Source organism: Apium graveolens, chromosome 4, assembly GCF_009905375.1.
Source record: "Apium graveolens cultivar Ventura chromosome 4, ASM990537v1, whole genome shotgun sequence".
NCBI classification, from domain to species: domain Eukaryota; kingdom Viridiplantae; phylum Streptophyta; class Magnoliopsida; order Apiales; family Apiaceae; genus Apium; species Apium graveolens.
This window is the reverse complement of record NC_133650.1, coordinates 309833922-309905040: the sequence shown is the minus strand read 5'-3', so window position 1 is coordinate 309905040 and position 71119 is coordinate 309833922. Positions and strand designations below refer to the sequence as shown.

Below are 71119 nucleotides of genomic sequence, written 5' to 3'. Positions count from 1 at the left end.
AATGTTCCTGAAGTTGGGCCCAAATGGGCTTTTCTATGCCCAATTTCCCCTTTCTTCTCCTATATAAAGGGGGGAGGAGTGTGCTTTCATTCACACTCTCCACCCTTCATTTCACACATCCTTTCTCAAGCTTCCTAACCTCCTCCTCTCTCAACTTCCCTTCCTTAGTTTTCCATCCCTCTTTCTTTCAAAGTTTCCAGGCTTTTCCAGCTTTGCTAATGGCTGACAAGAGTTCCGCGAGGGCGGCCAAGATAGCCTCGGCTTCAAAACGAGGTAAGGATATCGAGATCCGTTCTTCGTATATGTCTTTAATCGATATGATTATCACTAGGGGGATGAATATCCCTCTACTGCACACCTCGTTTTTTTTAATCATTGTAATACTTGGCACAATATAGATTTCGATAAACTAAATGCACGCTATAACGTCCAACCTCCTCTTAGATTAGTTCCAGTCTCGGGTGGTGACCGTACTTGACATGGGAGACACGACACTCTCTTTATTTACACAGATGCCCTTAATGCTGGACTTAGGTTTCCTTTCCACCCTTTTATTCCTCTCTTTTAGCTGATTTACAAATCAACCCGTGTCAGCTTCCTCCAAACGCCTGGAGGAACATTTTATTTTTTATGGTCTGCTGACTTAGGGAGGGCTTTCCTCTTTCTGTAGCTGTTTTTAGGAAGGTCTTTCAGTGCTATAATAGCTCTTCCAGTATGTGTGGCTGGGTCTATGTCAAGCAAAGGCACAAAAGTAAACACATCTTTAACAGCGCCTCCATTCCTGATAACAACCAAAACTGGAGGAATAGTTTCGTTGGGTTACGTTGGGAGAATGGTGACTGGGGCACACTCTTCTAATCTTCCGATCTTCTTTCGGGAAGGTCAGTGATGGTAGCCTCAAATCCATTCACTTAACTCCTGAGAAACAATTATTTATAATGGGTTACTCAGGACAACGACACTACTACCAGCTGGACTCTCTTAGAGGAGTTCTCCCTCATTAACGTGGGAATATCCTCTGTTTCTCAACAGGGTATTTTTCTTCCCTTATCATCTTTGTTTCATTTCATAAAATTGTCTGGGATTCGTCCCTTACACAAGTCTTAATAAACTTCGTAATAAAACTAGAACATATAAATTCTAAGCAAGCAAAGCTTCAAGGTGCTTTTCAACCTACTCGCCATCTTGACAAGTGAGAATCGTATCCAACTGCCTTACACATAGTAAACCTTCAGGTTTGGTGCATGCCAAGTTCTCGGGACTTCAAAACCATCCATAGTCTCTAGCTTGTAGGTTCCTCTACCTTGCACACTCTTGACTCTGTACGGCCCTTCCCAATTCGGGGCAAGCTTCCCTTTCTGTCCTACACCAGAAGCGTCTATCTTCCTCAAGACCAGGTCACCTTGTTTGAAAAATCTTTCTTTAACCCTTAGGTTGTAGTAGAATGAAGCCTTCTTCTGATACTCTACTATCTTTGCATGTGCCCCATCTCGCACTTCGCCGATTAAGTCCAGAGCTAACCTTTGTCCTTCCTCATTTTCCTCAGCATTGAAAGCCTGAATCCTTGGAGAGGAATGTGATATCTCCACGGGAACTACTGCTTCTGCCCCATATGCCAACATGAAAGGAGTTGCTCCTGTCGTGACTCTACAGGTAGTCCTATAGGCCCATAATATGGGAAGTATCTCATCCACCCAATTATTTCTTGACTTCTCGATCCTCTTCTTTAGTCCATCCAGGATTATTCGATTTGCTACTTCCGCTTGCCCATTGGTTTGTGGGTGAGCCACAGAGGTGAACCGTAACTCTATTTCATTTTCTTCACAATACTTCTTGAATTTCTCGTTGTTGAATTGTGTTCCATTGTCAGTGACGAGGATACGGGGAATTTCATATTGGCACATAATGTTTTCCCACAGGAATTGTGCAACTTGCTTAGTCGTGATTTTGGCCAAGGGTTTGGCTTCAATCCACTTGGTGAAATAATCAATGGCTACAATCAAAAACTTACTTTATTCCGTGGCCATAGGGAAAGGCCCTAGAATATCCATCCCCCACATAGCAAAGGGAATAGGCGAGTTAATAGAGGTCAGCATCTCGGGGGGTTGTCTAACAATTGGTGCATGCTTCTGACAACGATCACACTTCTTCACATATTCTTTGGCATCAGCCATCATTTCTGGCCAATAGAAGCCTAAACGGGTTATCTTATGAGCCAAGGCCCTGCCCCCAAGTGTTGTCCACAAATACCTTCATGCACTTCTTCAAGAGCCAAACATGCCTCATCGGGCCTGAGGCACCTTAAGTAAGGAACCACGAAAGATCTTTTGTACAGAATCCCATCTACCAAAATATACCTTAGTGCCCGAACAGTCAACTTCCGTGCTTCAGTTGCATCGCTTGGCAACCAACCGGTTTGAATGTGAGCTTTGATGGGATCAATCCATGACGTCCCCAGGCCTATGGGAGCCACAAGCTTAATATCTATGCTTCGTGTCTTCAAAACACGGAAGTACACGCTTCCTGAACTTTCTTCTATCTCAGATGAAGCAAACTTTGATAACGCATCTGCCTTAGCATTTTCTTCCCTTGGAATGTGTTCAACATGGCATTCATTAAATTGGGTCATCACAGCCCTTACGAGGCGGACATACTTAGCCATCGTATCATCCCTTGCCTCAAATTCTCCCTTTACCTGGGATATGATCAGTTTCGAGTCTCCACGGACCTTTAAGTTTTTGACTCTATGTGTTCCAGCTAGGCCAAGGCGAGCTATCAGGGCTTCATATTCTGCCTCATTATTTGTGGTTGGGAAGTCTAACTTCATAGCATACTCAATTAAGAACCCATCAGGGCTTTGCAAAACCAATCCTGCTCCCCTGGAGTTTGTTTTTGATGCTCCATCAAAATAGAGAACCCAATATTCTTTTTCATTATCATCCTTCTCTTTGCCCCCATTATCGACTCCCTTGTCTTGAGGCAACAGAAGAAGTATGCTAACCTGGAGAAGAAGCTCAAGCGCAAGGAGGAAGAACTCGGAGAGTCTAAAGCCGAGCTGGTGGTACTTCGGGCGGAGAAGGGTAAAGCTATAGACAAAGTATAAGGCAAGAAAATTCTACAAGAATGAAAGATAAGTTCAAAAGAGAGAAGGCATACCGAACCCAGAGACTGGGCTCCCATGAGCTTAATCCTCTCAAGGTCAGGGGTGGCCACCACGTCAGTAAAGTCCTTGGGAGTCACGCTATGATAGGACCAATCCCAAGCATGCTTCGTGGAACCAACCACGGTATCCCCTCGGCGGAATCCCCAGAGAGGCTGAAAGGCGCCTGTAGCAGCAGCAGCAGGGGTAGCAGCAGTGATAGGAGCATTATGGCCCTCAGCTCCTTCAGCTGAAGCCTCCCCCATAGGATCCTTGTGCTTTCTCAAGAAGATAGGCTCTGTCGCCTTTCCCCGGGTGTCTAGGCCTGCGAGCCGAGCTTTCTTCATCCTAGCACTCTCTTCAACAGGAGGAACATTGTCCTCGTTAATCTGCTTAGCAGCTGCAAAACAAGGCAAAAAAACAAAATAAGTGATGTTAATAATGCATGAAATGAAACAAAGATGATAAGGGAAGAAAAATACCCTGTTCAGAAACAGATGATATTCCCACGTGAATGAGGGAGAACTCCTCTAAGAGAGTCCAGCTGGTAGTAGTGCCGTTGTCCTGAGTAAGACTATTATAAATAATAGTTTCCTCAAGAGTTAAGTGAATGGATTTGAGGCTACCATCACTGACCTTCCCGAAGGAAGATCGGAAGATCGGAAGAGTGTGCCCCAGTCACCATTCTCCTAACGTAACCCAACGAAACTATTCCTCCAGTTTTGGTTGTTATCAGGAATGGAGGCGCTGTTAAAGATGTGTTTACTTTTGGGTCTTTGCTTGACATAGACCCAGCCACAAATACTGTAAGAGCTATTACAGCACTGAAAGACCTTCTTAAAAACAGCTACAGAAAGAGGAAAGCCCTCCCTAAGGCAGCAAACCATAAAACATAAAATGTTCCTCCAGGCGTTTGGAGGAAGCTGACACGGGTTGATTTGTAAATCAGCTAAAAGATGAGGAATAAAAGGGTGGAAGGGAAACCTAAGCCCAGCATTAAGGGCATCTGTGTAAATAAAGAGAGTGTCGGGTCTCCAATGACAAGTACGGTCACCACCAGGGACTGGAACTAATCTAAGAGGAGGAATGACGTTATAACGTGCATTTAGTTTATCGAAATCTATATTGTGCCAAGTATTACAATGATTAAAAGAATCGAGGTGTGCAGTAGAGGGATATTCATCCCCCCTAGTGTTAATCATATCGATTAAAGACATATACGAAGAACGGATCTCGATATCCGTACCTCGTTTTGAAGCCGAGGCTATCTTGGCCGCCCTCTCGGAACTCTTGTCAGCCATTAGCAAAGCTGGAAAAGCCTGGAAACTTTGAAAGAAAGAGGGCTGGAAAACTAAGGAAGGGAAGTTGAGAGAGGAGGAGGTTAGGAACCTTGAGAAAGGATGTGTGAAATGAAGGGTGGAGAGTGTGAATGAAAGCACACTCCTCCCCCACTTTATATAGGAGAAGAAAGGGGAAATTGGGCCTAGAAAAGCCCATTTGGGCCCAACTTCAGCAATATTCTGGAATGCTTCACCAAGTACTTGAAAGGATTTTAGTGCATATTTGAGAAATTTCTGGAAGAATCCAGAAATTAAAGAAAAATTCCATAAAAAAAAACCTCAAAATTCCAGAAGATTCTGGAACTTTGGTTTAGAAAAGGGGACCAGCCCAAGAAATATTGGGCCTATGGAAAAGCCCAGTTCAGAAAAAAGGGGCCAGTTAATTAGAGAATTAGGACCCAAAATATTGTTTATTGAAGCCCAGCAAAAAATAGTGGGCCCAAAGGGCAACCCCAATAAAACAAACCCGGTTGAAATGGGCCCAAGTTTTAACCCATTAAAAAGTTGGCCCAAAAGAATCCAATTCATGGACCCAAGTTCGGGATGGAAGAAATTTAGCCCAGATTTAAGGGCCCAAATCCGAGAATATAAAAAAAAAATTATAAAAAAGGAGCCTGACCCAATTCGATCAGGACTTGCACCGAGATCCTAGTCGAGTGCATTGAGGTCGATTTTCCTTCGACCAACGCTGAAAAAAGGGCTATTTCGGTCAAGAGAATGATTCTGACAAAAAATTCATGGTTGAAAAGGGAAATGACTGTTTCATTCGACCAGAATGCCAGAACGTTTTTTTGACCCTGTCGACCAGGAAGCAGGGTAAAATCCTGGTCGAATGGACCCTGCCCGAATGTACGTCGACCTGCACAATAAAAGATGGTTAATTCGGTCAAAAAACAAGAATCCTGACCGAAAGGGAAGAAAATCCTAGTCGGAAAAAAAAAAGAAAAGAAGGGGGGGAAATCCTGGTCGAAATTCGACGAGGATTCCTGATCGAATGCACCCTGCTCGAAATCCAAATCCAGTCGACCAAGGCATACTGAAGGTTAATTCGACCAGGATCCTGGTCGAATGGATTCCTGGTCGAAATCTGTATTAAAAAAAAAATAATTCCGAAAAATTACAGAAATTGAGGAAATTCCTTAAAATATTTTTGAAAAATGTAAATATTTTCAGAAATAAGGAATAAATCCAGAAATTAAGGGAAAAATCCAGAAATTAAGGATAAATCCCAGAAATTAAGGGAAAAATCCAGAAAATTAAGGATAAATCCCAGAAATTAAGGGAAAAATCCAGAAAATTAAGGATAAATCCCAGAAATTAAGGGAAAAATCCAGAAAATTAAGGATAAATCCCAGAAATTAAGGGAAAAATCCAGAAAATTAAGGATAAATCCCAGAAATTAAGGGAAAAATCCAGAAAATTAAGGATAAATCTCAGAAATTAAGGGAAAAGTCCAGAAAATTAAGGATAAATCCCGGAATTAAGGGAAAAATTCCTGGAAATTAAGATAATTCCTGAATAAAAGGAAAAATCGTTGTAAACGTGTAGGTCGCTCCACACTTTACGCAAAAACGAAACCCTGTAAGGGAATGAATAGACTTAACTTCTGCGAAACCTAATCAATGTTTCCCAAAAGTTGGGGGGCAAATGATAGGGATAAATAAATCTTGATTACATAATATTATAGTTTGTGCTGCAAGGCCCAATAAGAAGATGTATGACATTCAGACCAGAAAGGTTAACATATCGATCAGGCCTGATGGACCAGATCAGGCCTGATGGAACAAAGAAGGCCCAAAAACCCTGATTATTTATTAATTTCGTAATTAATAAATAAGGAAGAAAAACAGCTATTAAGATAAGTCCTAGTGAGGATATAAATCCTTGTAGATTGGCCTCCAAGGAACCTCATGGGATAAGAAATCAGCTTCCTACTCCCTAGGACTCCTAAGTCTATCCTAATTCAGAGACTTGACCACCAAGTCTCCTATACCAAGTCCAATTCAAGGACTCCCAACATCTATATAAGGGGTCTCACCCCACAGATCAAGAACTACGTTTTTTGACTTGATCCTTGGCAATCAGCAAGGTACGTAGGCATCTTGTTAAGGCAGATTGAGTCACGAAACACAAGAGCAGTCAAAATCGAGACTTGAAGCTCACGTTCCTTAGTATTAAATACAGCAATTATAAATATTAGTTTTGATCCACGTTTAGGTTGTGAGTAATCAGCTCCGGGTCTATGCCTGACATATCAGCTGCTGACCATGCAAATACATCACTATTTTCTTGCAAAAATTTCACCAACTTTCCTCTAAGGGGCTCCTCTAGTGTGGCTCCAATGAAAGTCATCCTCTCAGGATTCTCGGGGTCTAAAGGAACCGAAACCAAGTCTTCTGCTGGCTTTCCTCTTTTCTCGTCATTTTCTCAGACATCCATATCTTCAATAGGAAGAACCTGCCCCCCGACTCCATCTGCCCTCAAAGAGGCTTCTAGCCATTTTTTGATCTCCTCTCTCTTCTCCAATCCCGGTTCGGGTGGGAAACTTCATAACTGAATGGTAGGAAGAGGGGACTGCCTTAAAGACATGTATCCCTGTTCTCCCCATGATAGCATTATAAGTTGAACAAGCCTTTACCACCACGAAATCCAACATCTGCGTTGCTTGCCTTGGTTCCGTTCCTATGGTGGTTGGCAATTTGATTATCCCTTTCACATGACATTCTACTCCAGCAAATTCAAATATCGGCATGTCGGTTGGTGTCAACTGGGAGTCGTTATACCCCATCCTTAGAAAGGCGTCGTGGAACAATATATCCATAGAAGCACCATTATCCACAAGGACCCTATTAACCGGGCTATTTTCTATTATTGGTGTTATGACCAGCGGGTCGTCATGAGGAAACTTTACACCCTCTAGGTCAGAATCATCAAAAGCCAATGTTACTTCTGTCCTGGCCCTCTTCGGGGCTTCTCCAACAATATGCATAACCTCTCTAGTATATGCCTTTCTGGAGTTTTTGGACAATCCAGCTGCAGTTGGACCTCCAAAGATCGTGTTTATCACAGGCCCTCGAGGTCGCGGCCCTCCAAAAATTGCATTTATAACCGGCCCTCTAGGCTGGGGATGGCGCTAGAAGGAGGGGAAAAAACCCGGGAAAGACTGAATCATCCCTAATCCTCATGGATTGGGCAAACTCCTCCGAGTCCAGATAGTTGTCTATAGCTTTATCCTTCTCCGCCTGAAATACCACCAGCTCGGCGTTAGACTCTCCGAGTTCTTCCTCCTTGCGCTTGAGCTTCTTCTCCAGGTTAGCATACTTCTTCTGTTGCCTCTTGAGGGCATTATCGGCCTTATCAGAAGCCCGCTTCCATGACTCGGCTTGCCTCACAGCGCCTTGAAAATAGGCGTTAGACTGAAACAAAACAATCAACAAAGTATAAGGCAAGAAAATGCTACAAGAATGAAAGATAAGTTCAAAAGAGAGAAGGCATACCGAAGCCAGAGACTGCGCTCCCATGAGATTAATCCTCTCAAGGTCAGGGGTGGCCACCACGTCAGTAAAGTCCTTGGGAGTCACGCTATGATAGGACCAATCCCAAGCCTGCTTCGTGGAACCAACCACGGTATCCCCTCGGCGGAATCCCCAGAGAGGCTGAAAGGCGCCTGTAGCAGCAGCAGCAGGGGCAGCAGCAGTGATAGGAGCATTATGGCCCTCAGCTCCTTCAGCTGAAGCCTCCCCCATAGGATCCTAGTGCTTTCTCAAGAAGATAGGCTCTGTCGCCTTTGTCCGGGTGTCTAGGCCTGCGAGCCGAGCTTTCTTCATCCTAGCAGTCTCTTCAACAGGAGGAACATTGTCCTCGTTAATCTCCTTAGCAGCTGCAAAACAAGGCAAAAAAACAAAATAAGTGATGTTAATAATGCATAAAATTCCATAAAAAAAAACCTCAAAATTCCAGAAGATTCTGGAACTTTGGTTTAGAAAAGGGGACCAGCCCAAGAATTATCGGGTCTATGGAAAAGCCCAGTTCAGAAAAAAGGGGCCAGTTAATTAGAGAATTAGGACCCAGAATATTGTTTATTGAAGCCCAGCAAAAAATAATGGGCCCAAAGGGCATCCCCAATAAAACAAACCCGGTTGAAATGGGCCCAAGTTTTAACCCATTAAAAAGTTGGCCCAAAAGAATCCAATTCATGGACCGAAGTTCGGGATGGAAGAAATTTAGCCCAGATTTAAGGGCTCAAATCCAAGAATATAAAAAAAAATGTATAAAGAAGGAGCCTGACCCAATTCGATCAGGACTTGCACCAAGATCCTAGTCGAGTGCATTGAGGTCGATTTTCCTTCGACCAAGGCTGAAAAAAGGGCTATTTCGGTCAAGAGAAGGATCCTGACCAAAAATTCCTGGTCGAAAAGGGAAATGACTGTTTCATTCGACCAGAATGCCAAAACGTTTTTTTGACCCTGTCGACCAGGAAGCAGGGTAAAATCCTGGTCGAATGGACCCTGCCCGAATGTACGTCGACCTGGGCAACAAAAGATGGTTAATTCGGTCAAAAAACAAGAATCCTGACCGAAAGGGAAGAAAATCCTAGTCGAAAAAAAAAGAAAAGAAGGGGGGAAATTATGGCCGAAATTCGACCAGGATTCCTAATCGAATGCACCCTGCTCGAAATCCAGTCGACCAAGGCATACTGAAGGTTAATTCGACCAGGATCCTGGTCGAATGGATTCCTGGTCGAAATCTGTATTAAAAAAAAATATATTCTGAAAAATTACAGAAATTGAGGAAATTCCTTAAAATATTTTTGAAAAATGTAAATATTTTCAGAAATAAGGAATAAATCTAGAAATTAAGGGAAAAATCCAGAAATTAAGGGAAAGATCTAGAAAATTAAGGATATATCCCAGAAATTAAGGGAAAAATCCAGAAAATTAAGGATAAATCCCAGAAATTAAGGGAAAAATCCAGAAAATTAAGGATAAATCCCAGAAATTAAGGGAAAAATCCAGAAAATTAAGGATAAATCCCAGAAATTAAGGGAAAAATCCAAAAAATTAAGGATAAATCCCATAAATTAAGGGAAAAATCCAGAAAATTAAGGATAAATCCCAGAAATTAAGGGAAAAATCCAGAAAATTAAGGATAAATCCCGGAATTAAGGGAAAAATTCTGTGAATAACAATTTTTAACAATTTTTATAGGTTCAAGGTTCGAGTTCCGTGAATAACATATTATATATTATTATATATTAAATTATTTATTTTCAGTCAAGTCTCAAATTATCATAAAACATATATTATTATAACTTATTATGTTTTCCAATTTATTATTTCAATTATTGAAAATATATATTAATGTATTAATAATTTTAAAATAAAATATATTATTAAAAATTATTCGAGTGTTAGAAGCAATGAGTGCATCGCACCGGTTACCCAAGTCAGTATTAATTAAAAGTGTTTATTAAGTTTTAAGCTGACCTAAGAAGTAAGGAGATGAAGTGCATGGACTCTGTAGTTCTTAAAGTTTTTGGATTTGTAAGTTAGTTTGCTGGTATGGGCTATTTGTTTTGGGTTAGTGGTTTCGCTATCTTCTCAGCCCAAATTATAAAAGCGGTATTGGGCTATGTGCCCAAAAATCAATATAATACTGCAAGGTCCAATTTGTTTTAGGTTCTTAAGGGAGTGGCACTGCGTTTTGGCTAGGCCTAAATTTGAACCGAGACAACTCTCTATTCTAGTCCAAATTTCGGTCCAAAGTCATATATCAATATTTTATTTTTTCAACTATTAATATATTGATATTAATTCACATATATACTAAATTCAATTGGACGTCAAACTGATAAGATCATCTTAATTTCAAACCTAATAAAATTATGAATTTAGAAAAACATTACACTTAAATAAGAAAAATGAAGAAACATTATATTTAATTAACTAAAAGAAAAATAATAAATATTAAACTACTCCCAATTAGTATATCGTTCCCACAAATGCTCGATTAATGCATCTCGACGAGAAATATGAGCTTCTTTATTTTTTATTTTTCAATATCGTCAAAGAAATTGTTGAAATCGAGTATTTTCATCATTTTCAACCGTCTCAACTTCTGGATCTGAAATTTCGATCAACTCTTGAATTGGAGCACTCAAATCACGTTCATCTTCAATTAATATATTTTTGTTAAATAACTATTATATATATAAGTGAAAATTAAGAAATATAATTAAAAACTACTTAATACATATATATAATAACATTCAATCAACAAATTAACAAATGTATAAAACATAAAAAGTTAATATTTTATCATTAAAAAAATTTAGGCCGGTGAATAGTGTCGGCCTGATTCACAGTCCTAAATTGGAACGGGGCAATAGACCACTGTTGGGTATATTTGCACCGAAATCGGTCCAAATTTAGGCCAATAAACCACTCTTGGAGAAGGCCGAAGATACTCTTAGGCCTTAATACAAACAGTTAATGAAATATTTTCTATCCGCGAAAATCATACTACCTTTGTTCTATTCATTTCCACGGTTTTTTTTAAAGCTCGACAATCATTTTAAGGTGAATATATAGGAAATCTCCATAATTTGTTTTTGATATTTCTCTTTTCTATATTAAACTTCAAACATTCTATTTTAAAATTAGAAGAAAAAAATAATTAAAATAATTTATGAAACTATATTTTTAATACGTCTTAAAATATGTGCCGAGTCCCCGTATTACATGTATAGAATTGGTTGGTACGAAAGTAAGGTTGAGCATTCGGTCGGTTCAGTCCAAAATTGAACTGAACCGAATAGATCGAAAAATCGAATTACCATTTTTTTTGGACCGAACCGAAATTGTAATATGGACTGCACCGAACCGAACCGAACATAAATAATTCGGTTCGGTTCGGTCCGGTTTTGGACCGAATAGACCGAATTTGTTTCAAAAATAAAATTTTATTGAAATTTTAAACGAAAAATTATAAAATCTAAAATACAATTAAAGTAAGGTGATATATAGAGTACAAAGAGTGTATAAATATAATTACAAACTAAAATTATAAAATGTAAAATGTATATAATATAAATTATAGTATTTATAATTTGGTATATTCAGTTTGAACCGAAATATTTTTTTAAAAAAATTGGATCAAATCTAATTTTATTTCGGTCTATTTCGAATAGACCGAATTTCTAAAAATTCAGGATCGGATCGAATCGAACCGAATTGGCACAGCTCGGTTCGATTTTTCGGTTTCGGTTCGGTTTTGGTGAGCGCTAGTGATTTTATAGTATACCGTAGCCCATTTACTAATAACATAGTACGAGCTTCCAGAATTTGGGCCTGGTCGTTTTGGGCTGGGTTCAGACTTAAAAGTGCTTTACCTATGCATTCGAAGCTGATTTTTACTAGCTGCAACAAAAATGGCGGAGACTGAAAAAACCGCCGAAAATAAGCTACCGAGTTTCGAGAAAACCGGAGTGTACCGGTTCGAGAACTCAAACGCAGTGTTCATAGACCCGGTCCGAGTGCTGAACCGGCATTACAGCCGGTTCAAACTCTCTCCATCTGTTTACTACTCTCGTTTCTTCGAATCAACGAATTTGAGTTCAAAAAGTGTTAGTAGAAAGAGGAAACGAAAGGTCAAAACGACGTCGCGGAGTCTAAATGAGAAAGAGCAGCTCGCTAATCGGCGTCATTTGGTAGTGCCTTATTTGTATCGATTTCTGTGTGTATTTGTACTTATTTGTGCGTGTGTGTGTGTGAATACATTGTAATTGATGTTTGTGAGTGTTAATCCGGTGTATTTGAGAGAGAGATAGAGAGATATAGAGATAGAGATAGAGATAGAGAGAGATAGAGAGAGGGGGGGGGGGAGAGAGAGAGAGAGAGAGAGAGAGAGAGAGAGAGAGAGAGAGATTGATGGATACTTTGTGTGTGTGTCAATACAGTGTGATTGATTTTGTGCGTGTGTGTGTTAATACAGTGTAATTGATATTGTGTGTGTAGGTGCAGACTATAATGTGTTGCTTCGTGCGTGTGCGTGTGCGAGTACATGACTAATTGAGAATTGACTATAAACTCTTGTTAATTTTGTGTTATGTGAATGCGGACTCTTACACGTTGTTACTTATGCGTATGAATACAGTATAACTGATTTTGTGTGTGTATATACAATGTTTGGGTAAATGACATGACTATTTGACGAAAACTCTAATTACTTTTGTGTACGTGAATGCGGAGTATAACTGATTTTGTGTGTGTGTATACAATGTCGTAGATTGTTTATGTAAATGACATGACTATTTGACGAAAACTCTAATTACTTTTGTGTACGTGAATGCGGACTCTTACGCGTTGTTAGTTATGAGTATGAATATAATGTAACTGATTTGGTTTGCGTATATACGATGTCATGGATTGTGCGTGTAAATACATGGCTAGCTGACTATAAATTCTTGTTAATTCTGTGTTATGTAATTGCGGACTCTTACATATTGTTACTTTTTCGTATGGATACAGTGTGATTGATTTGTGTGTGTGTGTGATTACAGACTATGAACTGCAGTTAATGTATTTACTATGTAGTCATAAAGTGTGTAAATATGTAATGTGTTGTGTGTATATAACTTGATTTTAGGAGGCTAGGGTGTTCATGTTGAAGGCACATGAGGATTTACTTAGCAACAACTATGTTTTAGAAAGTCTGAGAAATTTGAGAGGTGACGAAGCTGCGGAAGAGGCAGGTGTTGAGCAGTCTTTTGTGGAGTTAGGGACTGTTTGGCAAGCTCCTATGTACGAGATTACTCTTAATTTATGTTACAATGATTGTTTGACTGAGGAATCTCAAAATGGAGGTTTGTCTAAATTGATTAAGTAGTTATAATCTTGATTTTATGAAGATGCATATTAAATTTTATTGCCTTGTTTCTTGGTTAGATTCGATACATTATTATATTATTAAGTAGCTGCCTGATTAATGATGGAAATATTAAGCTGTTTATGCGGATAAATTAGTATATGCTTGGATTAAATGGGCCCGCAATCGTTTGGGGGCTCATTCCTTCTAAATATCATCTTATGTAAAACACAATCCTTTTATTTTAAGAAAGCTTAGATTTTCAAAAGCAATAAGTCATTGGACCTGAGTAATTTCTGCTTGCTCGTAACCACGGAAAATGGCACACTGTTGGATTCAGTCCATTAGCAATGGAAAACTGAACAGTTGTCCAGGTTTTAGTGATATCAAAGTTTACATCCCAAGTTTCAACCACTTTTTGGAATCTGGATTCTTGTTTTGTGGATAACGCGATGTGTGATGTGATCCATGCTTGTTGTATAGCTAGTGCATTTACCTCCAGATGGAATATGAAAAAAAGTAGAACCAGAGAGGAGGTGATACAGTTTGTTTGAAGGATAAGAGATTATTTGGTATTTAGAAAGAAAAACGCAAATATTGTTGGTTACTAGTTTAGTAGTTTACATTGTTGGGTAGCAGGTCAATTTCAGTACTTGTCTATTTTATTTTTTTGTGGAAATGTTGAGATACAAGAATTTAATTCACATGCACACAACGTCTCCGCTCAGGCTGGATGCGGCAAACACCTATTAAAATAGTAATTGTGGGGTAGAGGTGGAAGTACAAGGTATCAGGGGATTTAATAATAATTTTTTCTAACATAATTGGTTCGAAGAACACGTGTCCTTGTATTGCTAGTTTCATCTTTTGGTTTCTATATTGCACTCTGTGGAGGCACTTCAAGATGAGCTTCTGCCTTCAAACACTTTTGTTAACTAACTTCTACCGTAAAACTTGTATTTGATTAGGCTCCTGTATAGAAAGTACTTGCTTTTTAATGCATCCATTTCCTTTGACCTGATGTAATTTGAGCAATCTAGCTTAGTACTAAATATTGAAATCTCAGGTTTCTCCCGCATCCAGTCATGTGAATCTAAAACTATTCCGCTCTTTGACAACTTGGTTGTGAATGAGACTAGCAATGACGCGGAGGCCATATTTTTAAACAACAAATACATATTACCTAGAGAGAGCAGCTTCTTTATGGTATGCAATAAATTTTGCCTATACAACATATATCTATCTATGTCTCCACTTCTTTGTATTATGTTATCTTTTCAATTTAGTAAATTAATCCTATTTAATAATGAAATCGAATAAAATTCTCCATATTTGTGTTTGTATACTTTGAAAAATGTTGGTGTTGAACATTCTAATCATGATTATATTTCTCTTGACATGTGGAAGTCTGATTTGGGGAAGATTCACAACCTGATTCCTGGTAATCTTTGCTGAAAAGTACTTGATTAAAAGCTATATTTATTAAGAAAAACTAAAGAATTAGTATATGTAAACTTGATAAATCTGTTGTTGACAACTGATCGGTTAACAATGATAGTTTAAAGGCAAAACATAAGTAAAGGTTTTGGCAAGTGTTATATTCACTTCACTGATTGTTGCGAATGACTTAAACCGATATAATTATTTGTGCAGCTTTTGCACTATAAGCTCATTGAGTTCCTGCATTTGGGGAGGGTTGCTGTCCATTAATTTTCCTCTATATTTTAGCAATTTGTGTAATTATATTTAAGTTCTATATAAAATCTAGACTATCAATTTACCTTGCCAACTTGCATCCCTATCTGAATGTTAATCATAACTGTAAACTGGACTTTTTAATCATTCAAAAAACAAGCATCTTAAAATGAATTTTACTGGCAAATGATTTTGATTAATTTTAAACTGTAACATTTTTCTTCTGATTGATTGTGTCTAGAATTGATCATATCAAGTCCCTTTATCGCCACAAAGCCCATTTAACTCCTTATTTATTTTATTGTTCAACTATTTGACTGCATCTTTAATTTAATTGTCACATGACATATTTGTATTGTTAATTACACATTGGGTATATTCAAGAATATGAAGTCAGATATATGGATATGAGAGAAAGAAGAGTGAACACCCGAAATTTACCACTTCTCCGTGCTGTGACTTTGCAGTATTAGCCACAATGGGGCTGTTTTTTGTGGTTGTGTTTCTTAGTTTTCTCTCACTTCCCGGCCTTTTTAAGTGCATTTAGAAATGCTATTAAGCCCAGTATTAGTTGGAGGAAAAGCCGTCCTAAAATATATTTAATTTGGAGAATTGTTTTACCATTTCACCTTTACCCATATGATTTATAAATTTACAACTCCTTTTTGCAGCTGAGTCTGATCGCGGCTTCAATCTTATAGTAATTGATCCGCCATGGGAAAATGGCAGTGCTCGACAAAAACTTAAGTATGGTGTTACTATTCAAATTTTGCATCTTTCTATGCTTTTATAGGGTTTAGAAAATGAGTGCAAAACTGTAATGTGGATAGTATATTCCCATTAAATTAAGGAAATGAAAACACTATATACCACATGATCAGAAAAATGTGCATTATTGAAATGTACTATTATAACTGAACCTAACATTTCCTTATTTATTAACTGCCCCTTGTTTTGACCATAATTAAAAGGTTATAGATGAATAAAGGAGGGAAACTGGAACTCACTTTTCGAATACCTTTTCCATGTAGTTCATAAGTTTTTTGTATAAAGGTTAATACAGGTCTCAATCTATGGGAGATGGCTAGCATCTCTATATGCCAAGTGGCAATTAACATAGATTTTTGGTCGCTGGCTCGCTGCAAAATAATTTTTCGTTAGAGTAAGTGAAACTTAAAGAAATGTTGAAGATCTATCACTGATGCGAACTGAAACTAGAAAAGCTTTTTCTAGTTAAGGTGTTTTACATAAAAGAATATTAATCAAAACTGTGAAATTCCTGCTCAGTCAGAATGAGTTGGTTGGAAGCTTTTAGTTCAAAAACTAATGTACTGGGGATATACTTCCGTTTTTCTTTTTCTGGTACATTTTGTCTCGCAAAAATTGGAAAAAGGCTTCTCAAATATGCACTAAAATCAAATCAAGTATTTGGTGAAGCATTCCAGAATGTTCCTGAAGTTGGGCCCAAATGGGCTTTTCTAGGCCCAATTTCCCCTTTCTTCTCCTATATAAAGGGGGGAGGAGGAGTGTGCTTTCATTCACACTCTCCACCCTTCATTTCACACATCCTTTCTCAAGCTTCCTAACCTCCTCCTCTCTCAACTTCTCTTCCTTAGTTTTCCAGCCCTCTTTCTTTCAAAGTTTCCAGGCTTTTCCAGCTTTGCTAATGGCTGACAAGAGTTCCGAGAGGGCGGCCAAGATAGCCTCGGCTTCAAAACGAGGTAAGGATATCGAGATCCGTTCTTCGTATATGTCTTTAATCGATATGATTAACACTAGGGGGGATGAATATCCCTCTACTGCACACCTCGATTCTTTTAATCATTGTAATACTTGGCACAATATAGATTTCGATAAACTAAATGCACGTTATAACGTCCTTCCTCCTCTTAGATTAGTTCCAGTCTCTGGTGGTGACCGTACTTGCCATTGGAGACCCGACACTCTCTTTATTTACACAGATACCCTTAATGCTGGGCTTAGGTTTCCTTTCCACCCTTTTATTCCTCATCTTTTAGCTGATTTACAAATCAACCCGTGTCAGCTTCCTCCAAACGTCTGGAGGAACGTTTTATGTTTTATGGTCTGCTGCCTTAGGGAGGGCTTTCCTCTTTCTGTAGCTGTTTTTAGGAAGGTCTTTCAGTGCTATAATAGCTCTTCCAGTATTTGTGGCTGAGTCTATGTCAAACAAAGGCCCAAAAGTAAACCCATCTTTAACAGCGCCTCCATTCCTGATAACAACCAAAACTGGAGGAATAGTTTCGTTGGTTTACGTTGGGAGAATGGTGAATGGGGCACACTCTTCCGATCTTCCTTCGGGAAGGTCAGTGATGGTAGCCTCAAATCCATTCACTTAACTCCTGAGGAAACTATTATTTATAATGGGCTTACTCAGGACAACGGCACTACTACCAGCTGGACTCTCTTAGAGGAGTTCTCCCTCATTCACGTGGGACTATCCTCTGTTTCTCAACAGGGTATTTTTCTTCCCTTATCATCTTTGTTTCATTTCATAAAATTGTCTGGGATTCGTCCCTTACATAAGTCTTAATAAACTTCGTAATAAAACTAGAACATATAAATCCTAAGCAAGCAAAGCTTCAAGGTGCTTTTCAGCATACTCGCCATCTTGACAAGTGAGAATCGTATCCAACTGCCCTACACATAGTAAACCTTCAGGTTTTGTGCATGCCAAGTTCTCGGGACTTCAAAACCATCCATAGTCTCTAGCTTGTAGGTTCCTCTACCTTGAACACTCTTGACTCTGTACGGCCCTTCCCAATTCGGGGAAAGCTTCCCTTTCTGTCCTACGCCAGAAGCGTCTATCTTCCTCAAGACCAGGTCACCTTGTTTGAAAAATCTTTCTTTAACCCTTAGGTTGTAGTAGAATGAAACCTTCTTCTGATACTCTACTATCTTTGCATGTGCCCCATCTCGCACTTCGTCGATTAAGTCCAGAGCTAACCTTTGTCCTTCCTCATTTTCCTCAGCATTGAAAGCCTGAATCCTTGGAGAGGAATGTGATATCTCCACGGGAACTACTGCTTCTGCCCCATATGCCAACATGAAAGGAGTTGCTCCTGTCTTGACTCTACAGGTAGTCCTATAGGCCCATAATATGGGAAGTATCTCATCCACCCAATTATTTCTTGACTTCTCGATCCTCTTCTTTAGTCCATCCAGGATTATTCGATTTGCTACTTCCGCTTGCCCATTGGCTTGTGGGTGAGCCACAGAGGTGAACCGTAACTCAATTTCATTTTCTTCACAATACTTCTGGAATTCCTCGTTGTTGAATTGTATTCCATTGTCAGTGACGAGGATACGGGGAATTCCATATCGGCACATGATGTTTTCCCACAGGAATTGTGCAACCTGCTTAGTCGTGATTTTGGCCAAGGGTTTGGCTTCAATCCACTTGGTGAAATAATCAATGGCTACAATCAAAAACTTCCTTTGTGCCGTGGCCATAGGGAAAGGCCCTAGAATATCCATCCCCCACATAGCAAAGGGAATAGGCGAGTTAATAGAGGTCAGCATCTCGGGGGGTTGTCTAACAACTGGTGCATGCTTTTGACAGCGATCACACTTCTTCACATATTCTTTGGCATCAGCCATCATTTCTGGCCAATAGAAGCCTAAACGGGTTATCTTATGAGCCAAGGCCCTGCCCCCCAAGTGTTGTCCACAATACCTTCATGCACTTCTTCAGGAGCCAAGCATGCACAAGCTTAACATCTATGCTTCGTGTCTTCAAAACAAGGAAGTACACGCTTCCTGAACTTTCTTCTATCTCAGATGAAGCAAACTTTGATAACGCATCTTCCTTAACATTTTCTTCCCTTGGAATGTGTTCAACATGGCATTCATTAAATTGGGTCATCACAGCCCTTACTAGGCGGACATACTTAGCCATCGTATCATCCCTTGCCTCAAATTCGCCCTTTACCTGGGATATGATCAGTTTCGAGTCTCCACGGACTTTTAAGTTTTTGACTCTAAGTGTTCCAGCTAGGCCAAGGCCAGCTATCAGGGCTTCATATTCTGCCTCATTATTTGTGGTTGGGAAGTCTAGCTTCATAGCATACTCAATTAAGAACCCATCAGGGCTTTGCAAAACCAATCCTGCTCCACTGGAGTTTGTTTTTGATGCTCCATCAAAATAGAGAACCCAATATTCTTTTTCTTTATCATCCTTCTCTTTGCCCCCATTATCGACTCCCTTGTCTTGAGGCAACAGAAGAAGTATGCTAACCTGGAGAAGAAGCTCAAGCGCAAGGAGGAAGAACTCGGAGAATCTAACGCCGAGCTGGTGGTACTTCGGGCGGAGAAGGATAAAGCTATAGACAAAGTATAAGGCAAGAAAATGCTACAAGAATGAAAGATAAGTTCAAAAGAGAGAAGGCATACCGAAGCCAGAGACTGGGCTCCCATAAGCTTAATCCTCTCAAGGTTAGGGGTGGCCACCACGTCAGTAAAGTCCTTGGGAGTCACGCTATGATAGGACCAATCCCGAGCATGCTTCGTGGAACCAACCACGGTATCCCCTCGGCGGAATCCCAGAGAGGCTGAAAGGCGCCTGTAGCAGCAGCAGCAGGGGCATCAGCAGTGATAGGAACATTATGGCCCTCAGCTCCTTCAGCTGAAGCCTCCCCCATAGGATCCTTGTGCTTTCTAAAGAAGATAGGTTCTGTCGCCTTTCCCCGGGTGTCTAGGCCTGCGAGCCGAGCTTTCTTCATCCTAACAGTCTCTTCAACAGGAGGAACATTGTCCTCGTTAATCTCCTTAGCAGCTGCAAAACAAGGCAAAAAAACAAAATAAGTGATGTTAATACTGCATGAAATGAAACAAAGATGATAAGGGAAGAAAAATACCCTGTTGAGAAACAGAGGATAGTCCCACGTGAATGAGGGAGAACTCCTCTAAGAGAGTCCAGCTGGTAGTAGTGCCGTTGTCCTGAGTAAGCCCATTATAAATAATAGTTTCCTCAGGAGTTAAGTGAATGGATTTGAGGCTACCATCACTGACCTTCCCGAAGGAAGATCGGAAGAGTGTGCCCCAGTCACCATTCTCCCAACGTAACCCAACGAAACTATTCCTCCAGTTTTGGTTGTTATCAGGAATGGAGGCGCTGTTAAAGATGTGTTTACTTTTGGGCCTTTGCTTGACATAGACCCAGCCACAAATACTGGAAGAGCTATTATAGAACTGAAAGACCTTCCTAAAAACAGCTACAGAAAGAGGAAAGCCCTCCCTAAGGCAGCAGACCATAAAACATAAAACGTTCCTCCAGGCGTTTGGAGGAAGCTGACACGGGTTGATTTGTATATCAGCTAAAAGATGAGGAATAAAAGGGTGGAAAGGAAACCTAAGCCCAGCATTAAGGGCATCTGTGTAAATAAAGAGAGTGTCGGGTCTCCAATGGCAAGTACGGTCACCACCAGAGACTGGAACTAATCTAAGAGGAGGAAGGACGTTATAACGTGCATTTAGTTTATCGAAATCTATATTGTGCCAAGTATTACAATGATTAAAAGAATCGAGGTGTGCAGTAGAGGGATATTCATCCCCCCCTAGTGTTAACCATATCGATTAAAGACATATACGAAGAACGGATCTCGATATCCTTACCTCGTTTTGAAGCCGAGGCTATCTTGGCCGCCCTCTCGGAACTCTTGTCAGCCATTAGCAAAGCTGGAAAAGCCTGGAAACTTTGAAAGAAAGAGGGCTGGAAAACTAAGGAAGGGAAGTTGAGAGAGGAGGAGGTTAGGAAGCTTGAGAAAGGATGTGTGAAATGAAAGGTGGAGAGTGTGAATGAAAGCACACTCCTCCCCCCTTTATATAGGAGAAGAAAGGGGAAATTGGGCCTAGAAAAACCCATTTGGGCCCAACTTCAGGAACATTCTGGAATGCTTCACCAAGTACTTGAAAGGATTTTAGTGCATATTTGAGAAATTTCTGGAAGAATCCAGAAATTAAGGAAAAATTCCATAAAAAAAAAACCTCAAAATTCCAGAAGATTCTGGAACTTTTGTTTAGAAAAGGGGACCAGCCCAAGAATTATTGGGCCTATGGAAAAGCCCAGTTCAGAAAAAAGGGGCCAGTTAATTAGAGAATTAGGACCCAGAATATTGTATATTGAAGCTCAGCAAAAAACAGTGGGCCCAAAGGGCAGCCCCAATAAAACAAACCCGGTTGAAATGGGCCCAAGTTTTAACCCATTAAAAAGTTGGCCCAAAAGAATCCAATTCATGGACCCAAGTTCGGGATGGAAGAAATTTAGCCCAGATTTAAGGGCCCAAGTCCAGGAATATAAAAAAAAATTTATAAAGAAGGAGCCTGACCCAATTCGATCAGGACTTGCACCAAGATCCTAGTCGAGTCTCGATTTTCCTTCGACCAAGGCTGGAAAAGGGCTATTTCGCTCAAGAGAAGGATCCTGACCAAAAATTCCTGGTCGAAAAGGGAAATGACTGTTTCATTCGACCAGAATGCCAGAACGTTTTTTTGACCCTGTCGACCAGGAAGCAGGGTAAAATCCTGGTCGAATGGACCCTGCCCGAATTTACGTCGACCTGGGCAACAAAAGATGGTTAATTCGGTCAAAAAACAAGAAACCTGACCGAAAGGGAAGAAAATCCTAGTCGAAAAAAAAAGAAAAGAAGGGGGGGAAATCCTGGCCGAAATTCGACCAAGATTCCTGATCGAATGCACCCTGTTCGAAATCCAGTCGACCAAGGCATATTGAAGGTTAATTCGACCAGGATCCTGGTCGAATGGATTCCTGGTCGAAATCTGTATTAAAAAAAAATTCTGAAAAATTACAAAGGAAATTCCTTAAAATATTTTTGAAAAATGTAAATATTTTCAGAAATAAGGAATAAATCCAGAAATTAAGGAAAAAATCCAGAAAATTAAGGATAAATCCCAGTAATTAAGGGAAAAATCCAGAAAATTAAGGATAAATCCCAGAAATTAAGGGAAAAATCCAGAAAATTAAGGATAAATCCCAGAAATTAAGGGAAAAATCCAGCAAATTAAGGATAAATCCCGAAATTAAGGGAAAATTCCTGGAAATTAAGATAATTCCTGAATAAAAGGAAAAATCGTTGTAAACGTCTAGGTCGCTCCACACTTTACGCAAAAACGAAACCCTGTAAGGGAATGAATAGACTTAACTTCTGCGAAACCTAATCAATGTTTCCCAAAAGTTGGGGGGCAAATGATAGGGATAAATAAATCCTGATTACATAATATTATAGTTTGGGCTGCAAGGCCCAATAAGAATATGTATGACATTCAGACCAGAAAGGTTAACATATCGATCAGGCCTGATGGACCAGATCAGGCCTGATGGAACAAAGAAGACCCAAAATCCCTGATTATTTATTAATTTTGTAATTAATAAAGAAGGGAGAAAAACAGCTATTAAGATAAGTCCTAGTGAGGATATAAATCCTTGTAGATTGGCCTCCAAGGAACCTCATGGGATAAGAAATCAGCTTCCTACTCCCTAGGACTCCCAAGTCTATCCTAATTCAGAGACTTGACCACCAAGTCTTCTATACCAAGTCCAATTCAAGGACTCCCAACATGTATATAAGGGGTCTCACCCCACAGACTAAGAACTACGTTTTTTGACTTATTCCTTGGCAATCAGCAAGGTACGTAGGCATCTTGTTAAGGCAGATTGAGTTATGAAACACAAGAGCAGTCAAAATCGAGCCTTGAAGCTCACGTTCCTTAGTATTAAATACAACAATTATATATATTAGTTTTGATCCACGTTTAGCTTGTGAGTAATCAGCTCTGGGTCTATGCCTGGCATATCAGCTGCTGACCATGCAAATACATCACTATTTTCTTGCAAAAATTTCACCAACTTCCCTCTAAGGGGCTCCTCTAGTGTGGCTCCAATGAAAGTCATCCTCTCAGGATTCTCGGGGTCTAAAGGAACCGAAACCAAGTTTTCTGCTGGCTTTCCTCTCTTCTCGTCATTTTCTCGGACATCCATATCTTCAATAGGAAGAACCTGCCCCCGACTCCATCTGCCCTCAAAGAGGCAACATAACAGTTTCTAGCCATTTTTTGATCTCCTCTCTCTTCTCCAATCCCGTTTGGGGTGGGAAATTTCATAACTGAATGGTAGGAAGAGGGGACTGCCTTAAAGGCATGTATCCCTGTTCTCCCCATAATAGCATTATAAGTTGAACTAGCCTTTACCACCACGAAATCCAACATCTGAGTTGCTTGCCTTGGTTCCGTTCCTATGGTGGTTGGCAATTTGATTATTCCTTCCACAGGACTTAACTACTCCAACAAATCCATATATTGGCATGTCGGTTGGTGTCAACTGGGAGTCGTTATACCCCATCCTTAGAAAGGCGTCGTGGAACAATATATCAACAGAAGCACCATTATCCACAATGACCCTCTTAACCGGGCTATTTCCTATTATTGGTGTTATGACCAGCGGGTCGTCATGAGGAAACTTTACACCCTCTAGGTCAGAATCATCAAAAGCCAATGTTACTTCTGTCCTGGCCCTTTTCGGGGCTTCTCCAACAATATGCATAACCTCTCTAGTATATGCCTTTCTGGAGTTTTTGGACAATCCAGCAGCAGTTGGACCTCCAAAGATCGTGTTTATCACAGGTCCTCGAGGTTGTGGCCCTCCAAAAATTGCATTTATAACCGGCCCTCTAGGTTGGGGATGGCGCTAGGAGGGGAAAAACCCGGGAAAGACTGAATCATCCCTAATCCTCATGGATTGGGCAAACTCTTCCGAGTCCAGATAGTTGTCTATAGCTTTATCCTTCTCCGCCCGAAGTACCACCAGCTTGGCGTTAGACTCTCCGAGTTCTTCCTCCTTGCGCTTGAGCTTCTTCTCCAGGTTAGCATACTTCTTCTGTTGCCTCCTGAGGGCATTATCGGCCTTATCAGAAGCCCGCTTCCATGACTCGGCTTGCCTCACAGCGCCTTGAAAATAGGCGTTAGAATGAAACAAAGCAATCAACAAAGTATAAGGCAAGAAAATGCTACAAGAATGAAAGATAAGTTCAAAAGAGAGAAGGCATACTGAAGCCATAGACTGGGCTCCCATGAGCTTAATCCTCTCAAGGTCAGGGGTGGCCACCACGTCAGTAAAGTCCTTGGGAGTCACGCTATGATAGGACCAATCCCAAGCATGCTTCGTGGAACCAACCACGGAATCCCCAGAGAGGCTGAAAGGCGTCTGTAGCAGCAGCAGCAGGGGCAGCAGCAGTGATAGGAGCATTATGGCCCTCAGCTCCTTCAGCTGAAGCCTCCCCAATAGGATCCTTGTGCTTTCTCAAGAAGATAGACTCTGTCGCCTTTCCCCGGGTGTCTAGGCCTGCGAGCCGAGCTTTCTTCATCCTAGCAGTCTCTTCAACAGGAGGAACATTGTCCTCGTTAATCTCCTTAGCAGCTGCAAAACAAGGCAAAAAAACAAAATAAGTGATGTTAATAATGCATAAAATTCCATAAAAAAAACCTCAAAATTCCAGAAGATTCTGGAACTTTGGTATAGAAAAGGGACCAGCCCAAGAATTATTGGGCCTATGGAAAAGCCCAGTTCAGAAAAAAGGGGCCAGTTAATTAGAGAATTAGGACCCAGAATATTGTTTATTGAAGCCCAGCAAAAAACAGTGGGCCCAAAGGGCAGCCCCAATAAAACAAACCCGGTTGAAATGGGCCCAAGTTTTAACCCATTAAAAAGTTGGCCCAAAAGAATCCAATTCATGGACCCAAGTTCGGGATGGAAGAAATTTAGCCCAGATTTAAGGGCCCAAGTCCAAGAATATAAAAAAAAAATTATAAAGAAGGAGCCTGACCCAATTCGATCAGGACTTGCACCAAGATCCTAGTCGAGTGCATTGAGGTCGATTTTCCTTCGACCAAGGCTGAAAAAAGGGCTATTTCGGTCAAGAGAAGGATCCTGACCAAAAATTCCTGGTCGAAAAGGGAAATGATTGTTTCATTCGACCAGAATGCCATAACGTTTTTTTGACCCTGTCGACCAGGAAGCAGGGTAAAATCCTGGTCGAATGGACCCTGCCCGAATTTACGTCGACCTGGGCAACAAAAGATGGTTAATTCGGTCAAAAAAACAAGAATCCTGACCGAAAGGGAAGAAAATCCTAGTCGAAAAAAAGAAAAGAAAAGAAGGGGGGGGGAATCCTGGCCGAAATTCGACCAGGATTCCTGATCGAATGCACCCTGCTCGAAATCCAGTCGACCAAGGCATACTGAAGGTTAATTCGACCAGGATCCTGGTCGAATGGATTCCTGGTCGAAATCTTTATTAAAAAAAAAAATCTGAAAAATTACAGAAATTGAGGAAATTCCTTAAAATATTTTTGAATAATGTAAATATTTTCAGAAATAAGGAATAAATCCAGAAATTAAGGGAAAAATCCAGAAAATTAAGGATAAATCCCATAAATTAAGGGAAAAATCCAGAAAATTAAGGATAAATACCAGAAATTAAGGGAAAAATCCAGAAAATTAAGGATAAATCCCAGAAATTTAGGGAAAAATCCAGAAAATTAAGGATAAATCCCAGAAATTAAGGGAAAAATCCAGAAAATTAAGGATAAATCCCGAAATTAAGGGAAAAATTCCTGGAAATTAAGATAATTCCTGAATAAAAGGAAAAATCGTTGTAAACGTGTAGGTCGCTCCACACTTTACGCAAAAACGAAACCCTGTAAGGGAATGAATAGACTCAACTTCTGCGAAACCTTATCAATGTTTCCCAAAAGTTGGGGGGCAAATGATAGGGATAAATAAATCCTGATTACATAATATTATAGTTTGGGCTGCAAGGCCCAATAAGAATATGTATGACATTCAGACCAGAAAGGTTAACATATCGATCAGGCCTGATGGACCAGATCAAGCCTGATGGAACAAAGAAGGCCCAAAAACCCTGATTATTTATTAATTTTGTAATTAATAAAGAAGGGAGAAAAACAGCTATTAAGATAAGTCCTAGTGAGGATATAAATCCTTGTAGATTGGCCTCCAAGGAACCTCATGGGATAAGAAATCAGCTTCCTACTCCCTAGGACTCCTAAGTCTATCCTAATTCAGAGACTTAACCACCAAGTCTCCTATACCAAGTCCAATTCAAGGACTCCCAACATCTATATAAGGGGTCTCACCCCACAGACCAAGAACTACGTTTTTTGACTTGATCCTTGGCAATCAGCAAGGTACGTAGGCATCTTGTTAAGGCAGATTGAGTCATGAAACACAAGAGCAGTCAAAATCGAGCCTTGAAGCTCACGTTCCTTAGTATTAAATACAGCAATTGTATATATTAGTTTTGATCCATAACATTTAAGTCAATTATACGTTGATGTGTTGTATTTTTCTGCAATCTAAAAATGCTCAGATCAGCGTTAAGTACATTAATTATTGCTGATTCTATGTTTGTTTTTATCTACAGGTACCAAACTTTGCCTAACCGATTCTTTTTATCTCTTCCTATAAAGCAATTAAGTCATACTGAGGGAGCACTAGTTGCTTTGTGGGTGACCAATAGAGAAAAATTACGAGCTTTTGTTGAGAACGAACTATTCCCCAAATGGGGAGTCAAATATGTGGCTACCATGTACTGGGTAAAGGTGTATATACAACTCTAAATGTTAAATAGCAAGCAATACACTTTTGTAAACAGGCGACGCAAATCCTTGAAATCTAATGGTTTTACTTTTCAGGTGAAAGCAGATGGCTCATTGATTAGCGACTTGGATCTCTTTCATCATAGACCATATGAGTGCCTGCTCCTTGGTTACTGTTATAACGAGGTGACACTATCAAGTTTTTCATCTATATTTTATCTAGTAGTTATTCAAATTTCAAGTATATTATTACCTTACATTCCATCTGTAAAATTGTATTAAGTGCTAATGTAATATGGTTTTATTTATTTCTGAAGGCTGTGGATTGTGATCGATATTCTGGCTTAAAGCCTATACCGGACAATCAAGTCTTCATCAGCGTTCCTGGAGATTACTCGAGGAAACCTCCGGTTGGAGGTAGCCTTATTTTATGTATTATATATTTTTACGAAGTGATATGTGTAATTTACCTTTGTATATTTATGTATCTATGTGATCCTAAAAAATCCGGAGGCTTACGGATGGGTCGTGCTGCCATCATACAACTAAATTTATAAGGATAACAAAAATACACATGCAAAGCCATGCAGGGGTCTGATAAGATTATCTGTCACTGACAGATCTGCTTCAAAATCGTAGGTTGTTTCTTCCATGACGTAATAGGTTCATTATAAATGACAATCCAAGTATTAGCAATAGCATGCACTTCACCAATCTGCTTAATGTGCCAAACGATAATTCTTCACTCATCAAATTATTTGTGTTCCTAATTCTGACATTTTTAGAATTGCTAATGGACTATGCACCTGGTCTTGAGCCTCGTTGCCTTGAGCTATTTTCTCGAGAGATGCTAGCTGGGTGGACTTCTTGGGGGAACGAACCCCTGCATTTTCAGGCTTCAAGTCATTTTAAGTAGGACGTGAATTTGAAGTATTTCATAAGAATGCTGGCCTGCAAGATTTTCCTCAAGAGGCCCAGAGCAAGCCTCACATACTATCTAAAAGCAGTTGATCTTGTAAGTTGCAATATAAATGATTCCTAATTACGTCTACATCTATTAACACTGATGCATGATTGTATGAGCATGTATGTTCCATAGCTACCTCTTTTTAACTACATAATGGTCTTAGAAGTCACAAGTACACTTTTCCTCGTAATTTGTGGAATTGGTCACCAGACTGTAACTTTTTTTCAGACAGAGATGCAAAAATTATTTGCATGTTTTAGAAATAACATGTATTTGCCGTAGCTTACCTCTTTTTAACTGTATAATAACCGGAATGAGGTATAATTTGTAGTTTGATTGACCCCTCATTTTGGTTATCCCTTTACATCACGACCGTCGGATCTTCTTCATCAAATAATCAGAGCCGTTAGATCTACATACTAAAAAAATACACTCCACAAGTTCTCAGGTTCGAATCCCGTCAACAACAAATATTTATATTATTATTTATAAAAATACATATAAGTTCTCAGGTTTGAATCCCGTTAACAACATGTATATTATTTATAAAGATATATATAAGTTTTCGGATTCGAATCTCACTCACCAACAACAAACATTTACATTATTATTTATGAATAAAATCTCATCAATCATATACTATTTATACTAGTTGAACCTAACTTGAAATTATAAGTATATAATCATTATTTAGTATTTAATTATTTATATAGAATTTTAATAAAATTATATGAAATAAAATTAAAAATATATAAATATTAACCAAGACCCGTGCATCGCACGGGCCGTAAGCTAGTAGTATTAGAAGTCAAAGTACACTTTTCCTCCTAATTTGTGGAATTGGTTACCAAACTGTAACTTTTCTTCAGCAGAGATGCAAAGATTATTCTCGTAATGGTTTTGTATCTATGTTTTAGTTGACGCAGGCATAAAGGGTTAAAGTACGGTATAGTTCTCATTGAGCAAATGGAGCCTGAAAGTGTTGAAGCCGATGTCAAGTCTTCCCTTGTCCGCGAGCATGAAAAGGGCAGTGTCACAAATCGAAGACAAGAGTGTTGAAGCAACTTTATTCTTGTGCAGTTCAGTTTCTATATTTTAGTGAACCCGATTCCAAATTTGGGCACAACGTAGCCCTAGATAAATGAATGTCATATCGTCACTCGTCAGTATGGAGTATGGAGTATGGAGTACTATTACATGAGAAACATTCATAATTTCACCATCTTCCGAACTTCTGCATTGTTTTTTACGTTTCTCTAGTAGCAAATTTTTTTAGGAAGCAGCTGCATATATCATCAGAAATTTGATCAATTGGCCAACATTTTCTGCAGCCTAAACTGCGATTGATTTTGTGAAGTTGCATCATTGTTCACTAGGCGTCTCATAAATTGGAAAAAGTGTCTTTGTAATTATCCTTTGTACCATGTATCGTTGACATACGTTGCCTGTTGAGAATTGCTCTTTTACAACTAAATAACATTGTTATTATATTTTTCTTTTGATAAATCAAAGTTAGTTTTGTCTTTTTGTAAGTTTGGAAATATGAGAAGGATGCTCTTCAGGTAAATTATAATTTCTAGTTCGAGCAAAAAAAATAGTTGAGAAATTATCAAAAATACTAACTTTTCTAAGTTTTTTTGCGATTTTTTTAAGTTTCTAATTTTTTTTGCAAAAATACGGAATCAACTAAAATCAAGCGGATATGTAACTAGTTGAATGGAGTTTTTTTGGTTGCATTTGAGGTTACATGTAATTGCATAAACTCGTCAAAGGTTGTATCCAGTTGATTACAGTTGCTAAAAACCGTATTTTTGAAAAATAAATTTGAGAAATAGTATTTTTGTAAACTTTTTAAATAAAATAACATTATTTTTTCAAAAATATTTTTAGACTTGGGATATTTTTCAAAAAAACCCAAAATAGTTCTCCAATTTGTCAGAAATAATTATCTTTTATTAACATAAATTTAAATTTGGAAATTTAATTATGTAATAAAATACATCATGTCATGAAATTTAAACTTCAATTCAAAATCTGTATCAATTATTGAACCAAGTATTTATCACCTTTTCTCACGTCATTTGTTTACCATACATTTTTTATAACAATTTATTTCGACAAGTTAATAATTTTTGAAGTAAATAAAGATTTCAAAACTAAAATCTGTAAATTTACACACTTAACTTTTTTTAGTTTCATAGTCTGTAACACTCGGACTGTAGATATAAAATACTCTCTCCGTCCCTCTAAACTGTTAACATTTAAAATAAAGTATTCGATACATATTTTAAGGTTATTATTTAATATAATTCTTATTTTAAAAATTTTCTTTCTTTTTAATAAAAATTTAAATTTTTAATATTTGTTCCGAAAAAAAAGATTTAAAGAATAATTTATATAACATGAACTTTAAAATGCGTGTCGACGGATCGAAATCGAATACTTTATTTCGATGTTAACCGGTCACGGAGGGAGTGTATAAGAAATCTCACTGTCCTTTCAGTCTATCTATTGTCTTTACACATTCTCTCAGGCATTTTATCAAACAGGTATGTTCTGTTTCTTAATCTCCATGTAATATTAAACACATTGATCACATGTGTGTATTGCATGTATATAGATGTTAATTTTATATAACCATGACTTGTTGGTTCTTAATTTGTGCTACTTTATAACATACTCATGTTTATATATATGCATTTGTTATAGTAATTGTTAGAATTTTACTTGATGAATCAAGAGAGATGCAAGCTAGTTCTGGGCAGATGAATTGATTTTGTTGTGTTATTTTGTTTGTATTTTCGAAGATTATGGTGTTGTGAAAAGTGTAGTCGGGAAGTCGAATTTGATATTTGTAGGTATCTAGGATTGTGTAATACTCATTGTTAATCGGACAAAGTTAGGAAATATGAGAATGATGCTCTAGGTATGTGAATTGATGGTACCGAGAGCACTTATTGGTTTACCTGTTTTCTGAGTAACCGGTTTTCTAGCTCCCTGTTGGTCGAAGTGAGAGAGGAATGCACTGATGTATAGATGATATTACACTCATATTACATGTTGGCAGTGCTGTTTAAGATGGTGCCTGCGAGAGACTCTATTGTACACTATGTTTACTCTCACATGAGCTTATATTGGTGAATTTTAGTGGCTAAAATTATTATAGCTGAATGTATAATATAAGGACCGATATCCCCTGGAGATGCTAAATAATTTATGATATGTCGAGGCTCAAGAGTGTGGTTTATTAATCAATTGGCATGAATTTTCATATTACCGGACCTGCTTTTCATAGAAACTTGGATTTTATAAATTATCTAGCTCCCCTTTCGTCGAAGTGAGAGACGAATGCACGAGATCTATGAATGATAGCCCATACACATTACATATTGGCAGGGCCCTTTAGGCTGGCGCCTGCTAGAGACTATTGTTCGCTATGTTTTTTCTCACGTGAGCTTTTTATTGGTGAATTTTAGTGGCTAACATTTTTTAAATTGAATGTAGAAGGACCAATATCCCCTAAAGAGATGCTCACAAATTCATGATATGTCAGCGGTCAAGAGTTTGTTCGTTAATCAAGTGACATTTTCTTTAAATTTAATGGACCTAAATTTTTATTTGAAACTTGTATCTTGTACTTTTGTAGCAAGTTTTTGTTTGCTAGTTGCTTTGGACTTGTGTGTCAGTGCTTCCTGATTATATGTCTGATATAATTCGAAAAAAATATCTTTGTAATTAACCTTCTGTACCATATATCGTTCGACCGATGTTGCCTGTTGGTTATTGCTTTTTTTACAACTAAAAAACAGCGTTATTATATTTTTCTTTTGATAAACAGTGTTAGTTTTGTCTTTTTGTAAGTTAGGAAATATGAGAAGGAGACTTTTCAGGCAAATGATAATTTCCAATTTATGGAAATATTAGTTCTGCAATTTGTCGGAAAATTTTATATTATATTCACATAAAAATAAGTTTGGAAATTTAATTATGTAATTAAATACATCATGTCAAGAAAATTTATACTTCAATTTAAAATCTGTATCATTTATTAACCGAGTATTTATCACTTTTTCTCACGTCATTTGTTTACTTCACATTTTTCATAACAAAATGTACTTTTGTTTATCCTACGTAATACTAATTACAGCGCACAATTTATCTCGACAAATAAATAATTTTTGAAATCAATAAATCTTCGAAACTTGAATCTATAAATTTATTAATTTAAACAAGCATAACCATTTTTTTAATATAGTTTTATAAGAGTCTGCAATGCTCGGACCGTGCATATAAGAGTATATCTATTGTTTTTAGACGTTCTGACAGGCATTTTATCAAACAGTTATGTTCCGTTTCTTAATCTCCATGTAGAACTGCTACTATTACACATATTAAGCACATGTATGTATTGCATGTATGTAGATGTCACTGTAATATACCTGTGAATTGTTGGCTGTCAATTTGTGCTACTTTAGAACATACCTATGTTTATATACATGTTTATGTATATGCACATTCTACAGTAATTGTTAGAATTTTACTTGATGAATCAAGAGAGATACAAGCTAGTCCTGGTCAGATGAATTGATTCGGATAATGATCTTGATCTGGATATGTTTGGTATTTTGTTTGTATTTTCGAAGATTATGGTGTTACATAAAGTGTAATTGGAAAGTCGAGTTTGATATTTGTAGGTATTTAGGATTGTGTAGTGCTCATTGTTAATCGGATATTGGGTATGTGAATTGATGGTACCGAGAGCACTTATTGAGTTACCTGTTTTCTATGGAACCGATTTTCTAGCTCCCTGTTGGTCGAAGTGAGAGACGAATGCACTGATATATAGATGATGCCACACTCATATTACATGTTGGCTGTGCCGTCTAGGATGGTGCCTGTGAGAGACTCTATTGTTCACTATGTTTACTCTCACATGAGCTTATATTGGTGAATTTTAGTGGCTAAAATTATTATAGCTGAATGTATAAGGACCTATACCCCCTGGAGATGCTAAATAATTTATGATATGTCGGGGCTCGAGAGTGTGGTTTATTAATCAATTGACATGAATTTTCATACTACTGGACCTGCTTTTCATAGAAACTTGGATTTTATAAATTATCTAGCTCCCCTTTCGTCGAAGTGAGAGACGAATGCACGAGATCTATGAATGATACCCCATACACATTACATATTGGCAGGGCCCTTTAGGCTGGCGCCTGCTAGAGACTATTGTTCGCTATGTTTTTTCTCACGTGAACTTTTATTGATGAATTTTAGTGGCTAACTTTTTTTAAGCTGAATGTAGAAGGACCAATATCCCTTAAAGAGATGCTCACAAATTCATGATATGTCAGCGGTCAAGAGTTTGTTTGTTAATCAAGTGACATTTTCTTTAAATTTAATGGACCTAAATTTTTATTTGAAACTTGTTTTTTTACTTTTGTAGCAAGTTTTTGTTTACTAGTTGCTTTGGACTTGTGTGCCAGTGCTTCCTGCTGATATGTCTGATTCTAAATCTAAATTGCACATGCTTGTATTTTTGTTTACATTTGTTTTATTGTTCCTTTTATATGAAGGGACAATGATTAGATTGTTTAAAGTAAAAGAGAAGCAGAGAGAAGCTGCTGAGAATTCTAATGGGAAGCCTCCGGTCAAGAAGCAAAGTGCAGGAGAACTTCGACTTCATAAGGGTATTGATTCTGTTAATGCCATGTCAAATTATAAGTTTATATGTTGAGTACTGCTTATTTGACCTAGGGATTGATGATTAAAGTTGCCGAGGGTCTTCTTACAGAGGCATGATCTGGACACTGGTATTGATAATAAAGTAAAAATGTGTTTATTGTTATCCATGTAAAATTTTGATCTGTCAGAAATATACTCTGATCTAGCGTTTGGCCAAGGTGAGTTGTACATAAAATAGTTCATGGAAAAAGTTTTACTAGAAAAATGCTTCATGTTCTTTCCAGTAGCTAAGTTCAAATTTTCCCCACTCCTAAGCATCTACATCCAAACATTTAAATTGCACCTAGGAATCATATGGTCGATAAGGGAGAATGTTCTTCTCTGATCGTCACAATTGGGAGAAAAAGTTGTCATCTAGTTGCATTTGGCATAAACTAATAAAGGTTAATTTGTAGTATTGCTGTATTGATAAGTTTTACAGTTAAAAGATTATCGTCAAGGTGTATTTTTAGCATTATATTTTTTAAAAGAAAAAAGAGAGTGCATTTTCATCTTCAGGGAACGGTTATTAGTCTAAATGTGTCAGACTTGCTTATACATTAGAATCTAAATGTGGTTTGAATATGTGCGTCACTGCTGATATATTTATCTGTAAAACATTATAGTCCCTCCATTCCACAAAATGTATTAAAATTTTGGTTGTTTGTTTAATTAAGGAATTTATTTCCAGTTTCAGTGAGTTTCCAGTTGACGGTAGTATGTTCTTGAAGTTGAACATATAATTGTTCTAGTCAGGGAGGGCCACACTGCATTCTTATTGATCTTTTACTCTTGTATCCAATGTAGTTATAGCACAATATCTTTAGCAAGATATTATGATTCACGTGACATGCCATTGACATATAAGAAAAGCTTTCTTTATTCGGGCTCCGGGGAAAATGTTTAGCAATGGTGTTAGACTGTTAGTAAATCAGAGTCCTCTCCTGGACAGGGGAGTGATACCTGTTTATCTTGTGGTTATCTTCTTTCCTTTGTGCAATTGATGTAACTAAATCTGAATGCCATGTATCTTTTTTCTTTTGCAATTAGATATAAGCGAACTGAACCTTCCGAAAACATGTCGCATGTCATTCCCCAATGGCAAGGATGATCTGATGAACTTTGAAGTCACAATTCGACCTGATGAAGGTTATTACAAGTAAGTATTCCTAAAAATGTATTGATATCACTCTGTTACTTGAAAGGAATGGAGTTATTACCTGTTGTATCATCTTTCTAGGAATCGAAAAGACTAGTATTTGTTTGACTTCTGCGTTTCTATATGAAACATCACGTCTCATCTACATTGATGCCTGTCTTCAGAGGTGGCGCATTTACATTCACATTCCAAATATCTCCAATCTATCCTCATGAAGCACCAAAAGTTAAATGCAAGACGAAGGTAAAAACTAAAAAAGTATAATGGCTTAATTTCTCACATTTTTATTCTATTTTGAGCGGATAATCTTAAACAGCCTATAAATAAATCATTTCGTGTTTGGTGTTAGTCACTAATTTAATTAACTTTGTTCAGATCTACCATCCAAACATCGACTTGGAAGGAAATGTATGCCTTAACATTCTCCGGGAAGACTGGAAGCCTGTCCTCAATATTAACACAGTCATTTATGGCCTATACCATCTTTTCACGGTACATATTAGTCATCTTGATTTGATGGTTGCATAGTATTGCATTTCATCAATAATTGAGTATGTGTTTATGCAGGAACCAAATCACGAGGACCCCTTGAACCATGATGCAGCAGCAGTTCTCAGAGATAACCCCAAGTTGTTTGAATCTAACGTGAGAAAAGCAATGTCCGGTGGGTACATCGGTCAGACCTACTTCACTCGATGCACATAAAGGGATTGTTGCTGGTTGCAGTATCTGCTGTTAATGAAGTGGAAAAGCTGGATGCTAAAGATGTGTTCGTAAAAAGAAAAAACCGGAATACTGAACCATTTTTTCGTGAAACAAATTTGCGAAATTTATTATGATTTGGTTCTCTTAGTCTCTGTGTGCTGCAAGCAGGAGCAAGTGTAATATGTTTATCAGAGGCTGGTTTAAACTTTTAAGGGGGTGTTTGGTTGATGGTTAATGTGACCGGGAATCAGAACCTTAAATCCAAGTTATAGTGTTTGGATTACCAATTTAGTGATGTGGAATGAGAACTTCATTCTCTCCTGGTGGTTAAATCAAACACACCATACCTCTTAAGTTTTCATTTCATTCTCATTTCCATTAACCCTCATTTCCATACCCTTCATTCTCATTCCCGATTCCCATTCCATCCAAACGCCTCCTTAATTTTCTGGAAAAGAAGTATGCATGAAGTGAGACAAATAGTATGTGAATCTCCAATATGAGAAATGGAAATTAAAGATCTTTGAGAATCGATGTTATGTATATTTTTATTAATTTTTTTGCATATTTTTCAATGATGTTTAGAAAGAGCGGACTAAACCGTCCCAATTTTTCGATTTTTGTTTGAACTAAATCAGTGACCGGAAATAGTTTATACCGTAAATTATATTAATTTTATCGAGGAACTCTCTGTTCTAAAAATTACCGATTTTACTGATTAATCGTTTCAACATGCCCTGTCGATTCGATTTTATAATCCGATTCATCACAACACTTTTTTTTTCTTAAATTACTATATTTAGTTTAATAAAATAATTATTTTTATATTTTATTAAACACACCCGATTAACGCTCTGATTAATCACCGATTATCCGATTAATTATTGAAATATTACTTTACCGAAAAGTGTCGATTTCTGCTATTTAGAACGACGGAGAAACATAATAATTGAAATTTGGGTCCTTCACTTATCGCGTGAATGCACTTTGTTTGTTTATAAATGTGTGTGTATTGTGTATTGTGTATTGTGTATTGTGTATTGTGTAAACATAAGCATGACATAAAAACTACAGCTAAAACAGAGAGTGTGTGTGGGTTTGTTTCTTTACTTTCAGTTTCACACAAACATTAAAAAAAAACAGAACACAAAAAAGAAAAGTATTGAGAAGCCTAATCCTCGTGAGCAGAACAGAATTCTCTTACACCCCACCTTCTTACATATCTCTCTATAACTGTCTGAAAGAGAGAGAGAGAGAGTTTGTGTTTGGGGAGAGAGATAGATAGAAAGAGTGAGAAGGGGAGAGAGAAGGGGAGAGAGAGAGAGAAAGAGAGAGAGTTTGTGTTTGGGGAGAGAGATAGATAGAAAGAGAGAGAGGGATAGAGAGAGAGAGAGAGTTTGTGTTTGAGGGAGAGAGAGAGAAAGAGACTTTGTGTGGGAGGGAGAGAGGGAGAGAGGGAGAAAGAGAGAGAGAGAGAGAGAGAGAGAGAGAGGATGATGAATTGGGAAGGGGAGTCACCGGCATCATCAGCAGCAGCAGGAGGAAGTGGAAGTGGAGGAGGGAGGAGAAAGCCATCATGGAGGGAGAGAGAGAATAACAAGAGGAGAGAGAGAAGGAGAAGAGCAATAGCAGCTAAGATATATGCTGGATTAAGAGCTCAAGGGAACTTTAATCTACCTAAGCATTGTGATAATAATGAGGTTCTGAAAGCTCTTTGTGCTCGTGCTGGTTGGGTTGTTGAATCTGATGGTACTACTTATCGAAAGGTCCTAATTCTCTCTCTTTTTCTTGATATTGATGTTGTTTTATTGAGATTGTTTGGTTATTTGATCTGTATCATTTGTTGTTGTTTGGTGATTTTGTGCTAGATCTATAGATTCTTGAATTGCCCTTTTTTTGATTTTTTGCAAATTGTAGTTTTTCTTGCATTTTGGAGTAGATCTTGATTTGGAAGGTCAAGGGCTTGGATTTTTTTTTGTTCTGGGTATGGGGTGGGGAGGGAGATTTGTTTGCTAGAAGTTATAATTTTTGTGTAGAATCGGATGTTTTGCTTACCCTGTTGAAATTTTATTAGCAGAAAATTTCTGAAGGTTTTTTTCAGTTTTGCGAAATATGGATACATATCTAAGTTTTTACAGTCCTGAAGGGTTTCTGAAGGGTTTTTTCAGTTTTGCGAAATAATATTTGTGTAGAATTGGATGTTTTACGTATCACGTTGTTACTATGTTATTTAGACTCGTTGAAAGTGTCCATTATGGATACATGTCTGAGTGTTAACTTATTGCATATCATGCATGTTTTTGGCCCAAATGAAATGTTAAGTGTCCTTAACCATGTCTGAGGGTGGGACAAGGGTTTTCGGAGCTGAAATTAAGAGTCTGGGTAATGCAATGTTACGTTGCTTGCTTTTGTGGTGACATCATTCTGCAGCTCCGTACAACCAAATTATTAAATTGTTGGAATGATCATATTATATATGCTTCATCTGTTCTTATTCTTTGTTTATTGCACTGAAAGTCCTGTGATGAACCGGTTTTTGGAGACTTAATTGTTGGTTGTAATTCTGAAAGTCTAATACTGTTTAATGTACTATATGATTTAGGGATCAAGGCCACCCTCACTTGATATTGGATCAATGGATATTGGTGGTACTTCAACCCACACTACTCCTTGTTCTTCAAGATGGCCAAGTCCCCCATCTTCGGCATTTCAAAGTCCTATTCCTTCTTATCAACCAAGTCCATCATCCTCTTCCTTTCCAAGTCCGTCCAGGCTTGATGCTCAAATGTCCTCGAATCCATTTTCATTCATGCGTTATTCCAACCCATCATCTCTCCCTCCACTTCGGATTTCGAATAGTGCCCCCGTAACACCACCTGTTTCATCATCGAACATTGGAATCTCAATGCAAAATTTCAATTGGGAGTCCATTGCAAAACAATCTGCCTCCTTGAATTTCCCCTTTTTGGCCGCCTCTGCCCCTAGTAGTCCAACTCGTGGTCAGCGTATCCCTCCAGCCACTATACCAGAATGTGATGAATCCGATTCCTCTACTGTTGATTCAGAACGATGGATGAGCTTCAAAACATGTGCACCCCCTTTGGTTCCCACCTCTCCCACTTTTAATCTTGTGAAACCTGTGACACAGAACATTTCTTCCCAGAATGCAGCCTCAGATAAAGGAAAAGGGATAGATTTCGAGTTTGAGAGAGAACCAGTGAAAGCATGGGAAGGGGAGAGGATTCATGAGGTGGGATTAGACGACTTGGAGCTGACACTAGGAAGTGGGGGAATGCAGTGATTTTTTTCAAACGTAGCTTATGTCGCAAAGATCCTTTGCGCGGGGATTGTATAAATAATTTATGTTGTCGGTTTGGTTCCATTTTCCTCTACTCAGGTATACAACTTTGTTTGCAGTTTGTGCTATTGGGTTCATGGTGAATGAATTATTTGCTGGTTCAGGGTGAAAGACTTGTGTGTTGAGTATAATAGGTTTCTTCGCAACAATGTGTAATGAAAGTCAGTTTTGTGTTCTTCGAGATTAAATTTTCAAGATGCCTCATCTTAGGTTTTCTCTATGGCGTTGTTAAGAACTGAGCCTGATTATATTGATGAGGGCCTTTTCATATGTAGATAGCAGCTTTTTTTTCTTCGGGATGCAGAATTCGAATGTCATCTGGAAATATGAGCAGAACTGAGAACTGTTTTTCATGGCATTGTGATTCTGCAGATGCATTGTAAAAGATGGAATGTACTAGGGATTGTCTTAAACATTGAAAGTATTTGTCTACTAAAATTGTTACATTATTAAGTTACTTCTATAATCTCCTTTGTTTTTTGATGATTGCCAATTTCTGAATTTGAATGAAGAAAATTGATGATGACATATAGTTATATATATAAGGCTTAATGACCTTTTCGGACTCAAAGTTTGTAGCAGTGTACTTATGAAACCATGAAGTTTAAAAGTGTACATTTTCGTCACTCGGGTATCCAAAATGTGCCTTTTTACTCTTGAACTGGAAAAAAAACCGGGTGAAAACTGGCCGGTCTAAGGATAAAATGTTACGTTTTCAGTACCCAAGGGGCAAAAAGATACGATAATGAACTATATGGATTGATGAGTATATTGGTGCAAAGTTTGAAGTTAAAAAGGTTAACTAAGCCTATATATGATGATGGTTGGGCAAACTGCAAACATGGCTCCTAGCTGCTTTGAATTCTCCATATTCAAGTTGATAATTGCTCCATCCTAATCAACAACAGATACCAAACAGGAAATTAAAACTCTATGATACCTCTTAATCATATATCATTGACCCTTCTCTTTTAAGTGACAACCCACACAAATCAAACCAAGCATATATTAGCAAGCCACATATTTATTTAGGCTGTAGCATACTTGTTATATCACTCTCACATCACATATTTATGTGACATACTTATTATAAGATAAAGATTCCTCGAACTGTCTTAATAAATATATCTCACTCAAAAGGAAGATAAGACTTCTTGAAATTGTGTTGGTAAATATTGTTTAATTGCAAAGTATTTTTATAATCGGGTTAAATATCAAAGTGGTCACTCAACTTAAGGTTATATATCAGTTTAATCATCAAATTTAATGGGATATTATTTGGATCACTAAAGTAATAATAAATATCAAACAGATACCTCAAAATATGTGCTCAAGAATTAAAATTTATTTTATGGAGTTATAAACATTTTTTTAAAATCTTATTACAACCAAATGAAAAGTTATGAATTCATAGTATTTCAGATGATTTTTTGAGATTTTTAAAAAATTTATCTACTAATTATTTTTATTTAAATAAAGCAAATGACTACAAAATTAAAAATAAATAGTAGATAAACTTTAAAAAATCTTATTATATTATAGAAAATACTAGAATTCATACATTTTCATTTGGTTGTAATAGGATTCAAGAAAAATATATAGAAGTCCATAAAATAAATTTTTATTTTTCGAGCACATATTTTGGATATATGTATAATATTTATTATGATTTTAGTGATTCAAATGATACCCGTTAACTTTGATGATTAAACTGATATATGACATTCAGTTGAGTGATCACTTTGATATTTAACCCTTTTATAATCTAAATCATTCATAAAAAATAAGTTATGAAGACGCAGTTTTCTTAAAAGTATCTTACTCAAAGAAGCTAATACGTAAATAAACCGTTTTCATAAAGATTTTTCAATCGCAAAATAATATCGTAATCCAAATTATTTGTAAAGAAATAAGGCACAAGTAGACAATTTTTGCAAAAATGTCGCACTTTAGTTTCGAGTATCTGAGACGAGAGAATATATATCTCAGTCGAAAATAAATTTACGAGAAACTGTTTCCGTAAAAACCATATCGAGATTATAAAAAAAAGAAAGATAAGTAAGAACACAGATACATTTCAAACAGGTTCAATGTTGACTGAAAATGAAAAATAATTAATTATTATGAGAAGGCCCTATCTTTGCTGTCTGTTAGTGGGGCCTGCTCTTTTCCATAACTTTTCAGAGCCAAAGCCTTTTTTATATTGTTTCTTGTCTTTTGGTGCATGTGGCTTATGCAACAGTTTCATTGTGTTTTATGATAAAAATGGCCCAAAATTCAATATGCCTCCTGCAGTTTCAATGTATCTAAACATATCCGAGTCGTCGACCAATCATGTGCAACATAATTGATGCGAGCAAAAGGCCGAAATTCACTTGCGGCCAGATATATGTTTTGAACAGGAAAATGTATGTCGACTTTTGTATGTACACTCCCCTATAATTGCCAAGTGGAGCCGTTAGTCGGACTTGTCTGTGACCGGGAACTGGCGTTTAGTTAAACAGGTCGAGTATGTGTCAGAATACGTGTTTAGTTAAATTTGTCGAGTATGTGCCAGAATTTGTGTTTAGTTAAATTGGTTGAGTATGTGTTAAGTTTGAATAAATTTAATTTAAAATTTAAAAAATTGGCTAGGTTTAAATTTGAATTTACTTATAATTAACAAATTTATTGCTATATTTTGTATATTTTTATTGGTTTTTAAATTGAAGAGTTGTACGAGCTCGAGCACAAATTCGAATCGATGCGAGCTTGCGCCGAACTCGACTTAGAGCGGCTTTAAATTTGATAACTCGGAAGTTAGTAATTAGCAATGTTATAAAATCGGGAATGAGAAGAGATCGGTTAAAGTACTGATTGAGAATTAATTAGAGAATTGAGAATTAATCGGAAGGATTAATTGGAGAAAAAATCGGATAATTTTATATTTTTAAATTATAATTAATTTTATATCCTTATTTTAGTAGTAATTTATAAGTTAATTTATATTTATCATATCATATAATTTAAACCCGCCCGAACTCGCCCCGGCTCGCTTAATAAATCGTTAAAATTCGACTCGTGGCGGGGCGAGTTAAACTCGGCACTGAACATGAATAGTTACGGTGCGAATACGGTTTCATTATATTCTAACCGTGAATCGGCACGGCACAGCTCGTTGAAACGGCACGGCACGAGGCTGAACCGGGACGCGAGAACAGAACGACACGCGAACCCGCTAGAACCCGCGTAACCCGTTCGACTCGCCTGACCCGTCTGTCTTGTAAGTTGTATAGTTGTATAAGTATTGTACAGTCTGTACACATAAATTCAGACAATGCACCTCTGCAAATTCAGTTTCAACTCACTGCGGCACTGCCACTCTCTTTTCAAGTATGTGCATTTTATTTAGTTTAGTAATTATTCCGGCATAACTTCAGTAATATTCCGGTGAGCTTCAATCAAATTCCGGCGAGTTTCAATCAAATTCTGGCGAGTTTTATTAGAGAGGAGTCCTCTCAAACTTTTTGTAAATCTTTTTTAAAATTAATAAAATTTATAGAGGTACCGTCCTCTTTTATTTATTTAACATATATTATTATTAAAAGTTTAGATGAATATTTAATATAATTTTAAATATAAAATAAAAACGAGACAATTATCAGTATGATTGTTATAATACTATAACTAAAATATGCACAAATATATATCTAAAAAAGCTGCTTGCAATCATGACATCAGGTTCTGCAGTTACAAGTTGTATACTTGTATTGTTTAAATAATAAAAAACTTAACTCACCCCGCCCCGCCCCGCCCCGTAAACATTAACCCGCTGCACGCGCCCATTTTCTTTCTGTTATTTATAATCTTTCCTGACCCGTTCAGCTCGTATAAACCGCGAGCTACACACGAGTTCAACTTTTACGAACCGGTACTAACCCGGCACGAACCGTATATCTAGACGTGTTGTTCACGAATTAAGATATAGCCAACTCGGCCCGATAAAAAACTGGCACGACACGTACGGCACACTCGTTTGGCCACCACTACATGTGCAACATAATTGATGCGAGTAAAAGGCCGAAATTCACTTGCGGCCAGATATATGTTTTGAACAGGAAAATGTATGTCGACTTTTGTATGTACACTCCCCTATAATTGCCAAGTGGAGCCGTTAGTCGGACTTGTCTATGACCGGGAACTAGCGTTTAGTTAAACTGGTCGAGTATGTGTCAGGATTCGTGTTTAGTTAAATTGGCTGAATATATGTAAATTTGATTAAACTCGATTTAAAATATGAAAATTGGATCGGTAAAAATTTGAATTTGCTTAATTAAAAATATATTGCTATATTTTTTATATTTTTATTGGTTTTTAAATTGAAGAGATGTACGAGCTCGAACACAAATTCGAATTGATGCGAGCTTGCGCCGAACATGACTTAGCGCGGCTTTAAATTCGATACCTCGGAAGTTAGTAATTAGCAATGTTATAAAATCGGGAATGAGAAAAGATCGGTTAAAGTACTGATTGAGAATTAATTAGAGAATTGAGGATTAATCGGAAAGATTAATCGGAGAAAAAATCGGATACATTTTATATTTTTAAATTATAATTAATTTTATATCCTTATTTTAGTAGTAATTTATAAGTTAATTTATATTTATCATATCATATAATTTATATTTATAATAATTATAATAATTTATTTACAATATACCGATCAAGAAAAATACATAAGAACTAATCGGATTTCAAAAATCAGATCGATCACGTGAATTTTATAGGATTAATCGAAAATTAATCGTCGAATCTTTAGAACCATGATAATTAATAGTAATATTTTTATCATTATGAATTTTTAACTCTTCTTGACTCATTTAAACCCAATTCAATTATCACGACTTAACTTAACAAGTCAAGTTCGGTCAAATATTTAATTTTGTTTAAATTAAACAACGAGTGTCGTTGAATCAAATATTTGAGTTTATTTAAGTCAAACAAACAGTTTAACTAGTTTAAAAATATTTAAATTCGAACTCTAACAATCCGATTACAAAAGTATCGGCACGCAATAGTTTCTCTAACAACAAGCATCTCGTGGGGCTAGTATTACTTTTTTTAAATTTTTTAAGGTGTTTTCTTGAAGTACAGTCTTACGACCCAGCCCAATCCAATTTGTACATTATTTGGCCCATCTTGTAGTTGTGATTACAATTCAAAATTTAGATTCCACTAAATTACCTCGTTTTAAACGGTCTTGTTTCGATTAATCGGAAATCGGGTAAAAAATATAGGGAATTTATCAAAATATCACTTTTTATTAAAAATATTTGTAAAAATATGGACACGGGTTGCATATATGGTTGTATATGAGGTTACAACGGATGCATATGTAGTTGCATATGAGGTTAATCCGTATTTTTGCAAAAAATTTCTGCAACTCGGGTATTTATGCAAAAATCCCAAAAAATATATACATTTTTTAAAAGAACAATAAAAAAATAATAAATTCAGGTCAAAACACTTCTCTCTCTATCTTTTTATCTTTTTAATAGTTGCTTAACTTTTCTCACTCATTTCGAAGTACTTTGACCAAAATAATAATTTTTTTCCCTGAATAAAAATATATAACTTAAACTTTTATTTACAATTTTTTTAAAAAAGATAATTTTTACTATGCAAACAGTTAAAATGAAACCGATGGAGCACGTAGGATCGCTAACTGAGCCTGTGCAGTTAAATTTCTAGTGTAGTTGAAGATCGGCCTTTTTGAATAAAAAGCCTTCTTCATCAACACTAGTGACAAAATTAATCCCACAAGCTTACCACTGTAACTGCAAGCAGACCAATGGTTTGCTATATTGGTAAAACATTTTGCTTAGATGATATTGGCTATATTGGTTGTCTATAATTTAAAAATAGTATGTTATTAATATTTTAGATTGTTATAAATAGAATATATCACTTTAATATGTAATAACTGATGTGTAATCTTTCTACAGAGCCTATAGTGGATCGACAAAAATAGTTATCCATAGGAGCTGAGCTATAATTATAGACAAGGGGCGGGTATAGTTGGAGTGTGACTTTTTAAAAAAATTGACTATATTTTTTTATTTTTGGTATGACAACTTAGTTTTTGGAGATGCTCTAAGTACAGTTCTAAAAAATCGGCCGATCTATTAATCAGAGTTTGGATAGGTCTTATCTCAATTTATCGGAAATCGGGTTAAAATAAAAAGCCTTCTTCATCAACACTAGTGAAAAACTAATCTTACATATAGTGAAGTGATGATGCATAATTGTAAAGTGGCCTGTTGTACAATTCTACAAGATCAAAGTGCTAAAAATAGAACAGACTAATCTGGTCAGTTACAGTCTTCACTTGTGAATCCTGGTAAAGAGAATCTGTGCACCAAACTGAGGTTGCATGGTCATCGACTGCCTCGGAGCATGGACATACGACGGTGATACCTCAAGATAATATCGTTGAACGATCATTGCTAGTACTACTTTTGCTTCAAGCATGGCTAGGTTTTGACCAACACAGATTCTTGAGCCTAAGGAGAATGGGAAAAATGCAGCTAAATGCTTGCGACTCTCCCCAAATCTCATTGGATTGAACTCCTTTGCATCTGCTCCCCACATTTTAGTGTCATGATGAATAGCAGTCATGGGTAAATAGAGCTGTGTGTCAGCTGGAATATCGAGACTGCCTAGCTGCACAGTTCTGTTGGTCTCCCTCATTAGCATCACCGCTGGGGGGTAGAGTCGGAGTGTTTCATTCAGAATCATGGTTATCTGCCAATGTACACAGTTCAGGCTTTTTATTCTATCCAATTAAATTTATCGGTCCTAGTTAAGTTTTAAGCTGATAATTGTAGTTCCTAAGAAACAACAAAATTTCAAAAATAGGGGTTAATTATCAACTAGATCACTTAGATGCAGTAATCAGTGACTCATTTGATATATTTAGATGCAGTAAGTGACGTATTTGATAATTAACCCTCAAAAACAGTATTGAATGGATTATGACTTACAATCTTTAAGTCGGTTGAATTATCAGCAGTCGGGAAAGAAGTCTCTCCACAGACACGAGACACTTCTTCCCTAGCCTTTTCCTGCCATTCCTGGTGCAGTGCTAACAGAAGAAGTGCCCAAGTCAAATGATTAGCAGTCGTTTCCTTACCTGCAAAGTAGAATGTCTTGCATTCATCTATGACTTCTTCAGAGCTCAATTTCTCTTCCTTGTTTTCTTGATTCTTATAAGGAGACATCAACAAAGTAAGTAGACATTTCGGGCTTTCTCTTGTTTTATTATTTTCAAGTAATGTTCTTATCGACAGCTGTGTTTCCTTGTCCAGTCTCCACCTCATTCTGTTCTTCTTGGTGGGCAAAAACCTGTTTAAAAGTTGACTCATCAAACAGCGGAACTGAGACCAACACAGATCAAGAATACCTTTATTAAAACTACACAAGTGAGCAAAAATTATATGCCTTCTTCACAGACTTGTCTGTGAGGTCTAAAAGAGTTGAAAGGGACAAACACAAATGAATTCAAGTAAAATAGGCAAAAGCAAGCACATTGGTGAATGTAAGAGCAATGCAGAATATGTTACTTGAATCCTGGAACATAAACACTGCGAAGAGCCTGCAAGACAAGGCCTGTCTGTTGATCTTGCAACTCAAATATATGCTTCCCCTCTTCAAAATTACTCCCGAAAGCTGTTCGTGATATAATATCAGCAGAAAGTTTATGAAGTTCTTTGTGCACATCAATTTCATATCTTTCTCTTCCCCCTCTTTCTTCCTCCCAATTGTCCAACATTTTGCTAGTACTAGCCACCATTTCTGGCACCCAATCCTAGCCAAAAGAGATCAAACAACAAATAAGACTAAGTTCTCTGTATTAGTACTTTCTATAGGATGTATTCTGTAACTCTAATTTTTTAACCAGAACAAGCACTATTCCTTGGTACATTCATCTTAATAGGACAAGCTGCGACAAGGTGATATCTTTGTCAAAATCAGATCATCGATTTTATTTCTAGAAGTAAAGCATACAGGGATCGAAGGATGGAGTTCTTTGTGTGACTTATATTCTACTCACAAGTCACAACAGGGTAACCATATAAATCTCGTTATTGATAATACCTTGTGTTTATCATCCACAAATGATCATTAGAACTCTCGGCTTCTAAAATCTCGAGGTAATTAAGTTACAAATTCTTAATTAGAACTCTCCTAGAAACTTAGCCTTATAATACCTTTACTAGGATTCATTTTCACTTCATTAAAGCATTAGTGATTATAATCTCACCATAATTAACTAAAAGACTAAAAACAGTCTACTCAATGGAAGAACTCTAAGAAAAACAATAATCCACTACGCGAATAATCCAGAAATTACAAGCTGGAGAAACTTAACATATGTAGGTTGACTCAGTTGGTTAAAGAGGGAATAACTATCCTCTTGGTGGAGAAGCTTAACATATGTAGGTTGGCTCAGTTGGTTAAAGGGGGATAATCATAAATTAGGATAACTATCCTCTTGGTGGAGAAGCTTAACATCTGTAGGTTGATTCAGTTGGTTAAAGAGAGCATAATCACAAATTCTCTTGGGGAGCGGAGAGAATTTATGATTATGCCTCCTAGTCTGTCCATGAAACAAATCAATATATACAAGAATAGAGAGATGATTGACCTTAACTCTCTCCATATTAAAGGCTTGAGCAGTGATCCTTCTATGAACAGCCCATTTCTCACCCATCAATGCAATAAGTCCATCTCCAAACAACAACTTAGCCAAAGGATTAAACTTAGTTTTCTCAAAACAACCACCAGAATTCATCAAAACCTCCTTAACAAGATCAGGATCAGCTACAGCAAGCCTCGGCTTCGGTCCGAACCAATACAAGAAGTTCTTTCCATACTCATTCGACCAGTTGTAATAATGTGGCATCACTCTTTGAACTATATCATGGTTGAAAACAAGGCCTGTTGACTCTGCTTCAGCCATCATTTGCCGTCTGATCTCTGCAGAGTTTCCGAAAAAGATACGGTATGCAGGGCCCTTGATGCCTTGTTTTCTGAAGTGGGTTTGGATTCTTAGAGGTATCCATATGAATTTGTGTGTGAGTTTTAAGAGTGGAAGAAGAAAAATAAGGAGAAAAAGATACATCGAGAGTTTTGGGAAGTAACATGAGTTGGTCAACTACACTACGAACTGCCCACCTGCGCAGCATACATAGGAACAACACGTATTTACGGGCTCCAGTATAATATACTTGCATAAATTATTTTAATTTTTTTTTCTGAATAAATTTTTGTTATTTGAAATTTAATATAAAAAATAAATTTTAAAAATAAATAATAAAAGTACGTTTTTTATTAACCTTAAAATACATGTCCAACATTGAAAAAAAAATCGTATACTGTTATGAAATATAATATATAATAAAGAGAAATGTAGAGTAAAGATTTTGAGAGGGATAAGTGATCATTTTCATATATATTGATGTGTGTTTTCATTCTCGAGAACAATGGTTATTTATAGACTTTACATGACATAAGTTACAAGAAACTAGAAAGTCAAAAGTCAAGACATGAAAAGCCAAAGGTTTAATACATGAAAGGCCAAAAGGTTTTGTACATGAAAGGCCAAAAGGTTTTGTACATGAAAGATCAAAGGATATTCCCATAATTTAATACGGAAACGGTGTCTCGTTGAGACCATACAGGAGAAATCTTGTGGGTGAAAATCATAGTAAAGAAATAAGAACATTATTTCATAATACGTATGTGATGCTACCTCGTTAAAAATCTAACCAGGAAAACCCTTTGGACAAAAACCATGGTTATGGTTAAGAAAAAAAGAGTGCAGCGCACATATCTCTCCTCGATATTGTGTATCATTCACTGAGTTGGGTAGCTAGCACATTATAGATTTTGTATAACTTCAATTTTGCTAAATAAATTATATAATATAGTGCCATGTCGAATCAATGTCATACATTTTTATAATCAATCTCCCGAGTTGCTAGAAGCACAATTTCATTATGAGAAGTCCCCATAATTGTTAATTTTATTGTATTCCAAAATAATAACATCTTCAATAATATGTGAATACATATTCAATTGAGACCCGAATGAGAATCAGAGTAAACACTTTGCACCTGCAAAATCAATTTAAACCTTTTTCGAAGAGGGTAGTGGAGATCAAATGATAATTTCTTTATGTACTTTTAAGATTTGTATACCTTCATCTTGTACTAATTTTAAAGTATACAGTGAACCTGGTTCTACCCTTCCATTTTGGACAAGATCATCTTACTCTAGATAAGAATTAGTATAACCTGCTATCACCTACAACCAGTAAATTAATCATATGTACTGAGACACGTATAAAGATAAATCAATATCACACTGAAATATGATGCATGGTACTTGGGACCAATTTCTTTTCAAGTTTTACAGTAGTGACTATCATCTTCCTTCAAGGAAGAAATTATATCTCTGAATATTGTATGATCTCATGTCACAAGTGTATAATCATGTATTTATTATCCTTCTGGGATTTTTATCTAATCAACTTTTATAAGTCGTCACTTATGAGCACTCTCAGTAAAATATTTTAGCCTCCGCTCAAAAGTGGTTTTCCCCTTCAAAATATGCATCGCTCTAGGGAAATTCAATAACTTACAAACTCATTCGAATGTATTTTGACAAACTTCATAACTTACAAAATAAACTCAATAATCGCAATGTATTTTGATTATGAGGTGAAACTCATTCGAATTTCAATTAGAAACACATTCTAATTTCCATCCACTCTGACCAGAAATTTATATGGGTTATTACTTGTTGTCGGAAGAATTTGGTATCAACAAAGTTTGAGGTTCGTCACCGGAATCAAGATCTACGATGGTGGTTCATTGCCGAAAAAGTGAGCGGAGTGTGGTGGTTGTGATAAATTGGGGGTTGAGATTGATTAGGGTTAGTGGTGGCTCCTTTTTAGCTCTCAACTTCTTACCAATCTTAATGTGTCTACGTACCCTTTATATAGGGATCAAACCTGACGTATTTCTTGGGGAATAAGAAATCTAATGGGCTTAAACTTTTCATTCCTAGGCCCGATAGAAGTCCCTCCAGAATCTATCTTCCGCTAGCTTTAGGAATGTCCAACTATGAGGCCCAACCGCGAAGGCCCAAGGCTCGTCCGTAATCGTAGGACTTCACGGATAGTGCATCTCCCTGCGCAAGGATAACACTCCGCTACAGTTATCTCCCTTGATTTACGAACGCAGGTATAGCCACGGTTCACCCCAAATGTCGGATGCGTTCCTATCCCCCGAATAAGGATAACCCACCAGATAACAGGACAGGTGAACCCAAGCTCTTGGGTGTAAAATGCAGGATGACTTCAAAGTTCTCCAACGAGGACACCCTTTGAATACAAGAACAGAGCTACCAAAGCACACACCAATGTTCACCCCGCATCCCCAATGAGGACACCCGTTGAATACAGGAGGATGCCTTCAATTATCAGGCGTACCCCTGGAGGCCTTCAAGCTTTTCACGGACACCCCCTCCTTGACCGACTCAAGGAGTGAATTCTTCAAATAGTACCTACAACACACACAACATTATCAAGTACACAATTTTAAAGTATAAACCTCGCATTAGTCTCTGAGATTCAGTATGGTGTTGTTCTAGATAGGCTTTATTGGATTTTTAAACGCAGCGGGGCGTGGAAAAACACTTTTACACACACAAAATCCAAATAAAAGCATATAAATCGTGAATAAAAATTCGAGGGATCGAATCTAACCTTTTAAAATAATTCGGAGACAACGATCAGAGATCCTTAGCAGTTGCTCCTCAAGTGTGAAGCACTCCACCGGTATCCACCAAGAAAATGACTTTTAGAAGGAGGAGGAGGTGGAGAGAATTTGGTTTTCTAAAACTTTTGGGTTTCTGGGGTTAGAATAAAAATAAGGTCTATAATAGTGTATTTATAGGCAAAATTTTCAGCTGAAATTTTCCCATAAATATTATTATTATTATCCCATTTATTATTCTCATTAATAATTAAAACACCTTTTAATCATTAATCCTTTTTCTAAACACTTTAGAAATAATTCTCTCTCTTGATTTAATTTCCAAAAATTAAATCCTTAATTAATAATATTAAGAACTTTTCTTAATTAATTTATAATTAATTAAATCTCATTTAATCAATTATTAAATTTTCCAATTAATTATTTATTTCACAAATAAATAATTATTAGCCATTGTTAATTAGTTCCTCCACCATAAAATCATTCTCTTTTTATGGTGTGACCCTGTAGGTTCAATATTAAGCCGGTAGTAGAAATAAATAATAATAAAACTATTTTATCATTATTTATATAAATTCTCTAATTTATTAAATATGATTAATTAATTAATCACATTTATTATACATCGTGAGTGATGCTTCTCAACATATCGCGACTATCCGGATAATATGAATTCACTGCTTAGAATACCAAGAACCTGTCAGTGAATAGTTACCGTACAATAAACTCCTTCTACCCTACAATGTCCCGATTAAATACAAGGCATGGATCTCGTGTCAAGCCTATCTAATTCAATCATTTGCTTACCATTTACTATGCGTAGTTCTATGCAAATTAGAAACTCCTTTCTAATTTCATTCACTCTGGTCAGAGATTCCTGAACTAGCATAAGTGGATCAGCCTTGAACATTTGCTTCCTTCACTGGAAGGGGTAGATTCTTTATTGATCATACACTATCTTCGTGTACAAATTCCTATACCCAGTAGAGCCCTAATAATTGTCCCTGGAGACTAAGAACTAAACCAAAGCATAGTTCAGTGTACACAAGATGACTATGATGACCTCAAGTCTAAGGATACTTGTACAACTATCACTAAGTGAACAACTGCTGACACGTGAGTGAACTCCATCAGTTGTTCAGCTGTGCGAGTCATGTTCAGTGAACTTATTCTCTAATAAGCACCTACATACTAGCTATAGTGTCACCACACAAATGTCTATGAGAACAGACATCCTTCATAATGAAGCAAGCATAGTATGTACCGATCTTTGCGGATTATTAATTACCAGTTAGTAATCCTATGACCAGGAACTATTTAAGTTTAGAGTTATCATCTTTTTAGGTCTCACTATTATGATCTCATCATAATCCATAAAAAGCTTTACTCTAAACTATGGTATATCTTATTTAAACACTTAAATAGATAAAGCCCGTAATAAAAATAAAACAAGTCTTTATTAATATCAATGAAATCAAAACAGATTACATAAAAATTATTCCTAAATCCTAATACACGATTGGACTTAGGACATATTCCTTTCAGGCTTTTCTTTCCTACAATGAAAAAACAACAATAATCAACAAACTTGACCCCTCAAATGAATAAACTCAAACAAGAATAATCAATAAACAAAAGCACATCAAAATATTCGAAGGCTTTTCCTTTAATTTCCCTTCCTCGGAAGTAGAGCTGTTCGTGAACCGTGCCGTTCGCGAACAAGCTCGAACTCGGCTCGTTAAAGGCTCGGTTCGGCTCTGTTCGTTAAGGGCTAGAGCTCGAGCTCGAACACAAGAATGTGTTCGTTAAGAAAACGAGCTCGAGCCAAGATTTTGGCATGTTTGGCTCGAGCTCTACTCAGTTCGGCTCGAACTCGACTCGAACTAGGCTCGGTTCGGCTAAAAAACAATTCAAAAAAAAAAAAAAAATTTTTTATATATTTGATTATTATGAATTTTATTCAGAATTTTTATAAATAATTTTAAATTATTGAACCATATGAATGTCAAAATATACATTTTAGTAATTTGAAAAAAATCAGATATTAAAAATTAATTTTTTAATTTGATATTTTAATAATTAACAAGTGATTTGACTACTACTTGTAACTGATATTTATTCCCTGATTGGTATTTCGATTTTTTTTAAATTATTTATAAATGATCCAACCGTACGGATGCCAAGATGTATATATTTAAGTGATATGATAAAATTTTTAGAAAAAAATAAATTTATTTAGTTTGTTATTTTAACAGCAACCAATGGTTTGAACAATACTTGTAGCTAGTGTTCAGTCTCATATTACTATTTCAATTTTTTTAAAAATATTTTTGAATGATCCAACCGTACGGATGTTAAGATCTATATATTTTAGTGATATGACAAAATTTTATAAAAAAATAAATGTATTTGGTTTTTTATTTTAACAACAACCGGTGTTTTGACTTATACTTGTAACTAGTGTTTAGTCTCGTATTAATGTTTCAATTTTTTAAAAATATTTATAAATGATCCAACTGTACGGATCTTAAGATCTATATATTTTAGTAATATGAAAAAAAAATTAGAAAAAAATAAATTTATTTTGTTTGTTATATTGACAATCAACCAATGGTTTGAACAGTACTTGTAACTAGTGTTTAGTCTCATATTAATATTTTAATTTTTTAAAAACTATTTATGAATGATCCAACTGTAGGGATGTTAATATCTATATATTTTAGTGACATGACAAAATTTTTAGAAAAAATAAATGTATTTGGTTTGTTATTTTAACAGTCAACTGGTATTTTGACATGTACTTGTAACTAGTGTTTAGTCTCGTATTAATGTTTTAATTTTTTAAACATATTTATGAATAATCCAACCGTACGTATGTTGAGATCTATTAATTTTAGTGATATGACAAAATGTTTAGAAAAAAATAAATGTATTTGGTTTGTTATTTTAACAGTCAACTAGTGTTTTGACCTGTACTTGTACTTGTAACTAGTGTTCAATCTCGTATTAATGTTTTATTTTTTTTAAAATATTTAAGAATAATCCAACCGTACGAATGTTAAGATCTATTAATTTTAGTGATATGACAAAAATTTTAGAAAAAAATAAATATATTTGGTCTGTTATTTTAACAGTCAACCGGTGTTTTGACCTATATTTGTAACTAGTGTTTAGTCTCGTATTAATGTTTTAATTTTTTAAAAATTATTTATGAATAATCCAACCGTACCGATGTTAATATCTATTAATTTTAGTTATATGACAAAATATTTAGAAAAAAATAAATGTATTTGGTTTGTTTTTTTAACAGTCAACTGGTATTTTTACCTGTACTTGTACTTGTAACTAGTGTTCAATCTCGTATTAATGTTTTAATTTTTTTAAAAATATTTAAGAATAATCCATCCGTACGGATGTTAAGATCTATTAATTTTAGTGATATGACAAAAATTTTAGAAAAAAATAAATATATTTGGTTTGTTATTTTAACAGTCAACCAGTGTTTTGACCTATATTCGTAACTAGTGTTTAGTATCGTATTAATGTTTCAATTTTTTTAAAAATATTTATAAATGATCCAAATGTACGGATGTTAAGATAAATTTTTAGAAAAAAATAAATTTATTTCGTTTGTTATTATGACAATCAACCAATAGTTTGAACAATATTTGTAACTAGTGTTTAGTCTCATATTAATATTTCAATTTTTAAAAAAATATTTATGAATGATCCAACCGTACGGATGTTAAGATCAATATATTTTAGTGATATGACAAAATTTTTAGAAAAAAATAAAACTATTTGGTTTGTTATTTTAACAGTCAACCGGTGTTTTGACTAGAATTTTTTACTTCGGCTCGGCTCATTTTGTTGGAGATGGAGAATGTTATTACTAACCCATTTGATGCAGGTACTCTATTGAAGAACTCCTTCCTGTAGCACATCTACAGGAAAGGCGGTGTCCGTGGTCAGAGACCTCCAGGGGTATGCCTGGACTGAAGGCCTCCTCCTGTAGTCAATGGGTGTCCTCATTGGGGATGTGGGGTGAAACCTGGTGTGTGCTTTGGGAGCCCTGTCTCTGTAGTCAACGGGTGTCCTCGTTGGGAGACTTTGCAGTATCCTGCACTTTACACCCAAAAGCTTCGGATCACTTGTCCTGCAATCTGGTAGGGGCTCCTTATCGGGGGACAAGGACGCGTCCAATATTTGGGGTGAACCACTGCTATACCTGCGTCTGTGGACTAGAGAGACAGCTGGTAGCGGAGGGTTATCCTTGTCCAGGGAGATGCCTTATCCGTGAAGTCTCGAAGTCGCGGACGAGCCTTGGGCCTTTGTGGTTGGGCCTCATCGGCTGACATTCCTAAAGCTAGTAGAAGACGGTTTCCAGTGGGTTTCCTACCGGGCCTCGGGATAAGAAATCTAAGCCCATTAGGTTTCTTGTTCCCCAAGAACTACGTGGGCTTGATCCCCTATAAATAGGGGTATGTAGGCACATTGTGAGGGGTCAGAAGCGAGAGCGCAAAGGAGCCACCACTAACCCTAAGCAATCCCAGCCCCCAATAATCACCACTACCAAACATTGTTCATCTTTTCCGATGAATACTGTTCATCGGATCCGCCGGTTATTGTTCACATTTCCGACGAAGAACCGCCATCACAGATCTTGTTTCCGGTCACGAACCTCAAGTTTTGTTGTTACCAAATTCCTCTATCAACAAATTGGCGCTAGAAGGAGGGGCTAATCAAGATCTACATCTGGGAGGAAGGATGTCTCAATATCATGATGGAAGTTTTTAAGATGGAAGTTCTGAAGAAGATTCTGATCATGGCTATGAATATGAACCCTGCGTTCCTCCAATGACTGATCGTCCCATGCCGGACGTTGGAGGGCAACCACCTGTGCTCATCAGCAACACCAACTTGTTGGAACAACTGTATCGCATGGGCGATGCTTTGAATGGTTTCGATTCAAGGTTGAGCACCGTGGAACGGCGCAAGGCTAGAAGGGGTCTTCGCCACAACCGGGCGACTCATGCCCCTGGAAAAGCTCCCTTGACTGATAGGGATGTCTCAGCCGGCCATGGCCGCATTGAGGGAGGGCGTGTGCCGATAACCCCGCGACGCCTGGACTATTCTAATGACACGTCCCTAATCATCGAGCTAGTGGAAGAAGATGTGAATAGACGGGAAATTCTGCGAGCAGACACCCGGGGAGCCACCCATCCGCACCGGTCTGGACGTAGTCTCGAGGAACGCCGACAGGCGGAGTCGATGCCGGAGAATCAGCAACGGGGCTTCGCAGCTCTGAAAGATCGCTTGGGGATTTGCTTGGGCGATGATGATTTGAGAATGGTGCTACTTGAATGGCAGGAAGAAGCTGATCGCGGAGATGTGACGCCCCATGATACAACGCGTGTGCCCCTAAATTCCCAGGAAAATCGGGAGCGGCACCGCGATCCAACGCGTGTACCCCTGAATTCCCAGGAAAATCGGGAGCGATACCGCGATCATGAGAGAGCTCCTCCCCGCAGATCGCTGGATCGATATGGGCGTGAGTATGGAAACGATCGTTGGAGAAGGCCTCAATGGAGTGGAAGAGGTGGAGGCCGAGGTAGATATTTAGAGGGATACCATCCTGGCAATTACCGCGGTCACCTTGATTCCCGCTGGAATAACCAAGCAGATGGCTATGATTATGCGGAATATGATGATCACAGAAATGTAGAAAACTATGATCGCGGTACGGCTCGGGGCCGCGGCCAAGGTGGATAAGATAATCAAGGGAGAAATCAAGAACGAAATCCTGAAATAATTGTAATACCCGAAGACACCCAGAATACGAACCAGCAGCAAGCCCCTCCCGGGGGAATCAAGTGGAGATACCTCCAATGCAACTCCAAGATCCGCAGCCTCAAATGCAGACCATTCCTGGTGTGGAAACTTTCAATGTGGGAGATCTAAAAAGGCTACTTAACCACCTTGAAGGCAGGGTGACGGCTACAGCTGAAATCCCTTCCCCATTCTCGGTGACAGTAAGAGAGGCACAATTGCCGGTCGGGTATCGCAACACTACTAGCGATCTCCGTTTCCACGAAAACTCAGATCCGGTGGAATTCCTGGGTCGTTTTAATATAGAGATGGTTGTGTACCAAGTCCCGGACTTGGCTCGATGTCGTCTCTTGGCGGCAACCTTTAGAGAAAGTGCCCAACAGTGGTTTTAAAAGCTCGGGCCAGGAGTGATCACCTCATGGGATCAGATGAAGACTCTGTTCTTAACCAAGTTCCAAGTCGCGGTGGGATACGCGCCCTCTGTCACAACTTTTGCCAATGTTAGGCAAAGGGAAAATGAAAGCTTGACATCGTACTTCAAAAGGTTCAACGATGAATCTACTAGCGTGAGGGAAGCATCGGACGAAGCCTTGAAAAGCTTATTGATCGCAGGATTAAGGGTTGGTTCGGATTTTTGGAAGCACTTACAAGGGAAAGATCCGGCCACTCTAGCAGATGTCTTCGCTTTGGCAGAATCTTTTAAAGCCATAGAACAATCTTTGGCAGAGGTACAACCGACTTCACAGTCGAGTCAAAGAAACAAAGGAAGGAAGAGGGATAGGTCTCCAAGCCCAAGGTACCGAAGGGATAGTCGAAGCCCAGACCGGGTGAATACAGCAAGCACAAGGAGGGGATGGAGCCCTCCCTCAAATTATGACTACAGGATAAGCCGGTACACACCTTTGGTCGCATCTATCGATCATATCTACGAGGTAAACAAAAATAAAGGGCTATTTAGAAAACCTGAAGCTTTATCATCATGGCAAAGCAAAGACAAGAAAAAATATTGTGAATACCATGAATTATCTGAACATAACACGCATGAGTGCCGACATTTAAAAGATGAAATCGAAGCGCTTATCAAGGAAGGATACCTCGGAGAATGGGTAGTCAAGGAAGTAAGGAAACACAAGGATGACAGAACGAGGGAAGAAGAAAGACGAGCCCCACGCGGGTCAAACAATGACACCCTGGAGGAAAGTAAATTTGTTAGGGATGGAAGTATCCGAACAATCTACGGGGGAGATCCCGGGATGGAATGCAGCAACCGAGCCTTGGCAAGATACGCCAGGGAAGCTCGATTCAGGCCTCTCACGGACATTCACAGGTTGGAAACTCGACCGCCCAAAGTGTTTAAGGGCGAGTCCATGGATATTACCTTCAGAGAAGCAGATGCCCGGTGGGTACACCATCCCCACAATGATGCGCTAGTTATTTCCATCCAGATCGGAACCAAAAATATTCACAGGGCCTTCGTGGATAACGGAAGCTCGGAAAATATCCTGTACTACAACACCTTTAAGAAGATGGGACTGCCCGTTGTCGGTAACAAAGATGCTTGAATTTAAGGTCCTGAATCAGGAATCATCCCACAACATGTTGCTGGGACGACCTTTTCTGCGGGAGATGAGAGTTATCACTTCAATCCACCATCTAACTATCAAATTTCCAGCGCTAAATGGGGTGGGGAGTATAAAGGGTTCTCAGTATGACTCTCGGGAGTGCTACAGGCAAGCTATGAAAGGCTTTAGAAAAGACTCCCATGCCGAAGATACTCCGGACGTAGACCAAGAGAAAAGCATTGAGCAACCAACCGAGGAAATCCGAGTCCACTATTATGTTGAGCAAGAAGATGAACATCCCTTCGGGTTTCCCCCAACAATGTTGTACTTGGAAGACGCAATCAGAATTAAGATATTGGAAGAAGAGGAGGCGATGGATACCATAGTCCAGAAAGATTTCCATGGGGAACGGTTAGAAGGGAGATTCGATGTCTTGCAAAGCCTCAAACAGGATGGTGCCCTTCCCCTTGAAGGAGCACCCTTATTCGCAAAACATACCAAGGAAGTTGATGCCCCTGCTATGCAAGGCGCGCCTTCTAAAGAAGTCGACACTCTTCCTAAAGGGGATGCGCCCTCTCCGCAAGACAATGAAATCCATGATTCACCTGACCTGGATCCCCGGATACCAATGCCGACGGAGAAGATGGGGCCAGCAGAAGACACAATTGAAATCCCTGTCGATAAAAAAGATCCGAGTAAAGTCTTGAGAATAGGATCCCAGTTGGCACCAAGGTTGAAGGAAGGTCTTTCAATATTTCTTTTGGCGAACCTTGATGTATTTGCATGGAGCCATTCCGATATGGTAGGAATTGATCCAGAGATAATGTGTCACCGACTGAATATCGACCCCAAGCATAAAGGGGTTCGACAAAAATGAAGGGCTGTAAACGGAGAGAGAGCTATAGCCCTGGAAGAGGAAGTAGAAAGGCTCCTGAACGTCGGACTAATTCGGGAATCCTTCTACCCAGAATGGCTAGCAAACCCGGTGTTGGTAAAAAAGCCCAACGGCAAATGGAGAACATGCGTGGATTTCACCGATCTGAATAAGGCGTGCCCGAAAGATAGTTTTCCCCTACCAAGAATTGATCAGTTGGTCGACGCCACGGTAGGACATGCTTTGCTCAGCTTCATGGACGCATATTCCGGGTATAACCAAATCCTTATGTATGAGCCTGACCAGGAGCACACATCTTTCATCACTGATAGAGGGCTTTACTGCTATATCGGAATGCCATTTGGACTGATCAACGCCGGTGCCACTTATCAAAGATTGGTAAATAAAATGTTCAAGAAGCAGATTTGGAAGACGATGGAAATGTACGTGGATGACATGCTCGTAAAATCGAAAAGGGCGGAAGATCACATCGCCGACTTAACTGAAATGTTCCATATTCTGAGAAAATATAGGATGAAACTAAACCCGCAGAAGTGCGTGTTCGGCGTGGAGTCGGGGAAATTCTTTGGATTCATGGTCAACCACCGGAGGATTGAGGCTAACCCGGCAAAAATAAAAGCTCTGCTAGACATGAAATCTCCCACCAGCGTCAAACAAGTACAGAGTCTGACAGGAATGATTGCGGCCCTAAATCGATTTGTCTCAAAATCGTCAGATAAGTGCAAAGAATTCTTCAAAGCAATCAAAGGAAGGGGTAAGGATTTTCTGTGGACTCCTGAGTGCGAAGAAGCTTTTCTGAGAATCAAAGAGCAGTTGGGAAATCCTCCGATGCTGGCCAAGCCAGAAGACGGGGAAACATTGATTCTCTACTTAGCAGTGTTTGAGTACTCTGTTAGCGCGGTATTAGTAAAGGAAGAAGTAAGCCACCAGTGGCCCGTATACTATGTAAGCAAAAGGTTGTTAGATGCGGAAACCAGGTATACCAACATGGAAAAGCTAGTGTACACTCATATTCTTGCGGCACGAAAACTAAAACCGTACTTTCAGGCTCACCGAATAGAAGTTCGCACCTCTTATCCGCTTCAGCATATTCTACATAAACCTGAATCGTCAGGAAGAATGTTAAAATGGGCTGTGGAGCTAGGGCAGTTCGATTTGGAATATTGCCCTCGCACGGCAATCAAAGGACAAGCGCTGGCCGATTTCATACTTGAGTTCGATGAAGAAGTTGATGATAAGGCCATAGTGTTGGCAGAACCGACCTCGCAAGAAAGTCATCAGGATGAAAAGAAGCAGGAACTCCCCCATCCTTGGTGGATATTACATGTGGACGGGGCCGGGAACAACAATGGGTCAGGTGCCGGGATTGTCTTGATCACTCCGGAGGGGCACCGTTTGATGAGTGCTATCCATTTCAAGTTTTATGCTACCAACAATGATGCTGAATATGAAGCCTTGATCAACGGTCTGAAATTAGCTCTGGAGGTAGGGGCCGTGAATTTGATAGTTCGGAGTGATTCTGAATTAGTTGTGAACCAGGTCAACGGAGGATTCCAAGCCCGGGGACCGCGAACGGAGCTATATATGAGATGTGCAAATCGCCTACTGGGAAAATTTTCAAGTGCCAGACTAGAAAGTGTTCAGCGAGAAGAAAATAGTAATGCGGATGCTTTGGCCAAGATGGGTTCACAGATGGACAGCGTTCAACTTGGACAAATCCCTTTGGGAATCCAGGAAATTCCAAGTATCCCGGAGGTGGAGGTGTTTCAAATGCAAGAAATCCCACAAGAAAGCTGGATGACCCCCATCCATAACTATATTCAGACAGGAGCTGTACCAGAGGACAAACTACAGGCTCGACGCCTTCTGTACCAGGCCGCAAAGTATGTCGAATATGACGGAGTACTATACAAGAGAGGATTTAACCATCCACTGTTACATTGTGTGGATATGGAAGAAGGAAATTATATTCTCAGAGAGGTGCACGAAGGGATTTGCGGCAATCACTCGGGGGTGGTTCCTTGCCATTAAAAGTGCTCAGACAAGGATACTACTGGCCAACTATGAGGGAAGACGCCTTCAATTTTGTCCGGGCTTATGATCGTTGCCAACAATTTGCCAACTATTCCAACGCCCCGGCATCCACCATTACCTCATTGGCGAGCCCCTGGCCTTTTGCCATGTGGAGAATTGATCTCATTGGAGAATTGCCCAAAGCAAAGGGGGGTGTGAAATACGCCGTGGTGGCTGTGGACTACTTCACCAAATGGGTAGAGGCTATGCCACTAGCCACGATCATGGCAAAGAAGATAAGGGATTTTGTGTTTAATTCCATAGTATGCAGGTTCGGTATCCCCTACAAACTCATCTCAGACAATGGAAAGCAGTTTGATAGTAAAGAGTTAAGGAAACTTTGTGAGGACTTAAAGATTAAAAAAGACTTCACCGCAGTTTATCATCCGCAGAGTAATGGTCAGACAGAAGCCATAAACAAAATCATAAAACACACCTTGAAGGCAAAGTTAGAAGAGAAAAAGGGAGATTGGCCAGAAGAGATGCCCATGGTCCTTTGGTCTTACAACACGACACCTAGGTCGACCACAGGAGAAACCCCCTTTCTGCTGACTTATGGGTATGAGGCCATGGTTCTAGTGGAGGTAGGAGCAGGATCTCTACGGAGAGATGCGTTTGTCGAGGAAGATGCGGAAGTTAACCAAAGACTTCACTTGGATCTGCTAGATGAAGTCCGGACGAACTCTCAATTAAAGCTTGCTGCATATCAGCAGAGGGTCGCAAGGTATTTCAATAAAAGGGTAAAATCCGTACCATTCAAGGTTGGGGATCTTGTGTTGCAAAAGGTTATGCTTAACACTAAGATAGCTCAGCACGGGGTGCTTGGAGCTAATTGGGAAGGACCATACAAGGTTAAAGCTATACTCTGGAAGGGAACCTATCGCTTAGAAGATCTGAATGGCAAACTTATTCCTCGAGCGTGAAATGCAGAACATCTACGGAAGTATTATCAGTAGGGTGTGGCTGTGTCCCCCTTATTTTCTTATTTAATCCTTATGTAACAGGCTAGTAGCAAATAAATTCCTCCTAGCCTAGGGGGGTAGTACATGTGACTGCAAACCTTGGAACTAACAGAAGGAAGGAAAAATTTTCAAATAATTTCCCCATAGAGCATAGTAGCCATGAGACTGGTGTAATTTATACACTAGAGGGCATTATCAATAAAAGGGAAAAAGTTACTTCAAATTGCTTTATTTGCTTGACATAACATTTCTCATTTGAAAAACATCAGAGGTGCGCCCTATGTTGAGGCGCACCCTATCTAGTAATTTCTGCTTCATAATCAAGATAAACATAGTATTCAAGGGTGAAATGAATAAATGTACATGAACAGCAAACTTAGCTAAAGCAAAAGCTAATCAAGTTAAGGCGCGCCCCTAGGCTGATAAGTAAGTAAAATATCGCAAAGGTATTACTGATAAGAAAAAGTACGTGTTGTTTGCAATATGGCGCGCCCTCATATCTAAACGCTACGAAGAAAGAGACATTAGATCTTAATGATACGATGACAACTTTGAGATTACATAAAAAGAAATTACACCCGAAAATATGTTAAAGGTCGCGCCCTATAGTAACATAATCCACGGAAACATGAAATGGCCAAGGGAAAATCAAAGTGCCTTAACAAATTTTTATGCATACAAGAAAAGATAAAATTAACGTCGAGCCACAAAAAAGGTCATGATGCAAAAGGAAAGAGTAGCAGAAAAATAATTCATACAACTTTGCACAACATCAAAAGAGGGCTGGCTCCTCATAAGTATTTGAAACTTAAAAATAACTAAAATAAGTCAAGACGCGCCTTGAGACTGGCCTGTTGGGGGAATAGATTGAAGAGGAACAGTGGGGTCAACCTCAAGCGCATCCTTGGGAACTTCCTCTCGTGGCGCGCCCTCACCTTCTTCCTCCTCCAACCCAAGTTCTATCCTCCTTGCCTTGATTTGAGCAACATGCTCTTTCTTAAATTCCACCATCTCAACAACAGTCTCTTCCCCAAACTTCTCAAAGGAATAATCAGGATCATTGGCCACAAAACCAACCCTGTAGAAGTGGAAGCCACTGGCAAATGCCTCATCAGTCATTTCCCTCTTCTCATCAGGCCATCCTAGTTTCTGCTGCTCCTCTAGATACTCAATCCTCAAGTTGGATGCACCAAGCTCAGTATGGAGAGAGGTAGCCTTTTTGTTGGCAATCTCTAGCTGAGAAGTAAGATTGGACACCTCATCCTTGAGGAAGGAAATATCAGAATCCTTGGCCTTGATATCCTTAGCGTGCAAAAAGTCCTTGTCCTTGAGGGTGTTTCTCAGAATGTTGTTGTCACCCTGCAGCCTCTCTAGGCGCGCCCCCTCTTCAAGTAGCTTGTCTACCACTCGAGTGGAGTGGATGAACAATTGGAAAGATGCCTTTACAGAAGCACGAGCAGCCTCTCCCAAATCCATGGCTTGCCACTGTTCGACTTCTTCATCCGAAACATGAAGGGAACCCATAGGGCCAAGAGCGTTCAAGGCAGCAGAAGAAATAGAAGGCGCGCCTTCTCCTCTAGGTTTCTTAGGCGCGCCCTGTTTTTCTGAAAGATCAATTATGGGCCTTTTTGGAACAGGTGATGTTTGAGGAATGGGGGTAGAAGTTGGAACGGACGCCTGTGGTGCAGGAGCATCCTTCTTTGGCTTGGGCCTAGGCTTGTCACCAGGGTGTGCCCCAAAAGACTTGGGGATTCTTGGAGGAGCCATTTCTGCACAAAACATAAGACATGTTAGTTAAGCATGACAGTTAAGTATGTTGAACAGAGCAAGCAATTGATAAAGACAACATTGATAAACATATGTAAAATGCTACGCCTAGAGTAAAAGGGCGCCCCCTGAAGACGTGGAAAGATTAAATAAACAGAAGTTTTTATCCAGTATGACAATAAAAAGTTAACGGAAGAGAAGTAGGACGCGCCAATAGTAAAAGGGCGCGCCTTTAGATTCTGCAGTTAATGAACCTGAAGGATCTTGGCCTTGTAAGGAGCCGTCCTCTGTTTCTTCTTCTTCTTTTTCAGCTTCTTCTTCACTGTCTAAGTCAATAACACGAGAAACAGGAGCACCCTTCCTAAATTTTACATATTTGCACTTCATTCCTACTTGGTCAGAAAGAATTCCTACTCGCATCAAGTTGGTCCGGGTGACTAAGGTTTTTAAGTTCCACCTGTCAGCAACCACTCTAAGGAGGGCTTCGGCTCATTTTTTGGGCTCGCCTTTAAGGGGTCTGGACGCTGGTCTGTCTGAAAAAGTATAAGGATGAGAAAAGAAAGAAAGAACATAGAAATAATGCAAGGAAAAGAAAGAAGAGGCGCACCCTTACTTGGTAACTTGTTAAATCTTATCCTTATTCTGGGCACGTCATACAGGTAAAAGAAGTTTTCCTTCCAACCTTTTTCGTGGCTAAGCCTGCCAGAGGAAAAACCCTTCTTGTTGTGCTGCTTGTCCACCACCAAATAATAGTACCCATGGTCAGACTTTCTTAGATTGAAAAAATAAGCAACTTCAACCATGGACGGCTGGGGAAAACCCAAGTCCGTATAAAGGATGAACAAGGCCAGGATAAACTTGTAGTTGTTGGGAGAGAGTTGGAGTGGATCCACGTCGTATAGTTCTACCACTTCCCTAAGGTAGGGATGTAAGGGCGCGCCTATACCCAAAGATACCAGCTTTGGGATAGTTACCATTCTAGGAATCTTAAAATTCCTCCCATAATTAAAGATATGGGGCCGCATCATGCTCAAAGGGCGCGCCCATATGCCTTCCATGTCATAAAACTCCATGAGCCATCCTAGTTGCTCATCTGAACAAGCTGAAGACAGGCCCACACAGAAAAGCTTCCCATGCTCCTTTCTGAAATGTTTCTTCACAGCTTCATTGCATGGTTCGAATTCATCCCAATCAAAATCTAATTCACTGTCAAAAACTTCCCAGTGTTGGAAGGGGATTGGAGAAGGTTCAGGGGAGGTGGAAAATTAGAAGGAGTCCTCATCAAAGAAATTTTCATCATCACGTAGAGGTGACGCACTTGCTTCAGGCGCGCCCTCAGGAACAGGAGAAGTAGGCGCGCCTTCTGTGTGTTGGGGAGATGGGCTTGGGGATACTGCCCTGTAGGATACTTTAGAGGGTCCTGCACCTACGTTGACGCCCCTCTCAACACCCCTATACCTATCGGCATTCAAACTCTTGAACCAATCATCGTCGTCCAGTTCTGTCCTATCTGGGATTGGGGATCTGTCCTTTTGGACCAGCTTCTGCTTCCCTTGTCTACGAGACAAAGGAATGTTGTCCGTAGAGGAACTATCTGAGGAATCTGCCATCAAAGTACCCTCTTTAGAATCCTGAAGAATGCGCGCCACCCGGTTCAGAAATTCAGGAGTATGGTGGGCGTCTGGAGGTTGAGGATCGAAGTAAGTATTTGGGGGCGAATATATCCCCAAATTGGTGAGGAAATTCTTGAAAGGGTGAAAAGGAGAGGACGCGCCCTCGTCTTCCAGCTGTCAAGAAAACCAAAAGAAATGTTGAGGGCGCGCCCAATACGAAAGAACGAGATACGAAAGTATGAAGGAAACAGAAAAGGTAGGGATAGACTTAAAAGAAGGGCAGGGCGAGTCATACACTAAGAAGGCGCGTCCTATTTTATTATAAAATCTATAAAGACTGGAAGATTAGATGACAATGGCATGGCTAAAAATAAAGGGGACACGCCTCGTATCAATAAAGAGGCGCGCCTTATCATAGGGCGTATACTTTTAATTTTGAGGATAAACGGTTGGGATTCCCAGAAACATAAAATTAAAAATTGGACCCAATGATTTTGGATCTAGAACAACAAAAATTTGAAATCACGCATATACATACACAGGTACATACATCATTTTGTGTATATCATCAAGAACAGTTAAGGAAGTTGAAGAGACAATGTGGCATGCAGTATGATTTATGTGACGAAATCCAGAAAAGAAAGAAGTTTTACATACCTTTTCGAATGGAGAAGAAGTTGATTGGAATAGATTGGGAGTGTGGTAACAGAGAAGGCTGGTTCTGAGCAAAAGTTCATCGCCAGAGTTGAAGCTTTTGGTGAAGAAAGAGAAAATAAAAAGGAAGGGGGGAGTAAAAGTAAAAATGAAAATGACTGACGGTGACTTGTATTTATAGGTAAAAATGACAGCTGTCAAAATCAGTCACATCAATCGCAAATCCCTAGTAATCAGGGGAACTGTTTTTAAACCGTTTGAACTTCTAGGACGCGCCCTATTTGGTTATTATGGCATCATTGAAGCTGTAAAGAAAAATTGGAAGGCACGGCCTGGTTAAGGCGCGCCCTGTAAAAAGTATTGGAAAATTTGTTTATACAGATTTTGATAAGGATGAGAAAAATTCCAATCCCATTGAAAATGACTTATGGAATTTGGGGGGTAGTTGTTATGCCCAAAAATTGGTATAAATAATATTCAGGTTAAGATTAATAAAATGAGCAGAATCAAAGGAGAAGCGCCTGAAATTTAGGAAAAAGATAAGATTGACTTCACATAAATAGAAGGTGCGCCCAAAGATTGCGCCCCATTGACTGAGTAACTGATTAACAGTTGTGATTATCATGTATTAAAGGCGCGCCCTCAAACATGGTAGAGGAGGCGCGCCCAATTATCGGAAAGGAGAAAAAAATTTCTTAGTTGAAACCTGTTCAGTGGTGAGCCTTAGGGCACGTCTTGGGCAAGAAAGGCTCCTTGGACGGATTACTTGGACATGATTGCTTTGACAGACCTATACTTTGGCCTGGACAGAATTGGAGCGAGCCCTAACGATGAATAATTTAGGGCGCGCCCTATGATGTAGAATGATATAGGAAGAGACCAAAGACTGATGACACAGGGCGGCGCCAACATACAGGAATGTAAGGGCGCGCCCTTAACTACTACTTGACATACAAATGCAACTTTCACATGCTACTTGGATGAACTCTCTGGAAGATTCAAGGAAGATGGAGAATGTTATTACTAACCCATTTGATGCAGGTACTCTATTGAAGAACTCCTTCCTGTAGCACATCTACAGGAAAGGCGGTGTCCGTGGTCAGAGACCTCCAGGGGTATGCCTGGACTGAAGGCCTCCTCCTGTAGTCAATGGGTGTCCTCATTGGGGATGTGGGGTGAAACCTGGTGTGTGCTTTGGGAGCCCTGTCTCTGTAGTCAACGGGTGTCCTCGTTGGGAGACTTTGCAGTATCCTGCACTTTACACCCAAAAGCTTGGGATCACTTGTCCTGCAATCTGGTAGGGGCTCCTTATCGGGGGACAATGACGCGTCCAACATTTGGGGTGAACCACGGCTATACCTGCGTCCGTGGACTAGAGAGACAGCTGGTAGCGGAGGGTTATCCTTGGCCAGGGAGATGCCTTATCCGTGAAGTGTCGAAGCCACGGACGAGCCTTGGGCCTTTGTGGTTGGGCCTCATCGGCGGACATTCCTAAAGGTAGTAGAAGACGGTTTCCAGTGGGTTTCCTACTGGGCCTCGGGATAAGAAATCTAAGCCCATTAGGTTTCTTGTTCCTCAAGAACTACGTGGGCTAGATCCCCTATAAATAGGGGTACGTAGGCACATTGTGAGGGGTCAGAAGCGAGAGCGCAAAGGAGCCACTACTAACCCTAAGCAATCTCAGCCCCCAATAATCACCACTACCAAACACTGTTCATCTTTTCCGACGAATACTGTTCATCGGATCCGCCGGTTACTGTTCACGTTTCCGACGAAGAACCGCCATCACAGATCTTGTTTCCGGTCACGAATCTCAAGTTTTGTTGTTACCAACACTACAAGAAATTTGCAATCAGACAACACTTGACAAACAACGGTTAAAAAAAAAACCGTCGTCCTAAAAAATCATACAACGGTGAATTGATTTTACAGAAAAAACAGTTGTGTGAGCTCCAGAACAAACAACGGATATTCATCTTTTTTAAACAGTTGTACAAGTTGTATCCTCTCATCGAGTCAAACAACAGTTTTTTAAATATAGTGTTGTTGTAGATCTTTAACATAACGATTACAAACCGTTGTTACTATGTTAACGTATAGGGATATAAGACAACGGTTTTGACATTACATTGTGTAGTTGAGACAACGGTTTTTTAGAAAGGTTGTCCTCTAAACCATCAAACAATGGAATGAAACCGTTGTCTGAGGAATTTCAATGGGTACCACGTATTGAGGTGGCAGTACGTGATAGGTGGTAAATCATTCACAAGGATTGCTGACGTGGCGAAATGAGAGCCCTTCATTGATATGAGATTTGATATTGGCCGTTAGATTGAAAAATAGCCGAATTCTTATACAACGGTTTTATGTTAAAACAAAAGTGTTGTCTTAGTTGGTCTCATACAAGCTTTTAGATATTACATTGTGTAATTCACACAACAGTTTTTACAAGGGTTGTCTTAGAAAACTTCATACAACGGAACAAAACAGTTGTCTGAAATAGTTATTTTATAATTTTAATGGGCACCACCTGATGAGGTGGCACCCCATGATTGGTTGTAAACATTTTACTCGGATTGCTGAAGTGTCTGAATGATAGCCCTTGATTGAAATGAGATTAGATATTAGCCGTTAGATTGAAAAAAGCTGATATGCTCACACAACGGTTATTATAATAAAAAAAGCGTTGTCTTATTTTATCTTTACACAATGGTGTTTCAAGGAAACCATTGTAAAAGTATTACTCTATAAATGAGATTTCCGGTTTACAAGATTAATTTCTAAAATGATTTTTTCGACGATCCAACCGTACGAATGTTAAGATATATCAATTTTAGTCATATGAAAAAATTATTAAAAAATATGAACTTCATCTTGCATGTCAGGATTAGAAAAATCCGGTAAAAGTACCCCTCCCGACAACGAGACTCGTTCCCGATTTACAAGATTAATTTATAAAATGATTTTTTCGACGATCCAACCGTAAGGATGTTAAGATATATCAATTTTAGTCATTTAAAAAAATTATTAAAAAATATGAACTTCATCTTGCATGTCAGGATTAAAAAAATCCGGTAAAAGTACCCCTCCCGACAACGAGACTCGTTCCCGATTTACAAGATTAATTTTTAAAATGATTTTTTCGACGATCCGACCGTACGGATGTTAAGATATATCAATTTTAGTCATACGAAAAAATTATTAAAAAATATGAACTTCATCTTGCATGTCAGGATTAGAAAAATCCGGTAAAAGTACCCCTCCCGACAACGAGACTCGTTCCCGATTTACAAGATTAATTTTTAAAATGATTTTTTCGACGATCCGACCGTACGGATGTTAAGATATATCAATTTTAGTCATACGAAAAAATTATTAAAAAATATGAACTTCATCTTGCATGTCAGGATTAGAAAAATCCGGTAAAAGTACCCCTCCCGACAACGAGACTCGTTCCCGATTTACAAGATTAATTTTTAAAATGATTTTTTCGACGATCCGACCGTACGGATGTTAAGATATATCAATTTTAGTCATATGAAAAAATTATTAAAAAATATGAACTTCATCTTGCATGTCAGGATTAGAAAAATCCGGTAAAAGTACCCCTCCCGACAACGAGACTCGTTCCCGATTTACAAGATTAATTTTTAAAATGATTTTTTCGACGATCCGACCGTACGGATGTTAAGATATATCAATTTTAGTCATACGAAAAAATTATTAAAAAATATGAACTTCATCTTGCATGTCAGGATTAGAAAAATCCGGTAAAAGTACCCCTCCCGACAACGAGACTCGTTCCCGATTTACAAGATTAATTTTTAAAATGATTTTTTCGACGATCCGACCGTACGGATGTTAAGATATATCAATTTTAGTCATTTAAAAAAATTATTAAAAAATATGAACTTCATCTTGCATGTCAGGATTAAAAAAATCCGGTAAAAGTACCCCTCCCAACAACGAGACTCGTTCCCGATTTACAAGATTAATTTTTAAAATGATTTTTTCGACGATCCGACCGTACGGATGTTAAGATATATCAATTTTAGTCATACGAAAAAATTATTAAAAAATATGAACTTCATCTTGCATGTCAGGATTAGAAAAATCCGGTAAAAGTACCCCTCCCGACAACGAGACTCGTTCCCGATTTACAAGATTAATTTTTAAAATGATTTTTTCGACAATCCGACCGTACGGATGTTAAGATATATCAATTTTAGTCATACGAAAAAATTATTAAAAAATATGAACTTTATCTTGCATGTCAGGATTAGAAAAATCCGGTAAAAGTACCCCTCCCGACAACGAGACTCGTTCCCGATTTACAAGATTAATTTTTAAAATGATTTTTTCGACGATCCGACCGTACGGATGTTAAGATATATCAATTTTAGTCATATGAAAAAATTATTAAAAAATATGAACTTCATCTTGCATGTCAGGATTAGAAAAATCCGGTAAAAGTACCCCTCCCGACAACGAGACTCGTTCCCGATTTACAAGATTAATTTTTAAAATGATTTTTTCGACGATCCGACCATACGGATGTTAAGATATATCAATTTTAGTCATACGAAAAAATTATTAAAAAATATGAACTTCATCTTGCATGTCAGGATTAGAAAAATCCGGTAAAAGTACCCCTCCCGACAACGAGACTCGTTCCCGATTTACAAGATTAATTTTTAAAATGATTTTTTCGACGATCCAACCGTACGGATGTTAAGATATATCAATTTTAGTCATATGAAAAAATTATTAAAAAATATGAACTTCATCTTGCATGTCAGGATTAGAAAAATCCGGTAAAAGTACCCCTCCCGACAACGAGACTCGTTCCCGTTTACAAGATTAATTTTTAAAATGATTTTTTCGACGATCCGACCGTACGGATGTTAAGATATATCAATTTTAGTCATACGAAAAAATTATTAAAAAATATGAACTTCATCTTGCATGTCAGGATTAGAAAAATCCGGTAAAAGTACCCCTCCCGACAACGAGACTCGTTCCCGATTTACAAGATTAATTTTTAAAATGATTTTTTCGACGATCCGACCGTACGGATGTTAAGATATATCAATTTTAGTCATACGAAAAAATTATTAAAAAATATGAACTTCATCTTGCATGTCAGGATTAGAAAAATCCGGTAAAAGTACCCCTCCCGACAAGGAGACTCGTTCCCGATTTACAAGATTAATTTTTAAAATAATTTTTTCGACGATCCAACCGTACGGATGTTAAGATATATCAATTTTAGTCATACAAAAAAATTATTAAAAAATATGAACTTCATCTTGCATGTCAGGATTAGAAAAATCCGGTAA

General features: G+C 38.2%; 6 protein-coding genes across 10 annotated transcripts; 5 read left to right on the top strand and 1 right to left on the bottom strand.

Annotated features, from left to right (window-relative positions):
• The first annotated feature begins 11841 nt into the window (after positions 1–11841).
• Positions 11842–29146, top strand: LOC141721711 (methyltransferase-like protein 2). 5 transcript variants are annotated; one of them, XM_074524768.1, is made up of 10 exons: positions 11847–12187; positions 13126–13342; positions 14411–14550; positions 14752–14785; positions 15711–15786; positions 26513–26690; positions 26784–26873; positions 27005–27104; positions 27473–27702; positions 28572–29146. In XM_074524768.1, exons 1-9 carry the CDS (start codon positions 11909–11911, stop codon positions 27601–27603), a joined length of 1245 nt encoding a protein of 414 aa, XP_074380869.1. In that variant the 5' UTR covers positions 11847–11908; the 3' UTR covers positions 27604–27702; positions 28572–29146. The 5 variants fall into 5 exon arrangements, with proteins under 5 accessions (XP_074380868.1, XP_074380866.1, XP_074380867.1 ...); XM_074524765.1 differs by lacking the exon at positions 28572–29146 and having other exon boundaries at positions 11844–12187; positions 27005–27322; positions 27473–27607; XM_074524766.1 differs by lacking the exon at positions 28572–29146 and having other exon boundaries at positions 11844–12187; positions 27005–27326; positions 27473–27606.
• A 936-nt stretch (positions 29147–30082) lies between these two features.
• On the top strand, positions 30083–35777 carry LOC141721710 (NEDD8-conjugating enzyme Ubc12-like). Its single transcript, XM_074524762.1, has 6 exons — positions 30083–30203; positions 33234–33347; positions 34432–34540; positions 34705–34783; positions 34916–35032; positions 35108–35777. The coding sequence occupies exons 2-6, from the start codon at positions 33239–33241 to the stop codon at positions 35243–35245; spliced, it is 552 nt and encodes a 183-aa protein (XP_074380863.1). The 5' UTR covers positions 30083–30203; positions 33234–33238; the 3' UTR covers positions 35246–35777.
• A 503-nt stretch (positions 35778–36280) lies between these two features.
• On the top strand, positions 36281–39069 carry LOC141721709 (protein BRASSINAZOLE-RESISTANT 1-like). The gene is made up of 2 exons (XM_074524761.1): positions 36281–37011; positions 37848–39069. The coding sequence occupies exons 1-2, from the start codon at positions 36739–36741 to the stop codon at positions 38544–38546; spliced, it is 972 nt and encodes a 323-aa protein (XP_074380862.1). The 5' UTR covers positions 36281–36738; the 3' UTR covers positions 38547–39069.
• A 5745-nt stretch (positions 39070–44814) lies between these two features.
• On the bottom strand, positions 44815–47820 carry LOC141721707 (cytochrome P450 734A1-like). Its single transcript, XM_074524760.1, has 4 exons — positions 47290–47820; positions 46205–46449; positions 45626–45986; positions 44815–45386 (listed from the first exon to the last, which is right to left on the bottom strand). Exons 1-4 carry the CDS (start codon positions 47764–47766, stop codon positions 44967–44969), a joined length of 1503 nt encoding a protein of 500 aa, XP_074380861.1. The 5' UTR covers positions 47767–47820; the 3' UTR covers positions 44815–44966.
• An 8862-nt stretch (positions 47821–56682) lies between these two features.
• LOC141720115 (uncharacterized) lies at positions 56683–57816 on the top strand. Its single transcript, XM_074522471.1, has one exon. It carries the CDS (start codon positions 56683–56685, stop codon positions 57814–57816), a length of 1134 nt encoding a protein of 377 aa, XP_074378572.1.
• A 1309-nt stretch (positions 57817–59125) lies between these two features.
• LOC141720114 (uncharacterized) lies at positions 59126–60742 on the top strand. Its single transcript, XM_074522470.1, has one exon. The coding sequence runs from the start codon at positions 59126–59128 to the stop codon at positions 60740–60742; it is 1617 nt and encodes a 538-aa protein (XP_074378571.1).
• Positions 60743–71119: the final 10377 nt, after the last annotated feature.

What these genes read in the sequence shown, in the direction of transcription:
- LOC141721709 (XM_074524761.1), top strand. Translation starts at nt 36,739, where the DNA reads ATGATGAATTGGGAAGGGGAGTCACCGGCATCATCAGCAGCAGCAGGA. An exon ending in ATGGTACTACTTATCGAAAG is followed by an intron (nt 37,012 to 37,847) that starts GTCCTAATTCTC and finishes TATATGATTTAG; the next exon opens with GGATCAAGGCCACCCTCACT.
- LOC141721711 (XM_074524763.1), top strand. Translation starts at nt 11,909, where the DNA reads ATGGCGGAGACTGAAAAAACCGCCGAAAATAAGCTACCGAGTTTCGAG. An exon ending in TCGCTAATCGGCGTCATTTG is followed by an intron (nt 12,188 to 13,125) that starts GTAGTGCCTTAT and finishes ACTTGATTTTAG; the next exon opens with GAGGCTAGGGTGTTCATGTT. An exon ending in GATTCACAACCTGATTCCTG is followed by an intron (nt 14,786 to 15,710) that starts GTAATCTTTGCT and finishes TCCTTTTTGCAG; the next exon opens with CTGAGTCTGATCGCGGCTTC.
- LOC141721710 (XM_074524762.1), top strand. Translation starts at nt 33,239, where the DNA reads ATGATTAGATTGTTTAAAGTAAAAGAGAAGCAGAGAGAAGCTGCTGAG. An exon ending in AAGTTAAATGCAAGACGAAG is followed by an intron (nt 34,784 to 34,915) that starts GTAAAAACTAAA and finishes AACTTTGTTCAG; the next exon opens with ATCTACCATCCAAACATCGA. An exon ending in GCCTATACCATCTTTTCACG is followed by an intron (nt 35,033 to 35,107) that starts GTACATATTAGT and finishes GTGTTTATGCAG; the next exon opens with GAACCAAATCACGAGGACCC.
- LOC141720115 (XM_074522471.1), top strand. Translation starts at nt 56,683, where the DNA reads ATGAAGACTCTGTTCTTAACCAAGTTCCAAGTCGCGGTGGGATACGCG.
- LOC141720114 (XM_074522470.1), top strand. Translation starts at nt 59,126, where the DNA reads ATGGAAATGTACGTGGATGACATGCTCGTAAAATCGAAAAGGGCGGAA.
- LOC141721707 (XM_074524760.1), bottom strand. Translation starts at nt 47,766, where the DNA reads ATGTATCTTTTTCTCCTTATTTTTCTTCTTCCACTCTTAAAACTCACA. An exon ending in TTAATATGGAGAGAGTTAAG is followed by an intron (nt 46,450 to 47,289) that starts GTCAATCATCTC and finishes TCTTTTGGCTAG; the next exon opens with GATTGGGTGCCAGAAATGGT. An exon ending in GTTTATGTTCCAGGATTCAA is followed by an intron (nt 45,987 to 46,204) that starts GTAACATATTCT and finishes ACTTTTAAACAG; the next exon opens with GTTTTTGCCCACCAAGAAGA.